We start from the raw sequence: 72,089 nt of genomic DNA on the forward strand, positions 1-72,089 counted from the left end.
AATTACTATTAGACCTAAGAAGTGAGATAGACAGCAACACAATAATAGTGGGGGATGTCAGTATTCTACTGATAGCACTAGACAGGCCCTCATGACAGAAAGTCAACAGAGAAACAGTGGACTTAAACGGTACCCTACAACAAATGGACTTAACAGATATATACAGAACATTCTACCCAACAACTGAAAAATATATATTCTGTTCATCAGCACATGGGATGTTCTCCAAGACAGACCACATGGCAGGCCACAAAACAAGTCTCAACCAATTTAAGAAAATTGAAATTATAGCAAGTACTCTGTCAGACCACAGTGAAATAAAATTGGATATCAAATCCAAAAGGAACCCTCAGAACCATGAAGATACATGGAAATTAAATAACCTGCTCCCAAATGATCATTGGGTCAACAATGAAATCAAGATGGAAATTTAAAAAATTATTTGAACTGAACGAGAATAGTGACACAACCTATCAAAACCTCTGGGATACAGCAAAGGTGGTGCTAAGAGGAACGTTCGTAGCATTAAGTGCTTACGTCAAAAAGTCTGAAAAAGCATAAATAGACAATCTAAGGTCATTCCTCAATGAGCTAGAGATACTTCTTTTCCCAGGAAAAGAAGTCATTATATGAAAAAGATACCTGCACACACATGTTTATAGCAGAACAATTTGCAATTGCAAAAATATGGAACCAGCCCAAATGCCGATCAATCAACAACTGGATGAAGAAAATGTGTGTGTATATGTGTGTGTGTGTGTGTGTGTTTGTGTGTAGATAGATAGATGATAGGTAGACCATGGAATACTACTCAGCAATAAAAAGGAACAAAATAATGCTTTTACAGCAACCTGGGTGGAATTGGAGACCACTATTCTAAGTGAAGTAACTCAGAGATGGAAAACCAAATGTCATATGTTCTCACTCATAAGTGGGAGCTAAGCTATGAGGACGCAAAGGCATAAGAAAGATACAGTGGAATGTGGGGACTCTGGGGAAAGGGTGGGAGAGGGGTGAGGGATAGAAGACTACACATTGGGCACAGTGTACACTGCTCAGGTGATAAGTGCCCCCAAATCTCAGAAATCACCATTAAAGAACTTACTCATGTAACCAAACCACTGGTTCCACAAAAACCTATTGAAATAAAAAATAATAATAAATGTTAGAAGCAGGAACTATAAAATAAATCTAAAAATATTTTGAACTAAATTATAATGAAAATATGACACATTAAAACTTGTGAGATAGAATTAATCAGTGGTTAGAGGGAAATTTATATAAATATATATGAGAAGGAAAATGACTATAAATCAATATTCTACAATTCCACCTTAAGAAACTAGAAAAGCTACTCGGGAGCCTGAGGCAGGAGAATGGCGTGAACCCGGGAGGCGGAGCTTGCAGTGAGTCCAGATCATGCCACTGCACTCTATCCTGGGTGACAGAGCGAGACTCCATCTCAAAAAAAAAATAAATAAATAAAAATAAAAAAAATTAAAAACCTAGGAAATAATCCCCCCCAAGCCAGATTAGAAGGAAGAAAATATTAAAGATAACACCAACTAATACATTAAAAAACATATACAGAGAAACTTAGGTCAAAAGTTAATTCTTTGAAGATTAGTAAATTCATTAAGGAAAACAGAAATTATTGATATTACAAATGAAAAGGAGGATGTCGCTGCTGATCTTATATTGATAAGAGGAAGTTTTGAGCAGCATTATGCCAATAAGTTTGAAAACTTACATGAAATTGGAAAACTCCTGAAAGAACACAGCATACCAAAACTCATAGAAGAAATAATATTGGAATAATGTAATATTAATTGAATAAATAAAAATTATTAAAGAGACCTATAAGGTTCTTGTATCAGTTCGAACCCCGAGAGCGCACCAACAGACAACGAGGCCGTGTGGGGCAACATGCTGTTTTAATGAGCGCCTGGGTGCAGGAGGGCTGAGGCCTAAAATGGTGTCAGTCCCAAGTGAGGACAGGGTAAAGGTTTTATGGTCTCCTGTAAACAGAAAGTGTCCTAGTCTGATGTAAATGCTATGCTGTACCTGGATGTCCTGTTTCTCTTCAGGGGTACCTGTCGTCCAGCCAAGGTAGGTGTTTTCTGGTAGGCTCTCTTCCTGCTTCTGCTATCCTGCTGACGCCTGCTGCTGACACAAATGGCCTTGCACCTTGGGACTGGGCCTGAGAAGGGAGGAGCTCCTTAAGCTTTCAGGCCCCAGGGAGAATCTTACATTCCTGTGTATTTGGTTATAGAAAAGGGAAAAGGGACGACTTTCTCAATAACTACTTCAGGCATGACATAGGGGCGTGGGCACCTTGGGAAAAGAAAACCTTAATTTTGGGGGTATTCTTGAGAGACGGGTTGGTATCTATTGTGTCGTAGTAGCAGGAGCATTGTCTGGATTGTCTGTTGGTTAACTGTAGTTTCAACAAGAGTTTTAATGGCTTTTATTATCAGTGGGATAACACAGGGGAGAAACAGGGGAGCCCAGTGATAAAGATTATTGTCACTACCAGCGTCTTAAATTCTCCTAAATTAGAGAACCACCCACCTAGAAGGTTTGTTGGGTCCCATCCCTTCCAGGTTTGGACTGGTACATGGGCTATTTTTCTGATGTTTGAAGCAATTTCTCGAACCACTTTTTTGTTATCGTCTATGTTAAGACAGCAATTGGAGATATTAAATTTACCACAGACTCCACCCTTTTCTGCTAATAAGTAGTCTAATGCTAGCTTGTTTTGATAAATTGCCATGTGCATTTTGTTGTTGTGTGAGCATTTCCAGGGCTGGGGTGGTTTGGTTAGTGATTAGTTCTAGAACAGCCTGTAGTCTAATTATTCTATTTAGCATATATATAGGAGTACGATAACCCCATAAACCATCCTCAGTCCAAGTGGCAGGACCGTAATATTTGATGATTCTTTGTGGAGGCCATTTGTCCCCTTGCCATCTTTGGCTTCCTCCTACCTTTAAGGATCATTTCTCTTTGTTTAGATTATTATATACAGGGACTCCGAGGGTGTTGCCTGCTGTTAATGTTTTGGAAGAGGGAGTAGCCTTGGGAGTGAGCTTGACCCTGGTGTGATGGATCCAGTGGGGATGTCCTTGGACTCTCACTGTAGTTAGCGTGCTGAGTATCACAGTGTAGGGGCCTGTCCACTTAGGTTGTAGCTTTTGGTGAGGGCTGGCTTGGCAGATAAACATGTCTGTGCCTGCAAAACAGTTATGTTGAGAGGACAAGGAGGTGTCAACAGGGAGAGGCATGGCCTTATTTGCTGCTTCACTAATGAAAGACCATGTCTGGATTAAGGAGGGGAAGTAATTCCCGAGTGGCTCAGAGTTTGGTAAGGGTGGAGGCCCCAAGACAAAAGTTCGGCCATACATGATTTCAAAGGGACTATGAAAAGAGGGTGGTTTTGGTGTTGTGCGAAGTCTCATGAGGGTGAAAGGGATATTTTTTGTCCACACCTGGCAGGTTTCTAGAGCCAGCTTGGTGAGTTGGGCTTTAAGGACAGAGTTCATTTTTTCAACTTTGCCTGAAGACTGAGGCTTGTAGGGTGTGTGGAGAATCTGCTTTATTCTTAAGGATGTAGAGACACCTTGGGTAATTTGGCTGATGAAGGCAGGCCTGTTATTGGACTGGATAGATGTTGGGAGCCTGAAACAGGAAATTATATGCATGATGAGTTTGTGTGACGATACTTGCACCTTCTTAAGTTTTTGGGAACACTTCTACTTACCTGGAGAAAGTACAGGCAAAGACTAGAAGATAGTGGAGCCATTTATCGGGCAGCATGTAAGTGAAATGTACTTGCCAATCTTGCCTGGGTACCTGGCCCTGGGCTTGGTGGGTAGGAAAAGGCTGTGGCCAGAGGGAGCCCAGGGGTGACACTGAGGGGCAGATAGAGGAGGACTGGGTCATCTCTCAAACATCGCTGGAAAGGTGAGGACAAGTGAGAATAGGACGGAGAAGTTGCAAGAGAGGTTTGTAACCAACATGGAAATCGTTGTGGAAGCTTTGGAGGTAAGGAAGATTTTGAGAGTAAGGAAGAATAATACACCCTTCCTTGACATACCATGGTCCTTGCTTTTGAAGGTTTTGGGCTCAGCAGTCCTCCTTTTCTTCTGAGGAGTAAAGAAACTGGTCTTGCATGGGTTGTAGGGCTACTTGTTTGGCTACCTGATCTGCTACCGCATTTCCAGCCGATATAGGATTCTCTGGGGTTTGGTGGCCCCTGCAATGAATGATGGCAACTTTCTGTGGGAGGCTGGCAGCTTGAAGGAGCTTGCTGATGAGAGAGCCATTTATGACAGGAGTGTTTTTTGCAGTTAGGAAACCCCGTTCTTTCCAGATGGATGAGTGTGAGTGCACTGTGTGGAACGCATCATGAGAATTTGAATATATGTTCATCTGGTGTCTGGCTGCTAGAGCAAGAGCTTGAGTGAGGGTGATGAGTTCAGCTTTTTGGGAGGTGGTTCCTAGGGGGAGCAGATTGGCTTCAGTAGTCTGGGGGGTGACACTATAGCATAGCCAGCATGCTAGCATCCTTGATGTAGGAAGGAGCTGCCATTTAGAAACCAAGTACATCTGGAAGGGGCTGGTATATGAGGTTTGGAAAAGGTATAAGAAAGGTTTGAATAGTGTTCACACAGAAGCATGTGGAGTCTCGGGTGGTTGTAGCTTCAGGTAGGAGCATGACTGGGTTTAGACGGGAGCTGGTTAGCATGGTGCTTTGGGGAATTTTTATGAATAGAGCATACAGTTGGAGGAACTGTAGGGTAGAGATGAGACTTAGTACACTGTGGTAAGCTAGCATGTCTTTGATGTTATGGGTTGAACAAACTGTTAGGTTGGCATGAAGAGATAGTTTTAGGCTTTTAAGGGTGAGGACAGCAGCTGCTGCCAATGCTCAGAGGCAGGCAGGCCATCCGAGAACTGTGGCTTCAAGCTGTTTAGAGAGGTAGGCAATAACCTGGAGGGCGGGTCCCTTAGACTGGGTTAGAACACCTAGTGTAACTCCACGTGTTGGTCAGTATAGAGGGAGAAAGGTTTGGTGAGTTCTGGGAGAGTGAGGATGAGGGCTGAGGTGAGAGCCTTCTGCAGTAGACAGAAAGATTGGGTAATAGGCTGTGCAGGTGTAAAGGCTTAAGGAAAGGGCCTTTAGCAGCTTGGTATAACGGTTTGGCAAGTAGAGCGAAGGAGGGAACCCGGAGCCTAAAATATCCTGCTAGTTCTAGAAAAGAGAGAATTTCTTGCTTAGTTTGCAGAGGCAGGAGGGACTGGAGGAGGGATATGCAGTCCGTTGTGAGCCTTCAGAGTTGCGGGGTAAGAGCTAGGCCTAGATAGGTGACTGAGGGGGTGCATATATGTGTGCTTTCTTAGGGGAGACCTGATATCCCTGTTCGGCCAAGAAGTTTAAAAGAGAGATGGTATGGACATTGCAGTCTCATTGAGAGGGGCTACATAGGAGCAGATGATTAACATGGATGGTTTTAGTGATCAGGTACAGAGGTCTGGAGGAAGGGCCTGTCCAAAAAGGTGGGGGCTGTCTCTAAAACCTTGAGGTAGTATACACCAGGTGAACTGATGTGAAAGGTGGGTGTCAGCGTTTTCCCACATGAAGGCAAAGAGGTTTTGGAAATCAGTGTGTAAAGGAATTGTGGAAAAAAAACCATCCTTTAGGAGAAAAATGGGTGGTATTGGAGGGAACTATGGAAAGCAAAGTATATGGATTAGAAACTACTGCACATACTGGGAGTACAGCTTGGTTAATGAGCCTGAGGTCTTGGACTAATTGATAAGTTCCATCTGGCTTTTTAACAGGTAGAATTGGTGTGTGAAAGGGAAATTTGTTGGGCGGAGTAGGTGACTGGTGAGGAGGCCAGAAATGATAGGCTTTAGGCCTATGAGAGCTGATTGAGGGATGGGACACTGCTTCTGTGATAGGAACTGGGTGGTCTCTTTAAAGGTAAGGTAGAGGGGGGTGTGGTGTTTTGTGACTGAGGGTCTGGAAGTATCCTAAACAGCAGGGTTAACTACGAATTGGGGATAAGGAAAAGTTGCATGCTTTAAGGTAGGAGGTTGGAGGAGTAGAAGAAAGTTAGAAGCCCCGGAGGGGTCTGGGTTGATGCATTGGATACTATGGGGAACGTGGAAATGGATAGTGTGGAGTTTTGAAAGGATGTCTCTGCCTAGGAGCGGAGTTGGGCATAAGGGCAGGACTCAGATAGAGTGAGTGAAGGAAAAGGTGTGCAGGGAGCAGAAAAGTGGAGGGGTGGCTTGGGGTTTCGAGTCTTGTCCATCAATTCCCACAACAGAGACTTGGGAGGACTGGGTGGATTCTGAAAAATTAGGTAAAGCAGAGTAGGTTGTCTGATATTAATAATTAAAAAAAAAAAAAAAAAAAACCATACTGGCCTACCTGCCACCATCAGGGTTACCCCTGACTCAGATGAAGCGATGGTAGTTGCCAGGGCATCCATTCCAGGGCACCATCAGTCTTCAGTGGCAAGGCCAATGAGATTTGAGTAGGAGGTTTTGGCTGGCTTGGGAAGGGGTGGTTCTTGCAGGGGCCGCTGACAGTCCAACTTCCTGTGGGATCCTCTGCAGAGGGCACACAGCCTGGTGGGCTTACCTGGGTTTGGGCATTGTCTGGACTAGTGGCCTTCATTGCCGCACTTCAAACAGGCGCCAGGTGGAGGTGGATTTCTAAGAGACTTCCTTGTGGTGCTGCGGCCCCCTGGGCCTGCAGGGCCCCTGATGGTGGAATCAAGCATTTGAAACTCTGCCTGTTTTTGCCTTTTACTTTCCTTATTACGACTGATAAAGACTTTGAAGGCTAAATTAAGAAGTTCTCGTTTTGGGGTGTGAGGGCTGTCGCCAAGCTTCTGAAGCTTGCACTGAATATCGGGAGTGGACTGGGAGATGAATCGAAGGTTTAAGATAGTAGTTCCTTCTGGGCTGGCTGGGTCTAGGTTGGTATATTTTCTCATGGCTTCAGTTAAACCAGAGAGAAAAAAGGCTGGGTTTTTGTTAGGACCTTGGGTGATTTCTGAAAGTTTTTTATAGTTTACCACTTTATGGGCACCCTTTTTGAGTCCTGCAAGGAGACACACAATCATATGGTCTTGATGGCGGTGTCCAGAGGCCCTGTCTTGATAATCCTAGTGGGGGTCCTGGTTGGGGACTGCCTCTGCAACAGTAGGCTGGGCAGGAGCTTGGTGATGAATTGTATTAGCATGTGCCTGAGCTAGGGTCCAGATATGGTCTCAGCCTTCTGGAGTGAGGGTGGAAGAGAGGATAACGCAGAGGTCATGCCAGGTTAGTTCATAAGATGGGTGAGATACTAAAACTCTCTAACATAAGAGGTAGGGTCTTCTGGAAATGAACTGAGTCTTTTAATTTGAGAGAGATCAGTGAGGGAGAAGGGAACGTGAACTGTAATAATACCTTCAGTTCCTGCTACTTCCCGAAGTAGGCACTCTAGCACCTGCATTGAAGTAAGGGTGCGACATGGGCCAAAGATGGTGCCCAAGCGAGTATGGTCGGGAGAGAAGGAAGAAGTTGAAAGCAGTTCCTGCTGAGGGTTTGAAGGGGGAGGGGAGGATGAGTTAACAGGCAGTGAAGGCTAGATAGGGGCATAAGGTGGCAGGATCGGTTTACAAGCCTCAGGAGAGGATGGTGGGGGAGGAGAATGGGTACAGGCAATACTAGAATTGTCCTGAGGAGGGGATGGTGTATGAAAAGAAGTGAATACTGCTGACTGAGAAGATGGCAACTGGGAAGAGGGTGGCTGGAAAGATGGCAGCTGAGAAGATAAGGAGGAGGCTTGGGGGGTTAAGACAGTTGAGAGAAAGAGGTAGGGGCTGGGAGGGGTGGACAGCAGTCAGCTGGATTGAATGAGGAAAAAGAGGTAGGGTCAGGAGGAGAAAGGTGATCAGGGCAGCAAGAATGGCAGAGAAGGATTTGAACAGGTGAGCAAGAATTGCAGAGGTCTAGTTGTGATCTGAGTGCAAAAAGGCCTGGACGTAAGGACTTTTTCCCGATTTCTCCAGTCGTCGGCAATAATTGTTTAAATCAGTTAAAATTGTAAAGTCGAATGTTTCATTTGTGGGCCATTTGGACCCATTATCCAATTCGTATTGTGGCCAGACTGAATTGGAAAAAATGACAAGGTGCTTAGGGTGGATATCTTGCCTGAGGCCTAAGGTTTGCAGGTTTTTTATGAGGCAGCCTAGAGGGCTGTTTTTTGGAATGGAGGACCGTGAGTTTCACATAACGGAGGGTAGGTTTGGGAGAACAGGGAAAAGGAGAGTGTCCTGGACGGCCGGAGGGATATGATAAAAGGAGCGATCGTCACTGCTGCCTTTTTCACTCCAGGAACAGGATCAAATGACTCAGAGGCATCCCCCTAAGACCAGATGATCAGCGAGTGCCTGGCACACACCGGAGCCTTCTTGGACCAATGTTGGATTTTCAGACTGGAGAAACCAAGAGAGGCTGTGCAGATTTTTACCTGTTAACTGGGCTCCTGGGAAAACTTACCAGTAGGGGAGATCAGTGACTGATTTGCATGCACAGAGAGGTGACTGGAGGCTGAGGAACTTACTTTGTCCAGTTGCTGTGGCGTGCTCTCCGGGGTGGAGGGGTAAGTCCATGAGGGACACAGACTGGAGCCCCTCCCGGGTTTCGGCACCAGATTGATGTAAGGTTCTTGTATCGGTTTGAATCCTAAGAGCACACCAACAGACAGGAGGCAGTGTGGAACAACATGCTGTTTTAATGAGCACCTGGGTGCAGGCTGGCTGAGGCCTACAGTGGTGTCAGACCCAGATGAGGACGGCGCAAAAGTTTTATAGTCTCCTGTAAACAGGAAATGTCCTAGTCTGACATAACTGCTATGTTGTACCCATATGTCCTCTTTCTCAATCTTCAGGGGTACGTGTCTTCTGGCCAGGGTAGGTGTCTTCTGGTAGGCTCTCTTCCTGCTTCTGCTATCTTACTGATGCCCACTGTTGATACAAGTGGCTTGCACCTTGGGACTGGGCCTGAGAAGGGAGGAGTTATTCATCTCCCTAAGCTTTAGGCCCCAGGGAGAATCTTACAAGACCCCCCAATATGACCACAGACACATACATTCTAAAATCTTAGGCTTCACTGCTGACTTTTCTCAAATTATTAAGAGAGAAGTAACATAAACCAAAGCTTCCAAAGAATAGAGGAGGAAATACTTCTCAATTTTTTTTTAATGAAGTCAACATAATTTCAATAACTAAAACACAGCAAGGACATTTTAAAGAAAAATACAGTCCAATATCACACATGAATGTAGATGCAAAAATCCTAACCAGAATATTAGCAAATTAGATTCAACAGTATGCAAAAAGGAGAATATATGATTATCAAATGGCAATTTATTTCAGAAATGCAAATGTGGTTTATATTTAAAATTGAATTAATTTAATTTGCTTTATTCTCCAGAAAGAGAGAAAAATAATATACTCATTTTGATTAGTATACTAAATAGTATTTAACAAAATTCAGCATCCATTCATAATGAAAACTCTTAGTAAACTAGAAATAGACGTTGGAATGTCTGCAAAAACTTAGAGCAAACATCATACTTAATGGCAAATTATTGAAAGGTCTGCCTGAGATTACAAATAAGACAACAATATCTGTTCTCACATATTTATATTCAAAGTTGTGTGGGAAGTCCTATCCAGTGCAATAAGGAAGAAAAAGAAATGAAAGGCATAAGAATTGAAAAGGATGGCTCAAGCCTGTAATCCCAGCACTTTGGGAGGCCGAGATGGGCGGATCACGAGGTCGGGAGATCAAGACCATCCTGGCTAATATGGTGAAACGCCGTCTCTACAAAAAAATACAAAAAATCTAGCCGGGCGAGGTGGCGGGCGCCTGTGGTCCCAGCTACTCGGGAGGCTGAGGCAGGAGAATGGTGTAAACCCAGGAGGCGGAGCTTGCAGTGAGCTGAGATCCGGCCACTGCACTCCAGCCTGGATGACAGAGTGAGACTCTGTCTCAAAAAAAAAAAAAAAAAAAGAATTGAAAAGGAGAAATAACATGTCATTATTTGCAAATGACATTATTGTGTACATAGAAAATCCAAAAGAATTTATAAACTCCTAGAATAATGTGAATTTGTTAATATATATGAATAGATCAGTATACCAAAAATCACACTATTTCTGTATTGTAGAAATAAACATATAGAAAGTGAAATTTTAAAAATACTATTGATACTAGCATGAAAAAAAATAGTCCACCTTTAAGTAATATTGCATCAAACACTGAGGACAAGCAAAATATCTGCAAGGCATTTACACTGAAAACTATAAAACATTACTGAAATTTTCTAATCTAACAAATTGAAGGATATATATCCATGAATTGTAAAGGTCTTAGTCAACTTGCCCAAATTGACCTGTAGATCTATAAATTCATTACAATCCCAGTCAAAAGCTCGTTCCATTTCCTTAGATGGACATTGACAACCTGATTCTAAAATTTACATTTATATAAAAAGGGCCAAGAATGGTTAAAACAATCTTGAAAAACAAAGCTTAAGGACTTACACTACAAGACATCAAAACTTATGAAGCTACAGTTATTACAATAGAGTAGTAATGGAGCAAAGGCAAATAGAACAATGAAACAGAATAAAGAGTTGGAGGCAAAACCCACCCATTTGGTTTATGATGTCTGATTTATCTGATTTATGACAAAGATGACACTGTACTATATTGGGAATGAATTGTAGTTTCAATAAATGGTGCCAGACCAGTTAAATATACACATGGAAAACAATCTTAATTTCTAGTTCAAGCCATACATAGAATCGATTCAAGATGAATGATTGAACATAATATGAAGGTAAATCAAAGTTTTTAGAAGAAAACTTAGAGGACTATCTTCAATAGCTTAGAGTAGGTAAAGACTTCTTAAAGAACATAGAGGATTGGACAAATTGGATTTATAAATTTTATAAATTATATAAATTATAAATCTAAATTTATAATTGGATAAATTGTGTTTCCTTTGTGATTAGCAATTAAAATTGAGAACTTCTGTTTATCAAAAGTCACAATTGAGAAAGTGAAAAGGTAACCCAAAGAGGGATAGAAAAATATTATATAAAAATATTGGAGATACATATATTTATATGCATATATATGTGTGTGTGTATATATATATTTCTCCAACAAAGACTCGTATGCAGAATTCATTTTACATGAACTGGGACCTAACTGTTGATTTTTAACAACCTAAGATAATTTTAATACAAATGGATAATTGAATAATACATGTATAGGGGAATAAACATCAGCTTCAGGTATTACTTTAAATATCATCAACTAAATATTAATGAGATATAAAACCACAGCACTTCTAAATTATGTACAAAATATTGATATAAGCAAAATATTAAAGATTTATGATTTCAGAACTCTTCACAAAGCTTTTAAAGCACGTTCCCACTTGTAAGGATTTACCAGATGCAGTACTTGATACTGAGCATGCAAAGTTGACTAATAACTTGTTTCCTGGCAATAGTGCTTCCCTACCTTTTGAAAACTATGACACACTAGAAAATAATATGTGTTATGTCCAACTATGGTAAAAAGAGGTAGTTGCTTATGGCTAGAAATTCTGACCCAAGGCTCTAGTCAACATAGATATTGTCCAGGCTACTCCACTTTATGAGTTGAGATTAGTATCTGTCCACATTTGTAATCAATTTGTGCCTTAAGAAATCCATTTCCAGCCTTTCTTCTTTTGTTCTAGCCTTTCTTTTACAAAAGATCCTGTGAACATCCCATGTTCCTGGTGGGAGAACTGGTATTTCCTCTGGATGCCTTTGGATCTGAGATATGTACATGAGCTAGATTTCTTATGTTCTTTCTCAATCTGGGTCTCTTGGTGCATCTAGACTATTCACAACTTGTTGCATGGAAGCAATAATTGGTGTCTTGTTAGTCTGTTTCCTGCCTCCACTTCTGTCTTCTGTTCTTTTTCCATGTAGTATGTGTTTTCCTCATCCAGAGGGACACGGCTTTGAAATAGCTGAGATAAAAGTTTTCATCTGCAATGGGAATATGGCTGAAGTAAAATGATAGGTAAGCATTTCATAAAGTGGTATATAATAGTTGAATTTATGCTTATTTTAAAGTTATTAAAATTTTTATCCTAATTCTGTATATAACTTTCTTAGTTCTTTACAGTTGATGAGGGCAAATACTCTATACAGGTCTCAAAAAAATCTCTTGACTTACACAAAATGTGAACTTATGTCTAGTTTACAAACATGTTTTATTTAAACTTATTTATAAAATGTTGAACAGATAATTAATTGATGGGTTTACTGTGATACCTAACTAGATACTAATTCGAGGGATGATTTAGGAGATTATCATAATATATTCACACATGAAAGTTTAATTGATTCATTGTGATATCCTTTTATCTAGCATAAATATTTAGAGAGAACAATGGTTTATGATCACAGCATTAATTCTTACTAGGATTAGATTATAGTTGGACAATATAATTACATAAATGCTCAAACTGAGGTAACAGAAACAGACAGAACAAGATTCCCTAGGCTGGTTTACAGTCATCCAGTTGCTACTGGTGATGGGAGCCTTAGAGATGATGAGCTTTGCATAGGAATGTTAGTAGCAAGCATTAGCCAAGCAGAATGTTGTTTAATGATGCGAGGCCATAGGAAATGGTAAAGGCTATGGCCCCCATAATAAAACTTTATGAGGCTACAACTTCCTAATTCTGAACAGTCAGAAATGAATTAACAACCCCAAATCATTAAAGACAAAATTATCCAATTGTTATTCTCCAACTTCTTATAATGAGACAGTTCTGTAACCACATACTTCAGTATATGATTTTGGGAAGAGACATTTTTACTAAAATAAACTAGTAATTAAATTGCCTATAATATGTTATTCATTAATAGATTGGTAAGAAGATAATGAACAAGGTGTATTACAAAATGAGTAAAAGCATTCTTAATGTGTAATGATTTTTTGAGGCAATTGGGAGAGTATAAAGACAGTTTATGTTAAGTGTTTCTAATTATCATATATAAATTCTATAAATTCTGTAGTTTTCTTCAAACCACTTACACACATTTCTTGGTAAAATTATTTCAAAGAATTTTGGATTTTTGTGTAGATATTAAGAATTGTTAACCTCTAGTAGTTAATAGTATATATGAATGCAAAAGTCTTATCTTGTATTTAGTCACATTACTAAACAATTTTGCCAGTTTTCCAATTCATTCTTTGGCCTTTTCTGAATAAGCAATCTAAGATTGTAATTACCAATATTGTTAATATTGTATCACTGTTAAGTGTCAATAATGTTTAAAATGTCTTTACAAATGACGTGTTCATATTGGGATCCAAATGAAATCCACATATTGCATTTGGTGGATATGTTTCTTGTAATCTCTATAGCCCCCTCCTGTATTGTCAGGACATTTATTTGTGGATAAATTTGATCATTTGCCCTGTAAAATTTCCCACAATCTGTATTTGTCTCATGACATTTTAAGATGTTTCTCCATCTCCTCTATTTCTTGTAAACCAGTAGTTAGGTGCAACATCTTAAATGAATTCAGGTCTAAAATGTTTTTGGCAAGTATTCTTCATAGGTGATGCTGTATACTTTCAATTACAATTGAAACATTTACCACGCTCAGAGCATGGTAATGTCTGATTGTTGCACTTTTATTAATGTGAAAATGGGTCAGTGATTTCACATGATGTCAGACTGATTCATTCATTACAAAAATTGATCAACTTTTTAACCTAATGATTTTAAGCAGCCATCGATAATCATTGCCAAGATCCATTATTTTATTAAGGAATCAAAATGGTGATTTTTCTAATTTTGTCATTCTTCTGCATTTATTCACTGTGATTTTTCTATAAAGAACCTTCCTTCATCAACTGTGCTTATCCTCACATACAGGTTTTAAGGGAAAAGATGAATATTTGATTCAATTTGCAGAATAATGAGTGAGTTCGTAGCTGCCTCCAGAAGCGACAAAATGTTTTGTTTTAATTTTAGTGTATTCTTGCAGCACATGGAATATACAAATATATCTGTGTTTTTTCATCTACTTTAATTCACTATAGTAATTTATTTTATTTTTTAATAATGAAAGTCTTCATGAATCTGACATATGGCTTTTGGCTACTTCCCTTAAGAGTGAGTGTGTGTGTTGCAGATGTGTGTGTGTGGTTTGCAATTTTTTGAGGTTTTGGTTTGTTCTTATTTTTCTTATTTCACATTTATGTTTTTAAAGTTATTCTTTATTTTTTTTAAATCACAGCAATCCTCCCCTCATCCATGGTTTCATTTTCTGTGGTTCCAGTTACTCATGGTCAACCATGGTCAGAAAACAGGTGAGTACAGTACAATAAGATATTTTTAAAGAGATAGCATTCATGTAACTTTTATTATAGTATATTGATATAATTGTTTTGTTTTATTATTGTTGTTAGTCACTTACTATCTGTAATTTGTAAATTAAACTTTATCATAGTTACATATGTATTGGAAAAGCATAATATATGATATGGTTTGGATCTGTGTCCCCACCCAAATCTCATGTCAAATTGTAATTCCCAGTGCTGGAGATGGAGCTTGGTGGGAGGTGATTGGATCATGGGGCTGTTTCTCATGAATAGTTTAACACTATCCCTCTTGGTGCTAGTTCTGTGATAGCAGGCTAGTTCTCATGAGATCTCATCATTGAAAAGTGTGTGGCACCTCCTCCAAGCTGGTCCTGCTCCTGTCATATAAGATGCCTGCTGCTGCTTTGCCTTCTGCCAGGAGTAAAAGCTCCCTGAGGCCTCCCAGGAAGCAGGTGCTGCCATGCTTCTTGCACAGCCTGTGGAACCATAAGCCAATTAAACCTCTTTTCTTGACCCAGTCTTGGGTATTTCTTTATACCAAATGTGAGAACAGACTAATACAATATATATAAGGTTTGGTACTGTCCTCAGTTTTGGGCATTCACTGGGGGTCTTAAAATGTATCCCTTTAGGATAAGGGTAAACTATTGTGTAGTAAAAATATGATCTTCATAATTTCTGCTGTTGGGAATTTATTAAGTATCTTTCTCTACTCCATTATTAATTTTCTACATCTTCTTTATTGTGTCTATTTTACCTATTATAGATTAATACTGTGAAGTCACCTACAGAAAGTGTGTTTCTGCCCATTTTTCTTCATATATCTAATATTTTTATTCTACATACTTTTGCAACCTCTACATATTTTTTCTTCATATTTGCATGATAAATTATGCCATTTTCATTGTTTCTATTGTTCTTTGTTATTTTCAGTACTTTCTCCTGGAGATAAGGAATTTGATATTTGTCCCATCTTTTCTTCCCAGTCTGAGATTATAAATTCTCATTTATTATTTTTATAAAAATAAATATTAATATATACTTTCAAATGGTTAAAAGGATATTGAATGTTCCCAACACAAACAAATGATCAGTGTTTGAGATGATCAATACGCTAATTACCCTGATCTGATCACTATACATTATGTGTATGGAAATATCACTACATACCCTATGAATGTGCTAAATTATTATTAAAAAGGATAATAATAAAAATTAAGGTTGTAACCATGTATAAAATAATCATTTAAATTTATAGTTATATTGTTAGCTGATTTCATGTTCTTTATGGTATCAGCACTCAATTGTTATTTTTGTTTTACCTTTAATTTTTCTAGGATATGCTTTAAACATTTTTTTCAGTAATTATCCATATTTGGCATATATTTAGGGTTCTCATAATCAGGATTTCTTTCTTGCCTTTATTTACAGATGGAAACCTGAGCAGAAACTTTAGTGGGAAGAAAATCTTGGGGTTACAACTATTTCCTCCAAAGCTGTATAGATGTTGCTTCCTGTCTTCTGACACCCACAGAAGAAATGTCTGAGGCCTTCAAATTCTTTCTCTTTTGTGGGTAGCCTAAGTGTTTTTTCTGGGTTTCCCTGGATCCTTTTTTACCCCAGAGGTCCCTTTAAACAGTATCTTCACTGGATCAATTTCATTAAGTCATCTGACTTAAGATAGAGATATTTTCATCTGTCTGTTCTCTCCTTGTCAAGTAGAATTTTTTAAAGAGAATATGTGCCTGATGACATCTTTTCTAGAATTCTGTCCAAACAGGGACATATGTGGTCAAATTTCCATGTATGTAGATAATTCTGATGACGATGAAATATCACTATGTTGTCAGGGAGGATAAGAATGGGTGAAGAGGGAGAAGGAACACTGGAGGCTGGGAGACCCAATAGGAGACTGTGTCATAATCTAGTAAACAATAATGAGGGTAGCAGTGGTAGGAATAGCGAAAATGGGATAAAGTCATGAAATTTGATAACATGAAATCCATATGACTTGGTGACTCACTGGCTTTTGTTAGGAGGGATGCACAGATTGCTGATCAGGTACCAGTTAGTGCCATCAACTAAAATACAAGAGGAAAAAGTGGGGTTGAGGGAGACCAATTTTGTTTCAGATTCCTTTTATTTTTTTTTCTTAGGAAAAAGAAAATTATTATTTTGCTTATATTTTTGGTCTGATTTTAACTTATGAGTTTGTCTAATTATTTTCCAATGTATTTGTGTGTGTTTGTTGGGGAAGGAATATGATGTTTGATTTAACAAGTCACAGAATTTTTCTGTTCTTTGTTACTGCATTGTTGCTCATGTGTTAAATTTATTTCATTTCCAGTGTCTATAATATTTACATAATGATGTAAATATTTATCATATTTTAAAATTATATTTAGGAAAGACTCAGAACATGGTCAACCTTTACAGCTCTTATCAAGTGCATAAGTTAGTTTCTAATAATCATAATAGCTTTGAGATTAGATGAGGCTCTAAGTTAATCATACAAAAAATTCTAAACAAACCCTAAATCATTTAAGGGATTATAGAAAGTATTAGCCAAATTTGAAATTTATGTTATTTATTGTAAATTTCTTTCATTGACAAATTAAAACATCCCCTGTAAATTGTAAGAAGGGGTACACATTTATACTGGGAACTCTGACTGTTAAAAAAGCATGTTAATTCAGAATTACTACGAAAGAGCTAAAGAAGGCAGTTTTCCTTCCATTCTTGAGTCATTGGTATTTAATGAAGAGGGATTTGGGGTTTCCTGATTTATTAGGATAGATTTTTTTTTTCTAAAAAAACTACAACAAAAAAATAATATGCAGTCTTCTAAAAGTTTTTCAATTTGGGCGTAATAAAATCTTAGGATTGAATCTTACTGTTTTGAAACTTGTTTATATCACATATGAGGCTACTTTTCAAGTTTCAATATTTTTGAAAATAATTATTCAAAAATAATTATTTTTCTTGCTTTATAATTTTGTTTCTTCAGTGATTTTGATCTTACAAAGTTTTCAACTTCAGTTTATCATTAATAATTTAATTACAAAATAGTAATTTTTAATTTTAAAATAAATTCAAACAATACCAAAGAATATGATGTGAAAATATTACTTCAGCTGCTTCTCATCCCAGATCCCATTCTCCAAATTAAGCACTATTCATTGTTGCTTGATCTTATTGCTTAACCTTTAAAGAAAGCCTAATTCTTTAACTTTAAATAATTTAGCCCAGGGGAGAAACAGTATCTAGTTCTCTTACAAGTAGCAAAAACTAAGTATCAATATCTTTAAATTTTGATAACTCACCAACCTAGAGACACTGAATAATATTGAAAATGTTTGAACCTCTTAATTTTAGCAACACTAAAATTGTTTTATTGTTGCTAAGATGGCCAAGTAAACTTTGTTTTGAGTAAGAACATAAGCTACACTTCTAAAAACCTGCTTTTCTATATTTCTAATAGATATAGCAAGTTTCACTATTCATATCAAATCAATTATAATTTCAATATGTAATTTTAGTGATCCTATGTCTACTTAAAAATGAAAAATACAGTTTATCAGTGGTATTTTAAGTGTTATTCATCTTAATATAATCCTTTGAAGGCTACACATTCCAATATCCAAGTTTTAAAGTAGTTTGTATACACCCAGCATGCAAGCCATGACTTTAATCATTTCCTCACCAGAACTTCAATTATGCCAAGCACTTTTTAATTATCCTGCAGCCCACAAGTCTATTCTTAGTAAAAGTCTGACTTTTATGGAGGCAGTCTTCTCCTCTGTGGCAAAAATCAACTCACCACTTAGCAACTCCACCCATGAAAAACCCTGTGAATTAAAACCTACTAAATTAAGTGTGTATTTTTAACAGCTTCAATTTTAAAGTCTATTTTGGCATAGAAGTTGAAGCTTTTTTGTTTTGAAGTACAAAAATGCTATGTTGGCATTTCCTGATATTTTCAGAATGCAATTTGTGTTTTGAGTTGTCCCTTTTACAGTCAGTTTCTTATAACATCAATTTATTTTTTTGAAGGGAATATATGTAATCGACTTGCCCTATCACTTTGTATTTTTTATCTTGCTTTAAAAAAGGAAATTCTGAACCAAGAAGAACAATGATAGAAAAATAATTTGTGTGTGAAGCAGGGCTGTAGGATAGGAGGAGAGGATTTGGGGGCACAGCAGGAAGCAGAGGAACACAGAGCTAAAGTGTAAATGGGCTCAGTCTTTCCTGCACAGATCAAAACCTGGAACACAAATCTAGAAATTAAGAAAAAGGAAAGCAGGTAAAATTATTGTGCTTTTTACTATTTTCATTTTATAGTAATGGAAAATCTGTTTTTCCCAATTAATACAAATAGAATACAAAGTCATTTTAGGAAATGCTTGTATAAGGCTAATGCTTGTAAGATATATTAAACACTAGTATATAATACATTGATTCAAGAAATGATAAGGACCTGCTATGTACAAGGCCCTGTACTTCTCTTGTGTTACAGTGTAGCTCCAATAGATGATTGTATTATGATCCACCTTCCCAAAAATGTGGTGTTCGAAAGCTGAACTTAGGAAATGTGACACATACTGTGCCCTCAGTCAACACTGTTTTCCTTGTTTTTCCCTGCTTTCATCTATTATAGAGGTTGGAATATCTAAAAGTTCCCCAGTTTGCCTTACAGATAAAATTTGCTTGACAAGGTTCTGGCCAGTGAGATGTAAAGAGAAAGTCACTGATACCACACGGTCTCTTTCTAGTATGCTCTGAAAGTGCTGCTGCTTCATTCACCTCAGGTGGTGGAGCTGAGAAGCCAAAAGAGTCTTTGAAGGTGCTCTTGACCTACTATTCTAACTGTGAACCTCCTAATCGGGACTTCTTATGGCGTAAAATATACACATCTCTTCCTTGTTTAAATGACCATTTGCTGGGTTTCTGTTACTCTTAGCTGCATGAGTTACTGACTCAGGAAAAAAATTTGGCAATAAGCATGACAGCGGTCTTCATATTCCAAATTGTGATGAACAGTCTCTAAGACGGCTCACAATGATCCCCACCTCCTTCACCGCCTTGTGTAGTTCCTCTTCCACTCTCTACCAGGGTCAGTTTCTGTGACCAATAGAAAGTGGCACAAGTGAGGGTTGTTGCTTCTGAGGTTATAAAAGGTTACAGTTGCTGGGGTGCTGTCTCTCTGATTCTTTGCTCATGTTATGTGAGTGGCTCTATGGAAAGGTTCACATCATACAAAACCAAAGCCTCCTGCCAAAAGGAGCTTGGAAGCTGACTCTGTGGTCCCTTCAGATGATGGCCATCTCACAAGAGACCCTGAGACAAAGCCACCTAGCGGTGCCCTTTTCAGATTCTTAACCCTCAATAGTAAATGCTTGTTGTTTTAAGCCACTACATTTTAGGGTGATTATTACTTAGCAATAGAGAACTAAGTGATTATTACTTAGCAATAGAGAACTAAGAAACAAATGGATTAATTATAGTATCTTAAACGGTGTGCTTTAAAAATACTCAATTAAAAAATATTTTATAGTTCTTTAATAACACCTTTTGGTTTAGGAAATGGATATATCCTATATATATATATATAGGTAACTTTTTCATATTGAAATATATGTCCTCGTATGTTCGCTATTAAAACTTTTTTGGCCTTCTTAATGTTTGAGTGCTATTTACTGACTCATTGAATATGTGATCTAGATAGTGTTCTTTATGTGAGTCAGAAAATATCCCAGCTTTCATGGAATTGCTACTGTGGTGTGGGAGGCAGATAATTGAACAAGTAAACAAATAAGACAGTTTTATATAGGGCTGATCATTGGGAAGGAAATAAAACCATTAAATGACAGACTTGGGATGAAGATGGCTGGATTTTGGAGAGAGAGTGACTTATTATGCTAGGAGGGAACATTGTTACTGAAATCTAAATGCTTAGAAGAGGCCAGAAATGTAAAGGTCCTCCTAAGCAGAGCACGCAGAGAGTGCAGAGGCTGGGAGGTGGGAATTCTTAGCTTGCTTAAGCAATAGAAGTAAGGCCATTATGACTGGACCACAGTGAATGAAGGAGCATAGGATGAGGGCCTAGTTCCTTGAAGATGGCTTCTTGTTGATAGAAATAAAGTAGGCAGCGCCAAGCTTTGTAGGACATGGTAAGAAGTTCAATGAAAGCCACTGGAGAGTTCTAAGCAGGGCAATGTCATGATTTGTGTATTGATAACAATCTGTGGGGCTGATGGGTACAGGCTGGATAATAGGGCAAGAGGATGCAGAACAACTAGGAGAAAGTTGTGCTTGGCATATATAGGAACTGTATGAGTGAGTGATAAGTGAATTAATGAATATGTCAGAGTCAGTCAAGAATGACTATAGTTTTTTGGGTCAGTGTGATGGCAGTGGAGATGCAATCATGTGGACAGATTTGCACTATATTTTGGAAGTAGAAACAGTAGAACTTGATAATGCTTTGGAAATGTGCATCTGGAAAGGCGGTGAGGGAAAAAGCAGACTCAAGAAAAAATAACTCCCATCATTCTGATTTAAGCAACTGGGTAGATGAACATGCATTTATAAGTTGGGCAAAGACTGCAGGGGAGTGTATTTGGGAGACAAAAGCTTTTGTTGGTTTCAAAATATCTGATATTTTCATGTGAAGATTGTAATCAGAGAACTCAGCTGGGTATTTGACTACATTGCTTATAAGAGGAGTCAGGACTAGAGAAATACATTTAGGAGGTGTCATCAATTTCTCAGAGATTCATAGTGCAGGCTAATTTTATAGAGGCTTTCAAAACCAAGCTTCATTGGCTGTGAAATCTTGTCATGCTGAAGGGAACCATCAGACTGAGATAAAAATATATAGGTGCTATTTAGATCATGCCACTGGATGAGGTACAGCTCTAGAAGAAGACAGAGCTAGTGGAGCTTAAGGGCGCTACAGCATCACAACGATGCTTTAACTGTGATATCATCAAAATTGATGTCGCTTTAGAAAACGTTCTGAATAGTTTCCAGGTCTTTGTAGAGCTCTCTTTTTTCAAGGAAATTGACAGAATTTTGTATCTTGGCTTAGCACTCTCTCTAGCATTAGAGTCATGTGGCTTTCTGTGTCTTCTTAGAAATAATAGTTTTCATTTCTGGGGCTGTAGATGGTTTTCTTGAAGTTTATTTTTAAAATGTGTGGTATTTTCATAGAAAAATAATGCAATAATGTACCACTGATATGGCACATTGATTATGCATGCTTTTCTTCTTAATACAGCAAGTATACAAAAAGGGATCACAAGAGAAAAACAAAAGAATTCTGCTACTGAAGATCTTACAACACTGTATGATAGGTATCTGTTAGCAATAATAGGAAGCTACTTCACACTTCAGCAGTGATCTGAAAACTGTCAGATGCTTTTGAACTTGCCATGTCGGCATGCAGCTCCTGCACTTATTTGAGTTACATGAGGTTGCATGTTCTTATTGAGAGTTGAGAGTTCTCATTTGAAAGCAGTCCAGTCTTGCAAAACTCTAATGATGAAAGTAACTCACTTACTGGAAGGTAGTGTAGATATCTGGGTCACTAATTGAGAATAAGTGACTTCGGAGAGGTTAAGCACCAATAAGAGGCAGTTTCAGATGGCTGGCCAGCTATCTCACACAGGAGTCGAAGACAGGAAGGCTGCATTCATGTGCAATTTAATGGCAAGTCTAGTAAAGACGATAATTTCCAAGTAGTGATGAAAGTAAATGATATTTGGAGATATCTCCAATAACAGTAATAAGAGATTAAACTATCTGTGGTTACTATTGGTGACAAAGTGACTTGTTCTGCTCCTACAATGGTGATTTGTTGTCTACATTCGTAATGAAAGGAAAGGCTAAATGTCAGTTAGAAGTTTAATGAAAATAGGCCAGGCATGGCTTTGGGAGGCTTCTGCAGGCAAATCACTTGAGGTCAGGAGTTTGAGACGAGCCTGGTCAACATGGTGAAACCCTGTCTCTAGTGAAAATACAAAAATTAGCCAGGCATGGCGCCGGGTGCCTGTAATCCCACCTACTTGGCAGGCTGAGGCAGGAGAATCACTTGAACCTGGGAGGCAGAGGTTGCAGTGAGCCAAGATTGGGCCACTGCACTCCAGCCTGGGCAACAGAGTGAGACTCTGTCTCAAAAAAAAACAAAAAACAAAAAACAAAAGAAGAAGTTTAGAAAAAATAAAGATGTGATTTACTTTTCCCATCCATGTTTATGCATGCATTTGTGGACCCCAGGTAAGAGCACCTGGTTTAAGTGTCAATTAAAATAATATGCCTGGGTTAACATGCTGTAGTTTGAGGGGATCACTGTTTATCTTTTCACTATTTATCTTTTCTTCCCCCACCTGATAGGACAAATTGAGAGTAACAGATGCAGGAATAAAACACAGAAATCAAAATAAAGGGTTTGCTGCTGAAAAATCCGCTTGAACAAGCCTGTGAACATGTCTTTCCTGAATAAAGCCAGCTTACCCATAGGCCTCCACTGTCCCTCAGGAGAGAGAACACATAAAACAAACTCTCTGCAGAAAGGAGGATCCCAAAGAAGGGGCCAAGCTGTACGTTTCTCAATCAGGAAAGCTGCTCCACCCTCTATTGCAGCCCCTACAATTCAAAACAAGTATTCTTCCTAACATGAATTAATAAACTCATTAATTCATGAGTTTATCAGTTCATTTCATTTTTACTTTGAGATTTTTGTGAATAACTATAGAAAAATCTATTTCACCTGGCAATAAATAGGAAAAGGCACAACATAATATTTAAATACAGAGAATATTGTTACATGTAAGATGTTGATCGAATGTTCTAAATACAATTTGACAACTGTGTGAGAGGGGGAAAAGGCATATTCAGAAGGACTTAGGTGAAGCCAGAGGAATATTTTCGTGACAGGATGTTGGCTGTTGATATGAAGAAAGTAGAGGAATAGACTTGCTAAAAGTTAGAGGAGCCTAGTTTATCTTTCAAGAGGCTTTGCAACCCTGTAATACTGTATAAATCACGAATTTGGCAATAATTTTAAGATAATTTATATTTATTTTTTGTGGAATGCCATGTTTATCTTTTTATATATGCCATTTTTCTGGTCAGTAATAATATATATCCATTATTAAAATTAGAAAATACAGACAAACATTTTATTTATTTATTGGTACAACAAATTATTAGCCTCATTCTTTTTTTTTTTAACCAGTAAAGGTCTGGGTAAAGAAAAACATTTTAGAAAACCACTTGTAGAGTACCATGAGCCAGTCTCTCTTCTCCATTTTTAAAAATGTATTGACTCACCTTTTTTCCATAACTTTTTGAGATACTATTTCAACCATTTTGCATTTAGAGAAAAAGAGGCAGAGAGTGATTAAGAAATCTGCCCAATGCTACATGGATAGAAGTTGGGAGAGCTGGGATTTGAGCTTACATAAGCTAGTTCTAGCATTTGTGAAATTCTCACCTAATAAAAATTATCTGCAATCGTAACCAGAGCAAATCATTTCTAGCCTCCTGTCTACAGACACACAGATACATTTGTAATGTTTTTGTTTGTTTGTTTTTAGCATGGCAGATCAATTTCTGCTGGCATTATAGTTCTTTAACTATCATAGCTTCTCTGATTTTTCAACACATCTGTCATCTGTATTCTGCAGGCATAGCCAACACTGTCAGTGTCCCCTCAGGCAATCAGAATCAGCAGACAGAATGAATGTAAGACAGAAAACTGGCTGCAAACATGTTGGAAGGGCTGGAGGAGCAAAAGATGCAAGATCTGTTACCTAGAGATTAGTAACTTCCAGAAGTCACCACTATACTAGTGCAGGAGAAGCAGAAAGGCAGATGCTGCTACCCAGAGCCCACAGTCATTGTGCCCCTGATGCTGCTGGAACCCCACTGCAGCTGCTTTACAGGAAGCAGGGAGTTAGCGCTCTTGCTGGTGCTACAGGGATCCAGGATCCCAAAGTCATCAGCTCTTGTCCCTGTTGCAGCCTAGGGAAACTGTCCCACTGAGGCTGTTGGGGTACCTGCTACCATGTTGCCTGAGCAGATGTCCAGGGCTCAGTCTTGCCTGCTGCTGTTACTGCTGCCACCATGTTTATCAGAGCTACTTCCAGAAGAGAAGAAATCCTCCTCATTTCCAGTTTTTTCCAGTGCCTCCCATTGCCTCCCAGAATGCCAAATACTCTTTGAGAGACAGCTGGAAGGAAAGTTTGGAAAAGACTCTGGTGTGTGCAGATTCTGCTTCCCTGCAATAGGGGGAAAGCATAGGGTGGAACTGGAGCTGAGAGCTAATCACAAATGAGCAAATCAGTCTTCAAGACATTTACCTTCACCTGAAACGTTTCCCTTCTTTTAACATGTTTTCCATGTCATTATTCTTCCACAATTCTGCATCATATTCTGTTAACTATTAATGCCCTGGACAAGTTTATTTGCTCTTTCTTAGGGTTGATTTTTCTCCTTTTCTTTGAAACTTTAATTTGCAGGTTCAGCTTGTGTGGGAGTTTTCATCTCCGTCCTCTTCAAGACTCCGTGATATAAATTTTTTGGTTGCTTTCACCAAGTCTCCCCTCACCATCTCTAGACCAGGGCATGGTCTTAGTTGGTGGCTTGAACTCCTATGGCTTGATGTCTTTTGGGATATTAGAGATCCAGTCACTGAGCTGGCAAAGGGAACAGTGTCCTTGCTTCCAGCTTTAGGAAGAATGCTTTGCTCTGTCACCCCACGTGAGTCCAACTCTTGGCTGCCTACGCTGCCTGAGTCTTCAGTTCCGGCATCGTGCTGCAGGTGATCTATATCCTGCTTTTGAATGTGGTTATGACTTTTCTTTATACATTTTTTAAAAACGTTATTACTGGTATGTTTACAGTGAAGGGAAGAATGTAAAGCATGAACTCAGAGTCACAGTAATGGTAAATTTTAATGATTTTAATTGTCCTGTCATAATACATTTATTTAGTTGATTTGTTTGGATTTTCTACATAAATAATCACGTTATTCAAGAATAATGAATGCAGCCACCATGTAATCATCACTGATTCCATGGCAAGTACAGTCTGCCTTGTGCTTTATATACTTGTCAGGACTCAGAAATGGGCAAAGAGGATCACTGGTGTCTTTCACTGGAGTGCTGGGTATTACAGTGGAGTCCTGGATTATCTGATTCCAAGAATTTACACCTTGACTTTCTATTGACTAGGTTATTTTGCAGCTCTGCAGAGGTAGCTGTTAAATTGTTGAAAACTGCTGACAATGCAGCAAATTCTTATTCATACCAAAGCAAACAAGTTTTGACTGGTTGATTAAAAAGCTCTATAAGTCAAATTCTCATTTGAACAAATCTTACTATATTAGCGGTTCCCTCAGTAATTAAAAAGTTGAATAAAATCTTTGACATATGTTTCTTTTATAACTGTAGAAGGGTCATAATTTTACTTTTTTAAAAATTATCCTTTAGTATGCATAGTATCTTTTAGTCTTCACAACCTGAGAGGTAAGTATCACTCCCATTTAATAGATGAGAAAATCAGATCAAATGCCTGCCTGCTCAATGTCAAGCTAGTAAGTGGTCAACTAGTAAGTGGTCAAGCTGGGATTCAAATGCCAAATTTTGCTGTCTTCAAGCCCTACCTTCAAGATCTATGCTCTTATATATTTTTTGCTTCCTGGAGAAACCATTTATTCACAAATAAGATGATGAAAAAATATGAACTTTGATAAAACAATATTAATAATAACTAATATTTCTTAAGTGTTTACTGTAAGCCAAACACCAAACTAAACTTATTCGGATTAATTCATGTAAGTAACAATGAGAGAAGTGAGTTTAAAGAGGTTCAATAACATGCTGAAGGTTTTACATGCTATTTCTAGCTTTTTCTTTTCTTTCTCCAAATGCCTAGTTTTCCACATTAGCTGCACGTTAGAATCATCTAGAGAGAGCTCCTTAAAAAGATTAGGGTATCAGCATATCTTATAAGCTTCCTAGGTGATTCTAATATGGAGAATCACCACATAATAGAGAGGACTTATCCTGCTTCCCTAGCTGATACTTAAGAGAACTGGACAAATCTGCAGTATTTGTTTTGGTTTTCCTGCTGTAGCTTGGAAAGGGAGTAATTGGGCTGAAATCTGTACTGTCCTGAAGCTTGAGTATCTAGATGTATGCAGGGCTTAGCTAAAAGCATTTGAAAAAGCATCTCAGCCGAAGGTCAAATCATAGCAGAAGCACAGCAATTTAGAGAAACCATCTGAGTGGTAAGAAAATGACTTTTACATGGACTCACTAAATGATAAAGATCTGCCTTAATAAGGCCAGACAATAACACATAAATGTCCGTAGTTGCTAAACAAGCTCTCTTCTTGTTATTTAGAAATGATTTCAATCACATATTAATATTTTCTATAAATATCCTTATCTCCTTGCCCATAGAAGCAGACACAGTGGCCTGCTACTCAAAAGCCATTCTCAATCTTTCATTCTTGTCTTTTTCCCTCATCATGACTTGAAAATTAAAACATTCAGGTTTCCAGCCATCTTTCCATTAGAAGTAACCATGTGACCCAATTCTCAACCAGTAAGATGAAAGCAGTTGTTATGATATGAAACTTTGAAACATCGTTTTTAAAGAGATAAACTAAGAAGCCCCTGCCTTGTATATAGATGAGCCTTGAGGTGGTAGAGCAGATATTTTGTGACCATGCAGAAAAAAGCCACAAGTCAAGAAAGGTGGAACAGAAAACTAAAAGGATTCTGGGTTCTTGATGATATCATGGAATCATGTACCAGTCCTTAACAGCCTCATATCAGAAATTTTTTAACATAAAAAAGGTAGTCCCTTAATTATACAGGCTACTCTTGGTTGGTTTTTCTGTTGCTTGCAGCTGAAGGAAATCCTAACTGATATATTTGTCAAAACATGGAAATAAGAATGTATTTTTTGTTGTTATTTTATTTGAAAAACCACTGTTAAACAAAAGCTTCTGAAGGCAAACGTCAGTCAATTTAATTAAGCCCAATAGAAATATACCCAAGTCATGCCTTTTTGTTGTTGTTGTTGTTGTTGTTTGAGACGGAGTCTCGCTGTGTCGCCCAGGCTGGAGTGCAGTGGCCAGATCTCAGCTCACTGCAAGCTTCGCCCACGGGCTCACACCATTCTCCTGCCTCAGTCTCCCGAGTAGCTGGGACTACAGGCACCCGCCACCACGCCCGGCTAATTTTTTTGTATTTTTAGTAGAGACGGAGTTTCACCGTGTTCGCCAGGATGGTCTCGATCTCCTGACCTCGTGATCTGCCTGCCTCGGCCTCCCAAAGTGCTGGGATTACAGGCACGAGCCACCGCGCCCGGCCATCTTTTTTGTTTTTAAGGCAGTCATGTGGTGTTGTCTTCTACCTTAGTTTCCATTCTGATTTCAAATTGAGTGAAAACTCTAGTAATATATACCCATAATTTTTCTAAATTAACTCCTATTTTTTCCTCTTTTACCATAATACATTACAAAACCTAACACTTAATATAAATCAACTTTCTTCTCTTAGATTTAATTGTAATGCAGAAATCTAGCAACAGGATCAATTGTGATATTTTGTAATGCAAAACTTCCAAGTAAGTTTTAGGCCTTTAAGCATCTCATCATGAGAAACATGGATTAAATATATAATAACATTGTTAGAAAAATGTGTCCTGTTTTATTGGAGCTTCCTGCTGCTTTTTTTTGCACCTTTTCATGTGGTTTCTTTATAATTGTTCTACCCAATTCTCAACCAGTCTTGTTTGTTCATATTTCAGATTAGTAATGTGGTAAAAACATAGTGATTTGTGATCACTGAAGAATAGTTTGATTGATAAAATAGATTAAATCTAGAATATCTAGATTAAAATAGCAAGTTCTTAGATAATCAGAAGAATACTGTAATTTCTCTCTTATATAATTTTTATTTTAATTTTTTAGAGACAGAGTCTCTCACTGTCACCTAGGCTGGAGTGCAGTAGCGTGATCATAGCTCACTGCAGCCTTGGACTTCTGGGCTGAAGCCATTCTCCCCTCTCAGCCTCTCAAGTAGCTAGGACTATGATCAAATGCCATCATGCCCAGGTAAATTTTTTGTTTTTTAATTTTTGTAGAGATGTCTCTCTGTGTTTTCCAGGCTGATCTCAAACTCCTGGCCTCAACCAATCCTCCTACCTTAGCCTCCCAAAGTTCTGGGATTACAGGCATGAGCCGCCATGCCTGGCCTGCCATATATAATCTTTAGGTATTTTAGTATAACGTACTTAGTTCTAAATTTTTTCTAACCATAATACAATCTTTCTTTAATTCAGAGTACATAGTCTTTTCTGCCCAGTAGAGCTTATGTTTCTTTTAAGAAAGTTTTCTTTTATAATTACCCGTAGGTCAACAAATTTTAACCTTTGATAGAAGACTGAATTTACTTTTCAAAACTGAATAAATTGTTAAACTCATTTTGAGTGATGCAAGTAACCCATCCACTGTGATATAGATTGTCCTTCTTATCTTTATTATTAATGAAGAGAAACACAACCATTTAGAGTCTCTCAAAGGAGATGGAATTTTACAATATTCAAGGTGTGGGCCAGTGTTTTGGAATGAACATGTTATTTCTTCATAAGAGTTTCGTTAAGCATGTTTACTAATGTTTTGCACCAGTGGAATTTCATATCTGTCAGAATTCATGATCCCATTCAGTTGTTATAAGAAAAACTTTAGACAAATTAAATTTAATGGAGTTTAATTGAGCAAAGAATGGTTTGCACACCAGACAGCCCTCAGAACCAAAATAGGTTTGGAGCAATTCTGGTGCTGTAGCATGGTCAGATCATATTTATGGACAGAAAAAGGAATGTGACACTCAAAAAATGGAAGTGAGGTACTGAAACAGTTGGATTGTTTACAGCTGGGTGTTTGTCTTATTTGAACCTGGTTTGAACAGTTTGCTGCCTGTGATTAGCTACTTGTTACAAGAGAAGGTTACAGTCTGTTTACATATCAAGTTAGGTTATAGCTCACTATGCATGGAGAAACCTTTAGGCAAAAGTTAAAATATGTAGGGAGGCAGCTTTAGGCCAAACTGAATTTAACAATGACCCCTTCAACCTCTCAATTATACCATAAACTTTAAGCATAATGTCACTTTCTGTCATTATTGTAAATGGACAGACTTATTTGTTCTCAGTATAGAATTCACAAGTCTTATTTGGTCTCAGTTTCCATCTGTTTTGAGATCTGTTTGCTTATTTAAGGCTTTAGTTTGATTATGTGGAACATAGCATAAGTGACTCCAAGTTGGGTTAGTGTAGTCTGTTAAGGCCTAGTGCAGGAGTTCAGTTCAAAACAGTGGCCTCCCATAATTCTGTTTAACAAATCTTAGATGAGAGCATGACCAAAACTTAGAGCTTTATTACTATTCTTAGTTATCATCATTTTGGGGTTCTAGTCAGTCGTAAGTTACAGTAGTGTCCTCATGATCACATGTCTTTGGGTTTTTGTTGTTCTAGTTGAAGAGGGACCACTTGGCATTCTACAGATGGCTGCATGTAAACCTTTAAAAATTTTGAGAGAATACAGCACATCAGGGAGACTACTATTATGGCTATCAAAAGGATAATATCAAGAGTTTGGATTATGCTTCTTAGCCAGGTTTCCCCTGAACAAAACCAATCAAAATCAAATACATCAAAGAACGAACCAGATGAGGAATCTACCTATTTTAACTAAGCAGCTTGTTGGTTAATCCCCTGTGACTGAGTCCTTGTAATACCTGATGTATTCATCTATGTGTAATAAGAAGTGTCAAAAACTGCACAGATTCCTCTCTTTTCATAGTTAATCTAGAGCAATTTTATTATCTAATAAAACGTTAGCAAGAGAATTTAAAGAAGTCTGTTGTGCAACCATAGCCTTTGCAGTTGAACCTGCTGTAGAGCCTATTACGAGTGATACATCTGTAAGCATTGCCTCATTTATATTTAATGCAGGCCATGGGAAAAGAGACCTAAGAAATGATGCCCATCCAGAAGAGTGAAGACTTCCTGGCAATGTTCTTTTAACCTAAGATGTAGGTTAAGAGGAGTGAACAACTGTTCTGTTTCTGACTGATCATGGAGCAACAAAGGTACTATTAAAATTTCTAGCCCATATTGGCCCTTCGTCTTCTATCCATCAAGGCATAAGTTGCTCAGGTTTAAGGTTGGCTGCAAAATCCTCCACAAATAAAAGCATACCCCATTGGTGCACACAAGGCCCCTTTCCCAATTATATTGTTCATAGAGGCATAAGCAAGGAAAAGAAAAAAATTAAGAGGGGTAAAATTTTTCTGATGGCAGAGAATTCTTGATCCATGATCTTGGGAAAGTTGTCCATGTCTAGGATGCTGTCTGCTTCTGGGGAGAGACTTCCCTGATTAGCTGCACCTTAAGGCCTCCTACAGGTGTACAGTTCCAAGAGTCTGAAGGGGCCACTCTGAGTTATGTGATTACAGCCCCAAGGTTCAATGTCCCAACGTTTTGCTGCAGTGTTGGTGGCAAGGGCAGTCTTCCTCTATTATCGTTCCCAGAAAACCCGGTCTCCAGGTTGTAGATCATGAAGGGTTTGATTGTCTTAAGTTGGTGAATCACGAAAAGTTTCCTTTACCTGGTGAAAATACACTTTGGCATAAGGCATTAAAGCTTTGCAGCATTTAGTCATATCAGAGGTTAGGAGCAGAACATAAATGAGTTTCTATTATTAGGGAAATAGGCCTTCCAGTAACTCTTCCATAGGGGATCAACTTATGTTCCCACTGGAAGTAGATTTGATTGTAATCAATCTATAATATCTTTGAGGCAATCCAGTTGATTCAGTTTGCTTTGCTTAATGTGACTGTATCCATAATACCTTATTTAACTGTTTTACAACTTGTCCAGTGAAACAAGTAGATCTATTGCTGGAATTTTCTCCAGGAATACACCATGAGGGAAACACATTTTCTAATAACTTTTTAGCTACTCTTGTAGCCTTCCTATATGGGAAAGCTTCTGTACAACCAGAAAACATGCAGAGAAAATGGCAATTGAATGAAATCCCTTTATAAGTGACCCATCAGATTGAAGAAATGTACCTGAAATTTTGGTTGTCTTATCAGGATTATGGTTTTGACAAATCAAAAATTGGTCATCAACCATTACAGAAATTTAGAACAGTCACCACACCAATATTTTTTCCCATAATTTGGATCATTGTATCTCTTCCATGATGAGTCATGGAGTGCAAAGCTTATAATGAAGCTTTAGGGACTCAGGAAGCAGTCAAGGCTTGGGTTTATATCCTCTTACATTCCAGTTTTGTTTTTCTAATTCAGGTGTGTAGCACTCTTTGTTAAATATGTTATCATAGGTAATTTGACTTGGACCATGGAATTTATTGGAATTGTATATCTTAACAATTTCAGTACTTATAAACTTAGTATGAAAATCTGCAACCATATTTCCTTGGTATTTAATTAATTCTAGTCTGCTTGGGTAAGCAATTTTATAAACCAGTTTCTTCATTAGAGTTCTGAGAATTCTTACCTAATCCAAATGATATTATCCTAAAATAATCAGAAACCTGTATTCAAGAGTGATTGTCAGGGTCCTTTATATCCTTTCCATGAACCTCCTTGAAGATATAACACTTTAGGATTATAATTGCTTGTAAAGAGCTTTCAGAAAAGGCATCAGAATTAATCAATTAACTAGGACAACAAGACTTAAAATGGTTATAACTGAAGATATAATTGACAAGAAAGTTTAATTCTGTCTGTGGCCTACAATAATGTAGCATAATAATCATAGTATCATGACTGATAACATATACCATGACATGTCAGAATTTTAGAAATCTCATACTATTTTTGGAAAATGATATAACTCGGGAAAAGGCTAAACATCATTTCTCATTTGACAATGCTTCCCATATAATTAAACATGTCAAATAAGCCTATCTATTATATCTTTTGAATGCTTCAAGGGCTCTCTCTAGCATCCGAAGGTTAGTTTGAAGTCAAAAAGGCTGATTTTTTCTTTTGAAATTTTATGTTGGGAAGCCTGTCAAATATGTCAAAGGTTTAAAACACTTGATCAAAATAGGATCACAGATCACTCTGAAATAATAATCAATCATTTAGCCAAATTGATAATTAAAAGTTTTAAAAAGCGAAAACCTTTATTCTTTGTTAGAGGGAAGACCTAATTTTCCAAATAATTAAAAGACCTAAAAAAAGACATCATGAAGCATGTAAAATCTGTTTCTCTTTCTCTCCCCCCCACTCTCACCTTTTGCAGTTTACTCAAAATGTGAACAAAAAATCTTTTACTATCTCTTATTACAGAAAAATCTTTAAAAAAATTTTTCCCTTGATATAGTCTCAGGAGGTGCTGAGAATCTATGCCCCAGAAAAATCTTGTTTAAAGGAGAAAACCAAATTCTCATTTTGTATTAGTGCAACTTTGATAGTAATGCTGTTTTTAGAAAAAACTTATAATTCCCTTCCAATTTTAGCCAGCTTAATTGCACATAAAATTCTTTTCACAAGATTCATCTTTCATAAACTTTCCACAACCTTTTCTCTTTCTTATTTTGGGACAACTAATCATCCTATTTTAAGACAAAAATTCCTTTTGTTTCCCTTAACTAAAACACATCTTTCATGTAAGCTTCACTTACCAAAAACATGTCTTACTTTCCTTGCGTAAGGAGTTGTTTTAATTACCATATGTTAATTAGATTTTTAAAACTCTAGTAACCTTAATTTATCATGAAAACCTAGGACATAAGCAATTTTGAACTGTTTTATATCAACATTTTGTCAATGGTAACCATTTCATAATTTTTAGAAACATGTTTCCTCACAACAAAATTTTTATGTTTATTTACAAACCCAAATATATTTAGCTTATCCATACCACATAAAAATATATCAAAATGTGTAAACTTAAATTTATGCTTAATAATTAGTGTTTCAGTGTTTTAACTGACTTAGAAATGGCCCAGACATTTAATAATATCTATTACTTAATTTAATATGACTTTAAGATTCAAAATTGCTAAAAAGGATTTTTGAAATTATTACAAGTTAATTAATAAACTTTTATTCCATGACACATCAGATTTGATTTTCTCATTCTTAACAATTATAGCTGAGTTGCTTATTAAGCAAAGCTAGCCATTGAAAGATGTTACTTAACTTCTCTGTGCTTCAGTTTCTCATCTACAAAGGAGAAAATAATTATCCCTGTTTTCTAGGGTGCTTGTAAGTATTAAGCAAGATTAGATACTGGTAGCATTTAGAACAAGGCTTGACATATAGTAGCTATTCTGGGCTAACTATAGGTAACTTCTTACTATTATTGTCATCACCATCATCATCTTATCTCCCTGCCTCCTTCCTTTGTGGCACTCTTCGTGAGCTGTAATTACATTGGTTATTTACTCACTGATTGTCTGCAGCACATACAGCATGGTAGAATGCAAGGCCCCATAGTAGGATGCAAGGTAGAGGGAAAGAGGCTCCTCTACCTTGTTGATTTCTCTCCCCTTTACATCTCCTTTGAGCTTGAAGCACAGTAGGTCTCAATACATTACACATTTCAACCATTCTCTTTATCTCGTACTACATTTCTCATTGTTGACCATGCCATTCTAATTTAAACTCTCTTTTTTTTTCCCTTTCCTCATCTTCCTCTGCCCATATTTATAAATGCCAGGATATGTTTCTGTGAGGGTAAAGGACAGAGCAGAGGCATGAGTGGTGATTGAGACCAGGTGAGACCTGGGTATCCAGTGGAGCTGGTAAAAGTAGGAAGGATGCCTGGGGCTGCTGATCATAATGGAAGAGTAGAACACTGGACTGAGCCAACGGGGTGAAGTTGGGAGTAAAGGGCTTGGGCTTACTTTTAAGGTTCTAGATCAACTCAGTATGAATTAGGCCCCCGTATGCATAAGACTGAGCTGATAGATAAAAAACATAAACAATATATGGTCTCTGCCAACAAGAATATCAAAATATAGATATGGATAGACAAAATATAAACAAATACTTGAAATTCACTATAGGAAGAGTTGTATAGAGGTGTGCGCAAGGTGCTGTGCTGGTAATGAAGAGAGTGAAATCTGCTGTCTCATGGCCCTGGGATAGAAAGAGGAGTAGAAATGTGAAGTGAGCCTTGAATGTATCACACCAACCAGGGAAAGAAAACTCAAGCTGCAGAAATAGCACATGCAAAGGTAGAGAAAGAGTTCTGATTAATATTCAGTATGGTGGATGGAGCTGAGATGAAGAGATTCCCAAACATACAGAGATCCTTAGCATCCCTGCAGTTGCTATAAAGCAGATCCAACTTTGGGAGGAGAAAGTTTTTTTATCAGTTTTAAATGAATTTCATTTTGGAGTAAATTGTTTCTCTAGTTTGTGGTTTGATTTGATAGGTAGAGCTACTACTTAATCTTGAGAATTCTTAATATAGAATTCTACGTGCCAATTTTAGAAGGGAGAGAGGGTAGATGGTTATTTGGGATGGGGGTATGGGTGAGTTGACTGGGGGTAGATGGGTAGGTGGAAGACTGGGAGACTGATGCCAATAAATCCCGTAGAGATTTCGGATGGTATTGCTTTACTGAAGTTCTGCTTGGACAATATACCCGGATGCAATAGTGACCTGGGAAAGCCATCCACATCTTCCTATGTACCAATTTCAGATTTTATTATGATTACAGTAGTCATTGATATCTACTGTGTATCTGACATTATTCTGGGTTCTTTTTCTATATTATCTCTAACTACCCTAGAAGAACAGTTTGAGGAAATTGAGACTTAGAGAAGTTACTTACCGAAGGTAACAGAGAAAGTAGATGGCCTGGATTCAAACCTCGATTTACATAAATCTAAAGCTCATGTTTTTCCTACTATATCACAAGGATGATTTCTACTTTTTTCTGAGCAAGGAGACAATTTGTTTCTGTGCCCACTTGCAAACCTAATCACTGGTCTGCTTCAAGAATTCTCTCCAACTCTTGGAATATAAAGGGCAGCTAGGAATGACACTGCTATTCCATTTCCGTGATGCCTCTCCTTTAATATAAATGATTTTTCTTCTAGCACTGAATGACCTTTGGCAATATCAAATGCTTTTTCTTCTGTTTGGAATGGTGGCCACCACCACAGTCAATTTACTTCTGACATCTATTTCATGCTTCTCCAGAGAGAATTATCAGCTGTGGTTTCTGTTATTTGCAATTAAGACTTTCTGGTTGGGCTAAGTATTAAGGAAATTATTACCAGCTATTAGATGCCTTACAAAATCATTAAAGTGGCTAAAAGAGCAGGCTCTAGGCTATGCTTCTAGGAAAAACTCCCCGTTTCCAAAATCACCCAACTTTTGCGTGGCCAAGAATCTCACAATCTCCTCCTGACATTTTTGCAGGAAACTGGTAACAGGAGATCCTTGATGCCACAATCAGCAGGCATAAAATGGAATGCTTTCTTTCCACTAAGCACCCTTCATGATCAGGTGATCTATGCATTCTTTCCAGGCCCCCATGCATGGAGTTTAGTTCTCTGTGGCTACCATGATGAAATTCTTAAAAATTTGTCTTTTAATTTATGTTTTAAAAGTGATGTCCTTGGGGACAATAGAGTATGTCCTGTGGACCTTACGTCTTCTTGCCACCTTCTTGTGACAGCTTCTCAGCCAACAGCTCCTGTAACCCACATGTCCCCTTCCTGGGCATGGTCCACCAATCACTGCCTCCCTCCACCCCTGGTGGAGCCCTAGGCATGGATAGGAAGAAGATTGGGGTTAGTTAGAGTCAGGCACATGCTCCCAGAGCATCTCTATGCAGGACAGGGTAGGAGAGGGCAAGGCAGTGGCAGTCCTTGCCCCAGGCTGGTAGCATCATGGAACATTCAGTGGGTGACTTGGCGAGGGTACACCCCTTGTCTCCATCCAAGTGGCTCATTTATCTGTACATGAAGGTGACAGTACTCTCGAGGGTCACCCAACAACCTTGAGTTGCTGTGGCCAGTGGAAGGAAAAAGATGCCTGATTGAACTTGTGGAGCCTTTTGTCTTACAGCAGGTAGGAGGGAAACCTTATAGCCAGTGGGCTGTACATACGCCAGATTATAAGTGCTGGTGAGGATCTGCCCTCCTATTTGAGTATCCTCACATTTCTGGGACTACAACATTCAATAGCAAAAAACAGACAAACAAAACACCCTGATAGATGGTGAGAAAGACCAGGGGAAGAAGAAAGGAAGAAAAAGTTTCTTTCCTGCCTTTTGTACAGGGGTCTTCACACTTTATTTTTATATTGGCTCTTCCAAATTATGTGGCAAGCCATGTCTCCACTTAATTTAGTTACAATCCAAGTCTTTTGAGTGCATCTGATTGGTAGAATCCCAACCACATCCTAAACTCTGATTATAAGGGAGTCTGGGAAATGTAATTTCTAGCTTTCCAAACTCAGGAGTACTGGAAGGAGGCTGGAATGGATATTGAGGAAAGCAATCCATTTTAGATGCCCCATTACCTCCACCATGGCTCTGGCAAAGAGTGGTACCCTAAGGTCTATGGGGCAGGGGCTGCATGTGGCTCATGTACTTCTCTATCCCCAGTTCAGGCTATAAGTCCTGTCACATAGTATGATGATAATATTTGTAGAATTGAATTGCAAATCATCCATTTTCATATGCTACATTTATGAACCTATACATTTAATGGTATAACTTCTCTTGCCATTGTTCATATTAGCTGGAGCTCTTTATTACCAGTGGCAAATTCACACATAAAATGTAGTGAGTTAGGGAAAAAAAGTAGGTAACTGAATTCTACTTAGTGATTTCTTTTCATGTACTGGGCATAGCTAATGCAAACAGGGTACCATATGTCTACTGCACTTAATAAAGTAAATCACTTTCTAGGCCAGTATGAAAACATTATTAATGTTTATCTAGTCACAGAAACCACTAATATGAAATTACATTCCTTACGGTCTTCACCTTTCAATGTTCACAAGCTGGGATTAATTTCAAAGGGAACATGTTTCTGGCTGAGGTACATTAAGGGTGGGCAAATCACTCTTAGAATATTCAATGGAAAAATTAGTTTGATTTAAAACAGGGATGCTCTGAGCAAAATCAAACTTTTCTTAATACTTTTCACCATCTCCAAAATGGAAAGTAAGGATATTTCCCCCAGAATGTTTTAATTAAAAAGTGTTTTGGAATATGCATGTGTGTATAAAAATGTCTCCTAATTACAAAGATATAAAGTTAAAGCTTTTACCTGAGATTTAATTAATAGTCTAAATTATGTAGTTTTGGAGTGGATGGTAGTGAGAACAGCTGGGAATTTGATGGATGGTCTGATCATCCAAAGCAAGTCAGGAAGTAAAGCTGCACCTCTCGGAACTTCCCTAAGTGGTGGAGAGTAGAGGACTTGCTTCAAAAATTTTGTACATTCAATGGGATAAAAGAGGTCTTCGGGATCTCCATCTTTAGAGACTCTGCTCAGGGGTTGTATTGTGGAAATCTGGCCTGACAGTCTGACAAGTCCTGAAATAGATCTAGTCATAACTCAGAGCATATGAGTTGCTTTACGGGAATCAGTGAGCCAATTGTGCATGGTTACTGGTTGTGATGGCCTGGAGGCACAGTCTGGCCCTTGTGCCAAAGTAGGGAGTCAGAGAATTCTGGTTTCATTCAGGAAATGTGGAGCAGATAATGTTGACTCTTATTATCCAGGTAATCTTGTCTTCCACATCAACTTGACTGCAGAATTTACCCTAATCTATTTTGCCTCTAAAGCAAACAGTTATATTTAGAAAATATAACTGTAATACAACTATAAAATATAACTACAATAAAAATTGTCCCCCCAGATAATCCAGGGTAATTTCCCCATCTCAAAATTTGTAATTCATTTATATCTTAAAAGTACTTTTTGTGATATAAGGTAACATTCATAGGTTCCAGGGATTAAGACATGGATATCTTTTGGGAGGAGCCATTATTCAGCCTAACAAATACACTACCTGAGGATTCACTAAAACACAATCCTAATTACTACCTATTTTCTTATTTTTTATTTATTTGTTACAGAATGACAGACAGAAGGAAGACTACTTATTTGTTTTGAATTGTTATCACACACCTATAGTTACATAATCAATACCAGGTGTTTTGTTGTTGTTGTTTTATGGTAAGAAACATGGTCTTGCTCTGTCACCCAGGCTCAAATGCAGTGGCATGATCATAGTTCACTGTAACCTTGAATTCTTGGGCTCAAGTGATTCTCCCACTTCAGCCTCTGGAGTAGCTGAAACTACTGGCACGTGCCACCATGCCAAGCTAATTTTTAAAATTATTTTTGTAGAGATGGGATCTCCCTGTGTTGCCCAGGCTAGTCTTGACCTCCTGGCCTCAAGTGATCCTCCTGCTTCAGCCTCTCAAAGTGTTGGGATTACAGGTGTGAGACACTGTGCTCAACCCCATACCAGGTTTTGAAAGATGTTTATTTTAAAAAGAGTTGTTTGGGGGAACATCTGAGAACATAGTTTCTGTTTTTAAATATCCAGACGAATTTACAAGTCTTCAAAAATCCTGAGGGTAGGATTTGAATGAAATTTAATTATGGTTCTGCTGTATATGTTATTGAACTTCCTAAATTATCATGTGTTTCTGGGTGTTTTTGATCAGCCATGTGGAAGCTATAAGACCTGGAATCTGGAGTGAATCAACACTATTTAATTTGGATCACCCTGGGACTGATAGGTTATGCTTTGAACTAGATTAAGGCTGAATTAATAAACATTTTTTGATGAGTTTACACCCAACAGGTCATTTAATATGTCCTAACTGACCTTGAGCATAGCTATTGAATTATTATTGCTGAAGTTTAAATGGAAAGGCAGGTAGCTTGTTTCAGGATCCAAACTTTAAATATAAGGACAATTCCAGCTTTGTTCATTGTTGTAAGATTCTGACTACCATGTATCTCACTAAACAATTTTAAATTTGTCCTGTTTTTGTAAAATATTTTGATAAATTAGAAAATGTAGCCTTTAGAGCTCATAAACTCTCTTGGACTTGACTACTTTCTGCTGTTTAAAATGTTAGTTACAGCCACCAATTACTGTACTTGGGACTTGTAGTTCTAGTTCTTTTAGTGGAAACATGCCTTCAATACACCTAGAACTTCTATTGAGCATAGACTCTATGACAGCCATGATGTGATGGGCACAGTGGATATGAAGATATCTAAGACTTGGTCCCTGCTACCTCTAGCCTGTGAGCTCTGGACTGGGGCCAGGTTTTATTTAACTTTAATCTTCAGCATCTATCCCACTTTGCAGCACATATTCAGCTCATACTGCCAGCTTGCAGTCAGCTCACATTTCTTCATTAAATGGACATTTGTTTAATGAAATTTTTGTTCATTAAGTAGTTATTGAATGAATAAACAGTCTAGAAACTGAGCTGGTAATGAAATCAAATAACTGAGATAGAATGTTTATATCTTTAAATCACTTCTAAGTGAGGTATTGGAGGTCTCAACAAGGCACTCTGGGACCCCAGAGAATGGAGCTACCAGATCAGCCAAAGGAGAGAGTCATGTGATTCAAGTCCTAGAGAAAAAGTCCAAATCACCGATTCACCACTTGTCTTAATGTACTTGTTATTTTCTCTATTTAGTTTAGATGGCCCGATTCTCATTGGGTCTCCATAATAGTGTTTCATGGAATGTGGGATTTGTCTCTGCCCCATCTCCTTGCTGCTTATGCTGGAAGGAGCAGGGAGTGAGTGAGTACATGGGGGAGAGGTGGGGAGCAGAACCAGCACACAGCACAGCCCTTGCAGGGAGAAAAGAGACTAGGAAGAACCTAGGGACGGAATGCCTGGGAAACAGAGAAAGGAGGAAGCTGGGGCTACTTCTTATTTCTACAAAGAATGTATTTATGCAAAGTGGTTATATTTGGGGATATATTCTGTATAAGTATATATTCCCTGAATGTATCTTTCTCTTTATGACCCACATCCTCTCTCTCATTGGAATCAGCAAATGAGCTGAGCCTCCTTCCCATCTTGCCCCTAGCAGAGATCTCCTATCTCTGTCCCCAGCTCTTTCCAGCTGCAGCAGCAGGAAGCTGGGTAAAGATAAATTAAACATTCCTTAAAATGCTGCTATGAAAACAAAACAAAAACTGATCAACTAAAAGTTTACATAAATCTTTAAAAGCTATTAAAAAGATCTCATTCAATGTGGATTGCTGTAAACTTTATAAAATAGAGTTCTAAGGAAGAAGAAAATTTGGCAAACTGTCCTTGTGGAAAATTGGCTTTCTGCAGTTTGATTTTTGGCAAATTGACCCAAAACCAGTCTTGAAGAATTAATACACATTCACCTAGAATAGAAAAGCAAATATTGTGAGTGATAAAAGATATATAAACATAGATAAAGATTAAAAATATAAGTAAAATGACCATGTACAGTTTTGGCATTCAAGAAAAATCTAGATGGAATAAATTGTTTATGCTAACCAAAATTAACTTAAGAAAAGGACAACAATCTGAATAAATCAATAAGTATACAAGAATTTTTAAAAATTTAAAATGTACTTTTTAGAGGTACCAGATCCAGTAGATTTATTTGACTGCTATAATAGGTCATCAATGAAGATGGCACAAAAATATCAAAGCATGTAGCCCAATCTCAGATATGATGATGAAAAAAATCCCCTCAAAACTTGAAATATATCAAATCCAGAGCATTAACAAATAACAGAATATGATAATAAACTGTGATTTAGTAGGGTTTTCCCTCTATGATGCAAGAATAGTTTGAAATAGGAAGTTCATTAATATAATTAACTGTATAACAGATTAAAAGGGAAAAATAGAAGCACTTATTTCTATAAATATTAAAATATAAAATTTGCCATTCCTTCCTAAAAAAAACCCATGGCAGGAAAAAATAACTCACTTAATATATAAAAAAGACTTTTTACACAAATCAACAACTACAAAAACAAATATTATGCCTGATACTAAAACCTAGAGGCATTCTTATTAAAGTGAAGAATAAGACAAAGAAACAGTAACACTATTCAGAATATTTCATTTCTTCTTCTAGGCATCTTATAGATTACACTATTCCACCCCTTTGACATTTACATTTGAGGTGGCTTGTTATAATAGGTTGCAGCCAGAAATGCTATGATTCCTTTAAGGTCAGAGTAATTATTTCTGGCTGGAGACCACTACTGCTCCCTATTCTGGTTATAGAAGCATGTGTGCAGAAGGAGTTTCCATGGCAGAAGTAAGTCCTTACTTAATAATAATATTGAATGTGAATGGACCAAACTCTCCAGTTAAAAGATATAGAGACTGGCTGAATGGACGAGAAAACAAGACCCATTGATCTGTTGCCTACTACACACACACACACACACACACACACACACACACACACACACACTTCACCTGTAAAGACATGCATAGACTGAAAATAAAGGGCTGTAAAAAATATCCCATGCCAATGAAAACCAAAATAGAGGAGGAGTCGCTATACTTATATCAGACAAGATAGATTTCAAGACAAAAACTATAAGAAGAGATTAAGAAGGTCACTGTGTAATGGTAAAGGGATCAATTCAGCAAGAGGATATAACAATTTTAAATATATATGCACCCAACACTGGAACACCCAGATATATAGAAATGTTATTAGAGCTAAGGAGAGAGATAGGCTCCAATACAATAACAGATGGAGATTTCAACACCCCACTTCCAGCATTGGACAGATCTTCCAGACAGAAAATCAACAAATATCAGTTTAATCTTCCATAGAGACCAAATTGATCTAATAGATATTTATACAACATTTTATCCAAGAGCTGCAGAATATGCATTGTTTTCCCCAGCACACGGATCATAAGACAGACCATAGGTGAGGTCATAAAACAAATCTGAAAACATTAAAAAGTGAAATAATATCAAGCATCTTCTCTGACCACAATGGAATAAAACTAGAAATTAATAACAAGGGGATTTTGAAAACTATACAAATACATGGAAATATAACAATATGCTCCCGAATGACCAGTGGATCAATGAAGAAATTAAGAAAGAAATTGGAAACTTTTTTGAAACAAATGATAATAGAAACACAACATACCAAAACCTATGGGATTCAGCAAAAGCAGTATTAACTGGGAAGTTTACAACTGTAAGTGCCTACACCAAAAAAGAGGAAAAACTTCAAATGAACAATCTAATGATGCATCTTAAAAATTAGAAAAGCAAGAGCAAACCAAACCCAAAATTAGTAGAAGAAATAATAAAGATTAGAGTGGAAATAAATGAAATTGAAATGAAAAAACAATGAAACAAAAAGTTGTTTTTTTGAGAAGTTAAAGAAAATCGACAAACCTTTAGCCAGACTAACAACAACAACAACAGAAAACCAGATGATCAAAATAAATATAATCATAAATAAAAAAGGAGACATTACAAATTATACCACAGAAATTCAAAGAATCATTAGTGGCTGCTATGAGCAACTATATGCCAACAAATTGGAAAATCTAGAAGAAAGAGACAAATTACTAGATACATACAACCTAACAAGATAGAAGCAGGAAGAAATCCAAAACCTAAACAGACCAATAACAAGTAATGAGATTGAAGCCTTAATAAAACGTCTTCCAGTAAAGAAAAACTGGAGACCTGACGACTTCACTGTTGAACTTTACCAAACATTTAAAGAAGAACTAATACTAATCCTACTCAAATTATTCAGAAAAATGCAGGAGGGAGGGAATCCTTCCAAGCTCATTCTGCGAGGCCAGTATTACCTTAATACCAAAACCAGACAAAGACACATTAAAAAAAAAAAAAAAAAAAACAAAAAAAAAAAAAAAAAGGAAAACTATAGGACAATATCGCTGATGAATATTGATGCAAAAATCCTCAATAAAATACTAGAAAACCAAGCTTAACCATACTTTAGAAAGATTATTCATCATGACCAAGTGGGATTTACCCCTGAGATGCAAGGATGGTTCAACATATGCAAATCAATAAATATGATACATCATATCAACAGAGTGAAGGATAAAAACCATACTATCATTTCAATTGATGCTGAAAAGGCATTTGATAAAATTCAACATCCCTTCATGATAAAAGTCCTCTAAAAACTGGGTATAGAAGGAACACCCTTCAACATAATAAACACCATATGTGACAGACACACATCTAGTATCATACAGAAAGGGGAAAAACTGAAAGCCTTTCCTCTAAAATCCTGAACATGACAAGGATGTCCACTGTCACCACTGTTATTTGACATAGTTCTGGAATTCCTATCTAGGACAATCTGACAAGAGAAAGTTAGATATAAAGGGAGTCCAAATTGGAAAAGAAGAAGTCAAATTATCCTTGTTTGCAGATGATATGATGTTATATTTGGAATAAACTGATGACTCCACCTGAAAAAAGAAATAAAAATGTAATCCCAATTACAACAGCCAGACATAAAATTAAATACCTAATTAATTAAAATTAACAGAGAAGTGAAAGATCTCTGTAATGAAAACTACAAAACACTTATGAAAAAATTGAAGAGGACAACAAAAAATTGAAAAATATTTCATGTTCCTGAATTGGAAGAATCAATGTTGTTAAAATGTCCATACTACCCAAAGCAATTTACAGATTTAATGCCATCCCTATCAAAATACCAATGACATTATTCACAGAAATAGAAAAAAAATCCTAAAATTTACATAGAACCATGAAAGACCCAGAATAGCCAAAGCTATCCTACACAAAAACAACAAAACAGGAGGAATCACATTATCTGACTTCAAAATATGCTACAGAGCTATAGTAACCAAAATAGTATGGTATCGGCATAACAAAAGACACATAGATCAATGGAACAGAATAGAGAACCTGGAAATAAATCCACACACCTACAGTGAACTCATTTTGGTCAAAGGTGCCAAGAACATACACTGGGAAAAAGATAGTACTGCAGTAAATGATTTTGCAAAAACTGGATATCCCTATGCCAAATAATGAAGCTAGACCTCTATCTTGCCATATACAAAAATAAAAAAAAATTGATTAAATACTTAAATATAAGACTTCAAACTATGAAACTACTATGAGAAAACATTAGGGAATATCTCCTGGACATTGGTCTGGGCAAAGATTTCTTGAGCCATGCCCCACAAACCAGGGAGCTGAAGCAAAATTGGACAAATGGGATCATATCAAGTTAAAAAGCTTCTATACAGCAAAGGATACAATTAATAAAGTAAAGAGATAATCACAGAATGGGAGAAAATATTTGCAAACTACCCATCTGACAAGGGATAATAATCAGAATCTGTAAGGAGCTCAAACAACTATATGGGAAACAATTTAATAATCCAATAAAAAATGAGCAAAAAGTATATGAAAAACTGCTCAACAGCATTGACCATCAGAGAAATGCAAATCAAAACTATAATGAGAAATCATCTTACCTGAGTTAAAATGGCTTATATGCAAAAGACAGGCAATAACAAATGCTGGTGACGATGTGGAGAAAAGGAAATCATTGTACACTATTGATGAGAATGTAAATTAGTACAACCACTATGGAGAACAGTTTGGAGGGTCCTCAAAACACTAAAAATGGAGCTATCATATGATCCAACAATCACATTACTGAGTATATACCCAAAAGAAAGGAAATTAGTATATTGAAGAGATATCTGCACTCTTATGTTTGTTGCAGCACTGTTTACAATAGCTAATATTTGGAAGCAACCTAAGGGTCCCTCAATAGGTGAATGGATAAAGAAAATGTGGTACATATACACAATGGAGTACTGTTTAGCCATAAAAAAGAATGAGATCTAATCATTTGCAGCAACATGGATGGAACTGGAGTTGATTATGTTAAGTAAAATAAACCAGGCACAGAAAGACAAACATCACATGTTCTCACTTATTTGTGGGATCTAAAAATCAAATCAATTTAACTCATGGACATAAAGAGTAGAAGGATGGTTATCAGAGGCTAGGAAGGGTAGTGGAAGGTTGGGCTGAGGGTAGGTAGGGATGGTTAATGGGTACAAAAAATAGAAAGAATGAATAAGATCTAATATTTGATAGCACAAAAGGGTGACTGTAGTCAATAATAACTGTACATTTTAAAAATAAAGTATATAATTGGATTGTTTGTAACTCAAAGGATAAATGCTTCAGGGGATTGATATTTTATTCTCCATGAAGTGCTTATTTCACGTTGCATGCTTGCATCAAAACATCTCATGTACCTCATAAATATATATACTTAGTATGTACCCACAAAAATTAAAATTTTTTTTAACTCTATATAACATGGAAGAGAGGAAAGAAAGAAGAAGGAGAGAGAGAAAGGAAGGGATAAAGGAAGGTGGAGCACCATTAGAACTTTGCTAAGGGCTGGCAAGGCTGTGGAGAAATAGAAGGTTTTTACACTGTTGGTGGGAGTGTAAATTAGTTCAACCGTTGTGGAAGACAGTGTGGCAATTCCTCAAGGATATAGAACCAGGAATACCATTTGACCTAGCAGTCCCATTTATACTGGGTATAATATATATACTGGGTATATACCCACAAAGGATTATAAATCATTCTACTATAAAGACACATGCACACATATGTTTATTGCAGCACTATGTACAATAGCAAAGACTTGGAACCAACTCAAATGCCCACCAGTGATAGACTGGATAAAGAAAATGTGGCACATATGTACCATGGAATACTATGCAGCCATAAAAAAGAATGAATTCATGCCCTTTGCAGGGACATGGATGAAGGTGAAAACTATCATTCTCAGCAAACTAACACAGGAACAGAAAACCAAACACAGCATGTTCTCACTCATAAGTGGGAGTTGAACCATGAGAACACATGGACACAGAGAGGGGACCATCATACACCAGGGCCTGTCGGCGGGTGGGGGGGCAATGGGAGGGAGAGCATTAGGTCAAATACCTAATGCATGTGGGGCTTAAAACCTATTTGATGGGTTAAGTGCAGCAAACCACCATGGCACGTGTGTACCTATGTAACAAACCTGCACATTCTGCACATGTATCCCAGAACTTAAAGTAAAAACAAACAAAAACAAAAACAAAAAAACGTTTGCTAAGGAACAAAATAAATAAATGGACAGATGTGCCTATTCCTAGTGAGGATCTGGTGAGGTAAATTTATTTCCAAATTATTCAGTATAGTATGTAATTCTGCAATGACAGAACAGACAATGGCTAGTTTGTGCTAAACGTGAAAATAAAGGGATGATAAGAAGTATTAACTTAAAAATCACTATGTATAACAATGTATACATTTAGAAAAGAGACATTTATTTCCTTTTTTTCTATTTTGGTTCCTCGTCATTCAATTTGATGAGGTTATAAGCTTTATGTAAGAAGGAGATTTCAACCTCCAGGCAGGAAGCACAACCACCATCTAAAAAAAGCACTTTGAGGTAGAGGAGGATGGAACAGGGATTTCTTTTGAATGGGTTGGCCAAATATACATATTCAACAGGTTACAGGAGGAGCTATGAATATTCATGAAGTTGGTCCTCATGCATGTTACACACCACCCATGTTCACTTAGGGGTGGAAGATTAACATTTAAATGTATTACAGCTGAGCCAAAAGGTGAGGCAGGGACACGAAGGCATTCCAGTGTGCAGTCTCTGTAAAACCCGCCAAAACCAGTTCATGATAAGTGGTCTCTCATCAGAAGAAAGTTACAGAAATCAGTCTGTTGTCCAATCAAGGCTTGTGGAACAGGGTGTCAGTTAGTGAACATCTGGTGGTGAGCAGCAATTGTTTTAATATTGTTTATTTCAAGGCCAGTGCTTGTTTAGCTTCTAGAGAAAAAGAAAAACCTTGTAGCACTTTGCACATAGTTTATTCTTGAAGTGTAGTGTTATGATTTAATCCTTCTCTGGCATGGCCTTAAGTCCTATTTATAATCTGGTATCTTATTTCCACAAAGAGTCCATTCTGTCAGTCTTATGATATCTATTTTGACATTACTGCTGGTCAGTTGTGTCTAAACCACAAAAGGAGGTGGGTGTAACAAGGGGTATCGGACCTCCCATCCTGTCATGGCTGGGAACTAAATTTGTAAGGTTTCTCTGGGGTCCCGTTGGTCAAGGGGCAGGGTCCATCCAGTTTGAGGGGCTTAGGATTTTATTTTTAGTTTACAGAAGCAAGAAGATTTATGAAGAATGTAATTATTTAACTGCAAAGCTGAGGATAAGTAGCAAGAAAGCATTCTCTGAAAAGACATGTCAAAAAAATGTCCACTTCTTTCTACAGCTGTTGCTAATCATTGTGAGCTGTGTTGTTTGAGTGAAAGAAAGCATACTGATCACAGAAAGACTATATTTTTCCCTTTCACTCTCCTCCCTACAGTTGACTGAATGTTAGTAACAAAGTGACTCTGGAAGATCTGTTCCCAAGGTTCTGCATTTCTCCTTCAATCTTGTGGATCTTGGAGAGTCACTCTTACTTAACACAGAGGCAACGGGTATGGTAACAGGTGAAACAAGCAAATAATTTTTTTTTTTTTCTTAAAGTATAGCATGAGAGGACTTACCTACTAGGTATGAAAACACACTATAAAGCTTTATTACTATTACTCTTTTTAATGACATTTATTGAAGGCTTACTGTGTGCCAGACACTGTGCTATGTTTTACATACCTGATGTCATTTAATTATCTTACAAACCTTATAAAGTAGTAGCATTTTTAATACCTAATACTTAGAGGAAGAAACTGAGGCTTAGAAAAGATGCATTTGCAAAAAATTAAATAGCCAGTAAATAATGAAAATAGAATTCTAATCTAGACATTATAACTCTAAAGCCGTTTTTATCATTACTATCAATATAATTTTGACTGCATAAAAGAGGAACAGTAGAACAGAGAAGAGTTTAAAAACAAAATAGCCATATCTATGGGATTTCATCATATGATAAAATTGACATTTACATCAATTTAATAATTATTGCTAGACAATTGGCTGTTCACTGAAAAGTAACTATTATCTCTCATGCCAGAAAAAGATATAATTCAGAAATGTTTAAAAAAATAATATATGGCCGGGTGCGGTGGCTCAAGCCTGTAATCCCAGCACTTTGGGAGGCCGAGACGGGCGGATCACGAGGTCAGGAGATCAAGACCATCCTGTCTAACACGGTGAAACCCTGTCTCTACTAAAAAATACAAAAAACTAGCCAGGCGAGGTGGCAGGCGCCTGTAGTCCCAGCCACTCGGGAGGCTGAGGCAGGAGAATGGCGTGAACCCGGGAGGCAGAGCTTGCAGTGAGCTGAGATCCGGCCACTGCATTCCAGCCTGGGCAACAGAGCAAGACTCCGTCTCAAAAAAAAAAAAAAAATATATATATATATATAAAAAGATAAAAATAGTACTATAAAAATATAGAACATACAGCAATCTGGTGGCCATAAAAAATAAGTTAGGGACCAGGGAGGTCAAGGTTGCAGTGAGCTGTGATCAAGTTACTGCACTCTAGCCTGGATGACAGAGTGAGACCCTGCCTCCAAAAAAAACCCCAAAGCACCAAATGAGCGAGGGTTGGTACATAAGTGGAAGCCTATTTGCTACTTCTCCACGAAAACTGAGAATGAATGAAAAGAAAAAGTTTTAAATTGAGAAGTTTCAAACTTTGGCTGGAGACTGTTAAAACATTCTCCAAGACGTATCAGGAGAAGGAAATATTTATTTTCCAATGCAAATTCAATCATTTATTATTGACATTGTTTGATACATATGGATAAAAAAAATCCTGCATTGGTTAGAATCAAAAGACACAGTTCCTGAATGACATAATATAAGAAAAATAGGCTGGGCACAGTGGCTCATGCCTGTACTTCCAGCACTTTGAGAGGCCGAGGCAGGTGGATGACAAGGTCAGGAGTTTAAGACCCACCTGGTCAACACAGTAAAACCTCGTCTCTACTAAAATTACAAAAAAATTAGCCAGGCATGGTGGCTGGCAGCTGTAATCCCAGCTACTTGGGAGGCTGAGGCTTGAACCTAGGAGGCGGAGGTTGTAGTGAACCGAGATGGCACCACTGCACTCCAGCCCAGGCGACAGTGCGAGACACCGTCTCAAAAACAAAACAAAACAAAAAAGTGAATGAGAATAGCAAAATTTGACTAAAAATCTTGATCAATGACACCATTTATTTAAAAATTGTATTATTTATATTACCTTGAAGCTATAAAACAAAGGTCAAAATAGATTGTGGAAACTTATATTTCTAATCAAGATGGAGTAACAGGAACCAGATTCTTTTTTCTACCTTTGACAAGCAAAAAATAAATAAATAAAAAAGGACAACATACAATATACAGGACACAATAGTTCTCAGGATGCTGGACATTGGGGAAAAAAGACAGTAACCCATAAGAGACAGGAAACAAGCAAGATGAGCCCTACGGTTGCCTCAGCTTACTGTCTTGAGAGAATTTCCAGGATGAGGTACTAAGAGGGGAAATCCAGGAGAGTGCAGTGAACTCTGAGTTGAGGAGACAGAGTTGAGAGTTCAGGGAGACTAAGATGGCCAGAGTCGTAGGACAGAGTACTGGAGAGCAGAGACCTGCAAAGAGAGAGAACTTCAGAGATCTGCAAAAGGTTCCTCTCAAGTATTCAGATGAGTACAGATTAGCACTTGCCTATGAGGAAACTGCGTGAAGAAAGGAAAGAAATCCCTAAACATATTAGAGGAACCAGTGCCCAATGCTCACACAAGACTGAGAGTAATGTCTGTTCCCACCATCCAGACTGGAAAATCCCATAATTCACAGGACATTTGCTACAGTGCATAGTAGGGTCTTGCCTCAGTGGGGAATAAGTAACTCTACATTGAATATTGCTCTGGGCCAGCCTAGCAACCCTGAAGGGATAAAACTGTTCCCAAGCATCTCAGAACAAAGTTCAGGAATACTTGTAGGAGCACAGAAATATCCAGCACTCAGTGAAACAAAATTTACAATGTCTGGTAGTCAGCTAAAAGTTACAAGTCAAAGAAACAAGAAAATACAAACCATATTTGGAAAACTTATCACCCAATTGAAACAACTCAGAATTTACACAATGTTAGAATTACCAGATAAGGCAGTATAGTGATCAGAATTACATTTTATATGTTTGTAAAGTTAAGGTGAAACATGAAAGATATTTGAAAAACAAAATAAAACAAAACACATTGAACTTTAGAGATAAAAGCTGCGGTGGACCCACAGAAGATTAGACATTGAAGAATAAAAGAGTAGTGAATTTGAAAGCATAGCAATAGAAATGATCCTAAATGAAGCACAGTAGGCTGTGGGACAACTTCAAACATCCTAATGTGTGTGTAATTAGAGTATCCAAAGGAGAGGAGAAAAGAGGACATAGAAAAATAAAGAAATAAACTCTTAAAAGTAAATTTTCCAAATTTGATGAAAACTCAAAACTCATAGACTCAAGAAGCTCAACAAACCCCAAGCACAGGAAACATGAAGAAAACTACATCAGTAGTGCATCAAAATCAAAGTGCTCAAAACCAATGATATAGAGAAAATCATAAAAAGCAGCCAAAGAAGAAAGACATGATACATGCAGAGGAACAAAGATAAGGATGACAGTATAATTTTTATTGGAAATTGCAGGTGAATTCACTGTGAAGCAGCATCTTTAAACTACTGAAAGAAAAAAAGTCAACCTAAAACTCTATATTTAGAATTCTATACCCAGAAAAAAAATTTAAAAAACAAAGGTGAAATACTTTCTAGACATAAAAAACTGAAAGAATTTGTAATCAGCAGATCATCAGCACTATCATAAATGTTAAAAGATGTCCGTCAGATGAAAGGAAAATTGTTAGCTATATAAACAAGGATACATCACAGTGACAGCATTAAAGATTATGTGTTATAGTCAAAAGCTTCAAAGAAAAGGATCTGGAGAGGCTGGAGGTAAGCTCCAAATATTCTTCCTCTATCCTCCTACTATCAGAAATGACATCACGATGTCCACTTCTTCCACATCTGTTCAACATTGGGTTAGATGTTCTAGCCATTGCAATGAGGCAAGGAAAAGAGTAACAGGCACACAGACTAAATAGGAAGGAATAACACTGTCGTTATTCACAGACATGATAATTACGTTGAGAATCTATGGAAATCTATAAAGACACTTACTAGAATTAATGACTTTAGCAAAGTCACAAGATACAAGATCAATATACGAAAGTATCTCTACATACTAGTAAAAATATTATTTACAATAGCAGCAAAAAACATGAACTAATAAAGGTTGTGAAATACTTGCACATTGAAAACTACAAAACACTTGTGAGAAAAATTAAAGAAAACCTAAATAGGTAGGTATGAGCTGAGTGCAGAGGCTCATGCCTGTAATTTCAGCACTTTGGGAGGCCAAGGCAGGCAGATCAGTTAAGGCCAGGAGTTTGAGACCAGGCTGGACAACATGGCGAAACCCCATCTCTACCAAAAATACAAAAATTAGCCAGATGTAGTGGCACATGCCTGTAATCTCAGCTACTCAGGAGGCTGAGGCATGAGGATCCTTTGAACCTGGGAGGCAGAGGTTGCAGGGAGCCAAGATAGCACCACTGTACTCCAGCCTGGTGACACCGCAAGACTCTGTCTCAAAAACAAAACAAAACAAAAAACAAACAAATAAATAAATAAATAAATAGATAGATAGATAGATATGTCTTGCTCATGGGTCAGAAAACTAACCCTGACCCCTCCATTAATATATAGATTTAATGAAATTCTGATCATAATCCCGAAAGTCTCTTTTGTAGGTATTGATAAAAACAATTATAAAATTTACATTGAAATGCAAAGGCCTAGAATAGCCAAAACAATGTTGAAAAAGAACAAAGTTAGAGGACTAATGCTACCTGATTTTAAGGTTTATTATAATGCTAGAGTAAGCAAGACTAGTGGTACTAGCGCAAAGATAAAGAAATGAATCAGTAGAAAAAAATGGAGAGCCCAAAAGTACACACACCAATTTTTGAACAACTAATTTCAAGTCTTTTTAGCAAAAGTTGAAAAAAAGGAACCTCAATCCATTCCTTAACACCATTTACACAAATTCACCAAAAATGGATCATAGACCTAAACATGAAACCTAAAACTATAGAACATCTAGAAGGAAACATAGAAAGAAAATCTTTGCTGCCTTGGATTAGGCCAAGATTTCTTAGACACAACACTGAAAGCATGATCTATAAAGGAAAAATGATATATTGAACTTAATCACAGTTAAAAACTTCTATTCCTTGAAAGAAATAAAATGCAAGCTACAGAGAAAATACTTCCAAATCATATATCTGATATATCATCTATATGATATATTTGGATAAAGTTGTATCCAAAATATATAAATAACTCTGAAGATTTAACATAAGAAAGCAAATGAGTTGATTAAAAAATGGGCAAAAGATTTGATCAGATTCTTCACCAAAGATGACATGTAAGTCTGTTTTCTCATTGCTGTAAAGAAACACATGAGACTGGGTAATTTATAAAGAAAAGAGGTTTAATTGGCTCATGGTTCTGCAGGCTGTACAGGAAGTATGATGCTAATATATCCTGGGCTTCTGGGGAGGCTGAGCTGTAGGCATCTCACATGGTAGGAGCAGGAACAAGAGAAGTGAGGGGAAGTGCCACACACTTTTAAATAACCAGATCTCACAGGAACTCACTATCACGAGAACAGCACCAAACCATTCACAAGAAATCCACTCCTATGATCCAATCACCTGCCACCAGGCCCCACCTCCAATATTGGGGATTACACTTCGACATGATTTTGGGTTGGGCACATGGATCTAAACCACATCAGAAGACAATATGAATAGAAAACAAACATATTAAAATATATTTAATATTATTAGTCATTAAAAGCATGCAAATTAAAACCACAATGGATAGCACCACTCATTGTCAGAATCACTAAAATTTAAAAGACTGACCATACCAATATAAAGGAACTAGAATTCTCATGCACTGCTGCTGAGAATGTAAAATGATACAACCCCTTTGGAAAACAGTTTCTAAGTTTCTTTGGTTCATAACACCATACAAACCCTTGTATATAAAAATTCATAGCAGCTTTACTTGTAATAGCTAAAAACTGAAAATAACCCAAATGTCTATAAACATATGAATAGATAAACAACTGGGTTACGTTTATGTAATAGAATATTACTCAGCAATAAAGCAGAATGAATTGTTGATACATGCTATACCAGAGTGAATCTCAAAACAATTATGCTGAGTAAAATTTAAAAGGTCAAAAAAGGATACATACTGTATGATTGCATTCATTTAAAGTTCTAGAAAATGCAAACTAATCTAGAGCGGTGTAAATTAGATCAGCAGTTTCCTGGGAATCTGGACTTTAAAATTACAGAGGGGAATGAGGAAACTTTTTTGGGTGATAGACATGTTCATTATCTTGATTGTGATGATGGTTTGGTGAATGTGTACATATGTCAAAACTAATCCAATTATATACTTTAAATATATATGATTTGTTGTTATATGTCAATTATATCTGAGTAAAACTTTTTTTTTTTAAGTTTGTATCTAAAAGGGTAGTAAAACTACTCTCTTCGGAAGGCCAGATTTCTATAATCCTCAATTCTCTGGTGCAGAGATATGCACCCAGAATTTTTTTTAAAGCATGATGAAATGGCTTTGACAAAGCCACAGCACTCTGGCTACATTCTTTTTTTCTTAGGTGACCTTTTAAACTCTCATTCAGAGCCTGTTTGATTCTACCTAGCATGCTTCAATTAAGCTTGATAAGTTATAAACAATACATTTGAAGAGAGAAAGGGGCATAAAAATATTTGAGGGAGTCCCAGTACAAAGTGATTATCAGTACTGCAGGAAGTGAAAAAAATTTTGGAAAGTAGATGGAATTTCACTCTGAAAGCACTATCTAGTAATGAGTATTCATTGAGATAATCAAGGAGACCGTCTTTTGTTTAATAAGTCAGGTTAAAATATATGGATTTCAAAAAGATTTATGTCAAAAATAAGATGGAAAAGGTTTTCAATTCTAAAGAGATGATTCTTGGTTACGTGAAAATCTGATTTAGGTGGCATACCTTGTTGACCCACAGTGAAGTGCTTTTGAGGAAAGTCTTGAGTATTACAGAAAGTAGTTGGATTCAAACTAAGTAAAATATTGGAAAGAATGTGAAAGAATATTCCAGCATTTGAGGCAAAATAGAAAGGTTCACTCCAATCCTTTCCCTTTATGAATGTGCATGTGTCTTTGGTTTCCTAAAGTGCTTTTTGTGTTTAAATTGACAGGAAGGGAAGAACAAGTCTTAATGCCTTATGGCTCCAGGATCTGTTTTCCAGTCATTTCACATATGGCTCAGAATGTTAATAATGGAAAGTTGATCTATGTTGACTACTTGCCAACTTTATTACTTAAACTCATTCCTTGACAATAAATCTTGTCCTTTCAAGGACAATTCTGGAATTAGACTCAGAATTCTCACAGTATGACTCTTCTGTTACTGAAAATTACATCTATCATTTAAAGCATTTTATTCTGCTAAATCTGTAATGAAAATTTTTGAAACATCACATTTCTAGGAACTCCTAAAGAAGAAATCATCCATTCAGTGAGAACAAATGAACACACCAACAGACTGAAACAAAGCATCTTTGCAGGAGACATGAATGCCAGAAAGCGAAGAGAACTACAGTCAGGGTCTCTGCTGGCATGGTCCAAGCCCACCGTGGCATGACCCAGAGAGACGAGTCAGCAGAGTGCTATGGACACCTCCCATACTCCTCTCGCAAATCAACAAGCCAGCACATAACCCAGGGAGATAGATAATAGTGATGCTGTGCTCTGTAGAGGGTAGTGGCAACAGTGGGATTTCGTCTGGAATAAATCTGTAGTGAGCCAGATGTTTCTTCTGACTGTATTACTTCTGACAGTGTATAATCCAAAATTGTTTCCTTGGCCTTCCAAAGAGTTTTATATGCTACCTAACGGCTGCAATAAATCCCTTTCTTCTTAAACTAGCTAAAGTAGATTTTTGTTCTCTACAAAACAGATCCTGCCACTAAGAACCCCACTAGTATTTGTTGCCACGATTAGGGAGAAAGTTAAGCCACTGTAAGGGGGGAAAAGCAGCTCCAAGTACAAGGGCTTAAATGTTTTAGAAGCTTCTTTTTCATATCACAGTTCAAGATGAATATCTGGGCTATGCTCCATAAAGTCATCTAGATATACAGGTTGCTGGGGCAAATCTGCCATCCTCTACATTTGCCTTTTCTCTCTAGGTCAAAAGCGTTTTCTCCAGTGATTGTCAACTTCACTGGTTCCACATTCCGGGCCACAGAAGGGAACAAAAGAAAATACGAAGGGCAAACAGCTTTATTTTGAAAAACATAAAGCAGAAGTGGTTACTAAAACTTAGGCCTTGCGGGGTGGCTGACATTTGTAATTCCAGCACTTTGGGAGGTCAATGCAAGAGGATCACTTGAGCCCAAGAGTTTAAGACCAGCCTGGGCAACACAGGGAGATATGTTCTCTACAAGAATTAAAATAAAAAATAAAATAAATTAGCCAGGTGTGGTGATGCATGCCTGTAGTCCCAGCTACTTGGGAAGCTGAGGTGGGAGGATCTCTTGAGCACTGATCAAGGCTGCAATGAGCTATCATCACAACACTGCATTCCAGCTCGGGTGACAGAGCATGACCTTGTCTCACAAAAATAAAATAAAGCCTAGAAGCTAAAACCAAAACTCAAAGCCTTCTCAAGAGAATGTGGGAAACGTAACCTGTAACTGGAGTAGCCATTAGTCTAGCCAAAACTTGATGGGTGTGGGGTGTTCTCTTAGTAAAAGAAGAAAAGAGAAATGGACATGGAAAAAATTCCAAAACTTTATTCAAGAGGACATCATCATCAGCTTTTGAGACTTCAGTTGTGCCCTGCAATTGGGCTTTTACTCTCCTCTCTTTTCTTAAAGAAAAATACCTGTAGGAAGCCGCAGAGCAGTGGAAAGATCAGAAAGCATACTCCTCAGTCTCTCTACCTAAGTAGCAATGTAACAATGAGATGGGCATAGCTATTTTTACTCTCTTACTAGAAGTAAAACATTTAGATTTTGAAACACCAACTCCTCCTCCAATGTAGAGCATCCTCTGTGTAGACACTACAAGATACGGAAGTCAGCAAGGCTGGCCTGACCACTGCCCTGTTGATGCTTTCGTTCTAGGATGGAAGATTAATGTTTTGGTAGTTGATTATTTAACTAATTATTAAGAGTACTCCAAGGAAGTACAAAATGGATATGTGTATAAATGGATATGCGTCATAAGTAAATGGATATAAGTGTCTTAAGTATAGGACACAAGAATTTGACCTTGGCTGAAGAGATCACAAATGCATTTTCCTCTTAAAGTGATATTTAAGTATATAAAAAATTATGAACAGATTTACTAGTGAAATTTATTTCTGCAAGTTGGCAAATTGTTTACATAACCTTTCTGTTTAACTCTTTAGTTATGATTATATTAGGAGTTTTTTTTTTCACTTAAAAACATATATCAACATTTTTTGAGTAGGTATTCATTTACTTGGCTTAAACACGATGGATGAAAATGTAGCTGGGTGCCATGGCTCACACTTGTAATCCCAGCACTTTGGGAGGCTGAGTCAGGAGGATGACTTGAGCTCAGGAGTTTGAGACCAGCCTGGGTAACATGAAGAAACCCCATCTCTACCAAAATACAAAAATTAGCTGGGCATGGTGGTGCACACCTGTAATCCCAGCTACTTAGGGGGCTGAGGTGGGAGGATCGCTTGAGCCCAGGAGGTCAATGCTGCAGTGAGCCATGTTTGCACCACTGTATTCCAGTCTGGGCCTCAAGGTGAGACTCTGTCTAAATAAATAAATAAATAAATAAATAAATAAATAAATAAATGGAAGAAGGAGAAGGAGGAGGCGGTGGTGGCAGAGGAGGAGGAAGAGGAGGAGAAGGAAGAGGAAGAAAAAGAAGAGGAAGAGGAAGAAGAAGCTTCTATGGGAAAGTTTAGGGAGAGGGACTTCTCATACAGGAATTGTCTTTTGCAACATACAGTCTAAAATCATCAAAGTGCAAGACAATCAGTAAAGCTTCACCATTCAGAAACCAATCAATGTCCTTTTCGGACAAAGTAATCAGTTAAGTTACATATTACTTAGTACATCAACAATTTGAGGAACCCACTATAAGATTTCAGGGACTCAGGATAAGTTTCTTTACTCAAGAATAGGATGTAAGCCATGAATCATATGACCTCCCTAAGGTGGATTAATTTGGAAACTTGCCAAATGTGGAGTCTAGGTTATCACATCCTTGATAAGAATTTGTATTTATCTGAAAGCTAATAAAAATAATTATATTTTTTCTCCTTTCAAGTTACAGATAATAGGAAACTATATAAATTTTACCTCCTGTTCTAGCTTTTCTCAGTTACTATAGCATGGAGATATTTTGATATGTTGATAAAAAAGCTTTTTTAAACAAAATTATAGTATTCCAATTTATAGATATACTATTAATGTATTTAGCCAGCCCCTTATTGGTGAGCATGTAGATCATTTCCAATATGTTGCATTATAAACAGTGCTTCAATGAATTATACCCAAATGTCATTTCATTCTTATGTGTTTGTATCTATAGGAAAAATCCTAGCTCATTTGAAATTTACCATGGGTTAGGGTGTGAGGCATACATCAAACCATATTTTTTTCTCCCTGTGGCTTCCTCGTAGTTCCCAGATGATTCATTGATAGCACCTCTTTTTCTCACTGATTTAAGATAACCACATTTATTATATACTAAAACTCCATATGGATTTAGGCCTATTTCTGACTATACATTCTGCTGTGTTAGTCTGTTTGCCTATTCATGTGTCATTACAATAATAATCACTGAGACTTTATCTGATAGAGAAAAATCTTCCTTTAGTGGTTTTCTTTTGCGGAGATTTTGTATTTTTTTTGTTTCTATTTCCATATGAGCTTTTTCTGTTTTTTTGAGACAGGTTGTTGTTGTGTTGCCCAGGCTGGTCTCAAACTCCTGGGCTCAAGCAATCCTTCTCCCTCGGAATACCTGGGATTACGTGTGCATACCACCATGCCTGGCTTACTTTCAAATAAACGTTAAAATTATTTCTGGTCTAATCTGGTTCTAAAAAAACCCAGATTTTATTTTTATTGAAATCACATTAAATATATAAATTAACTTAGGTTCACATCTTGATAATATTGACTCTTCCTATCCAAAATGCCTTTCCATTTGTTCAAGATTTCCTTTTCTCTTTCAAAGAATGTTTTAATGTTTTCATCTGTAGAATACTCAGCCTTGAACATTTCTTTTTAGGCTCATCACCTTGCTATGGGGTCTTTTCTTCTATTATATTTTCAATGAATATTGATTGTATACATGAAAAAATTTGCATATTAATTTGTACCTTCCTAATTTACTGAATGTTTTGTTCGTTTGTAGTAGTTTTTATTTGACCTCCTTGAATTTTCTAGATATGTTATATGATTTACATATAGTGATAGTTTTATTGCTTTGTTAATTCTCATATCTCTAATTTCTTTATCTTGCATAATTGCATTGGCTAGCATTTCTGGTAGAATGTTAAATAGTAGTGATGATAGGACCTTTCTTGCCTTGTTCCTGAGTGGGGATGCCCTAGTGATTCTCCCTGAAATGTACTACTGATTTGGGAGGTGAAATAATTATATTTCAACATTCAAAGATGTATCCATTGATAAATACTTTCTTAAGAATTTCATCAAGAATGGTTATTAAATTTTGTCAAGTATCTTTTTAGCGTATATGAAGAAAAAGGTGATCATACGATTCTCCTCCTTATGCCTACTAATTGGTAAATATCAATAGATTAATAGATTTTCTAAGATTGAACCTCCTTTGCAGACTTGTAATAAATCCTATTGGAAATGGTACATTTCTCTTTTAATGTACTGCTAGATTTATTTAGGAGTTTTCTTTAATATTCATATATGATATTGGAGATAGTTTTCATCAGATTTTACCATCAGTGTCCTGCTTGCTTTATAAAAATAATCTAGAATTCTTTTTGAAGATCTTGTAAAATTGCTCAGAGAAATAATTTCAACCTGGTGTTTGGCCAGGGAAAATGTGCAATAGGTGGCAGTAGCTCTTCGATGAATTTCTGAGTTTCTGTTATGAAAATTATGCTACTTAGATTTTATGTCTTTTCTAAGCTTGAGTATAAAATTGTCCAATTTTTTAAGATTTTTTTCATTTTTATGGTAATTTCCTCTCTTAGTCCTTCTCATTTTATTAGCACATTTGTACATTTTTTTTCTTGACTAAGTTAGTAATTTATGTTTATTGACTTTTTTTTTCAAAGCAGCAGCTTTCAGTTTTTGTGTTCCAACTTCTTAAACTCTGTTTTTATCTTTATTGACTTTTTCCCTTGATTCTCCTTCATTTTATTTTGTTTCTTTTTTAGCTTCTAAAGTTAAATGTCAAATTTATTTTTTTAGTCTTTCATGTTTATAATGGAAGTATTATTTCCTCTCCTCTCACTATTGTTTTAGCAATTTGTAGTTTTCTTATTACTGTTTGCTAGATGTTTGCAATTATAGTTTTGTTTTTTCTCTTTGATTCAACAATTGTTTAAGTGAGATTGTAAAAGCTAAGAGGTATTGGCTTTTCATTTTTAAATTTAATTATTAATTTCTAGTATTACATAGTGATCACAGAATGTTGTCCATATCACTTCAATTTTTTGTCATGTATTTAGGTTTTCTTTGAGTCTTAATATATCATCAATTTCTGTGATCATGGGCACTTAAACAGAAATGTGTACTCTTTTTTTTCAGGATACAGAGTATGATATTTATAATTAAATCTGCCTAATTCATTGTGTCATCTAGATTGACTTACTTTTTTCCTCGTCATCTGTTATGACCTGAGAAAGGTGAATTAAAGTTTTCTTCTATTAGTAAGTTTCTGTTTTTCCTTATAGCTCCTCTAGTTGCTTGAAGCATAAATTTTCATAACTGTTACATCACTATTGTGAATTACCTTTATTATTATAAAGTTCATTTCTTTACTTCATTTAATATGAATTGTACATTCCATAATATTAGACTGTGACCTTTACATTTTCTCCTTTTCTCTCTCTCTTTTTTTTCGTTTGCCTGATATACCATTCCCCCATTTTGACCGTTCTGAAATACTTTATGTTAGAGTGCATCTCTTAAAGACAGTGTAGAATAGGTTTAATAAACTAATTTGAAATCTCTTTGTAATTGGTTTAAGTCTACTTACTCTTATTGATATGAAAGACATATTTAATCTTAGTTTCATTATTCAATATTATATTTTATGAATTTATAGATTGTTTTATATCTTTATAAGCTTTGTGTTGTGTTTTTCTCTGTTTTGCTTTCTGTGTGTGATTCTACTGATATTAAGAAAGGTTTGTGATTTTGCTCTCACTGTTATTTTATAATTATAGCTTTATTTAACATCCTTAGTTCTTCATAAATCATTATTAATAAGAATTCTTTAGATAAATAGAACCAATAGGTTAGATAGATAGATTCATTATATGAAATTAACTCACATGATTATGAAGTCTGAGAAGTCCCAAGATCTTCATTTGGCAAGGTGGAGACCTAGGAGAGCCAATGATACAATTCTAGTCCAAGTGCAAAGGCCGGAGACTGAGGAAAGCCAATAGTGTTAGTTCTAGTCTGAGTTCAAAGGTCTAAGAACCAAGAGAGCTAATGGGATAAGATTCAGTCTGAGTACAAGTCTGAAGGAAGGAAAAGACCAGTGTTCCAGCTCACACACAGTCAGGCAGAGACAGTAAATGCTCTCTTCTCTTTCTTTTTGTTTTATTCAGACTTGGATGAGGCCCACCCATATTAGGGGGGCAGTCTGCTTTGCTCAGTCTACTGACTCAGATGTTCATATCATCCAGAAACACCCTCATAGACACACCCAGAACAATGTTTAACCACATATCACACACCCAGAACAACATTTAACCAAATTTCTGGGCACTCCTGACCCAATCAAATTGACGTATAAAATTAACTATCACAAGTCTCCCCCTTGTCAAGTCGGCCCCCAAATGCATCTCATTAAACCATATTTAATCTCCAAATAAAGACAATAACAATGCTATAATTCTCCCTAACATGATACAACTATACCATACATAACCAAAAAAGCACCTACCATTTCCTCAGAAAAGAAAGAAAAGTTATTGGGTGATGTTTATTCTTCTCCTTGACATCCTATAACTTAAATACTATGATGTAAAATTAACAATACTTAAAAATACTACGATATAAAATCAGTATTTTTTTACATGATAAGAAAGAAAACAAAGGTATTTGAGGTGTGTGTCTCCGTGTGTGTCACACACATTCATAACAAAATAAGGGGAAAACACTCATGACAACTACAGTCCTTGTTTCTATAGCTGGCCATATGGTCATAGCTAGTGTTTACCTTTTTCCATTACCCATTTTGTATTCCCTTTGTTGTCAGCAAACACCTCAGCTGGTAATGGTTCTTTTCCTGGTTAAGAGGTCTAAATCTTCACTCTCTGAGATTTGGAGATGTTGGTAGTGTAATGTTGCCTGGATTGGGCTGTTGTAGTTTTCTGTTGACCTTAACCACATTGCATGGTAATCCTGAAATGCCCTACTCTTCTGTATTGCAGACATACTCTTCCTTACTTCCACTGTGGCATAGCAGTTTAACTTCCTCTTTGTAGTTGGGACAAATCACCCTGGTCAGAGCATTAACTTCCTTCCTTGCCTGTTGATTAAGAGGCTTGAAGAGCCCAAAGTAACCAGACAGCAGGCTTAACTTCCAGTTCAGTGGAATCATTGTGTCTCTTGGTGAAAGCCTTTCTCTTTCTGAGACTGAGGGCATAATGTTGCAAAAACTGGAAGCAACATTTTTGCTAGTGGGTCACTAGGGGTAATAGTGAGTGGTGCAACTTCCATTTCCACCCCAGTGACTCCTGGATGATGAATCTTGGCTGTGGGAGAAATAGCATCATACATTGGACACTGATTCAGAGCATATACAGCCTTCTAGAGAACCTTATCCCCAACTTGCAAGATGTTACCACCTAGCTGTTATTGTAACTGCCTCTTCAAAAGACCATTTCATTGTTCTGTCAAACTAGCTCTTCAGATGGTGGGGAACATGGTAAGACCAGTGAATGCCATGAGCATAGGCCCATTGCTGCACTTCCTTTGCTGTGAAATGTTTTCCTTATTGGAAGCAGAGCTGTGTGGCATACCAGGACAGTGTATAAGACTTCTGTAAGTCCACAGATGGTAGTTCTGGCAGAAGCATTACATGCAGAGAAGGCATATCCATATCCAGAGTTAAGTCTATTTTAGTAAGAAATAGACTGCCCCTTCTGTGATGGAAGAAGTTGCATGTAATCAACCTACCACCAGTAGCTGGCTGATCACCCTGGGGAGTGGTGTCATTTTTGGATTCAGTGTTAGTCTCTGCTGCTAGCAGACTGGCATGTGGCAGTGGCTGTAGCCAGGTCTGCCTTGGTAAATGGAAGTCTATATTGCTGAACCCATACACAACCTCCATCTCTGCCACATGGCCACTGTGTTCATGAGCCAATTGGGCAATAACAGGAGTGGCTAGGGAAAGAGGCTGACTGGTGTCCACAGAATGGGTCATCCTATCCACTTGATTAAAAGCCTCCTCTGCTGAGGTCACCCTTAGGTGAGCATTTATGTGAGACACAAATATCTTCATGGTTTTTTGTCCATTGAAATAAGTCTATCCACTTACCTCTTCTCCAAATTTCCTTGTTACCAGTTTTCCAATCGTGCTTCTTCCAAGTGCCTGACCATCTAGCTAAACCATTGGTCACAGGCCCGGAATCTGTATATAATGGTTCATCTGGCCATTTCTCTTTCTAAGCACAGTGCATGACCAGGTGTACTGCCCAAAGTTCTGTCCACTGGGAGCATTTTCCTTTATCATTGTTGGTTGGTGATGGCCCAAAAAGGGGCTGTAGTGCTGCAGCTGTCCACTTTCAGGTGGTTCCTGCCTGTCATGCAGAGCCATCTGTAAACCAAGCTGTGGCCTTTCCTTCCTCTGTTAGCTGATCTTAGAGAACTCACAAGGCCATAGGTGCAGGCTAGGATAAAGAAGGCAGTGTAGCATAAGGCCTGTTCTCTGTTTGCTTTGCTTTGCTTTCTGTATGTGATTCTACTGATATTTTAAAAGATATGTAAGTTTGTTTTCACTGTCACCTTTGTAATTACAGCTTTATTTAATATGCTTATTCATATCTTTAGTTCCCTTATATGAGTAAATATAAAATTGAGATCTTTCATACTTTTCCTCCTTTCCCTACCTCATCTATATCACTAGCTTTAGAATTTACAACTGTATTGTGAAATATTCATATAGATTTACTTATATGTCATTTTTAAGTGATACCTTTTTACTCCAGATAGTACATATCTAGGAAAATCAATATTTCTTTTTACCCACTTTCTTTCCCATTTCTCTTCCAATGTTTTTGTTGTAATTTCTACCATGTTAGGGCATACAATATTAATATTCTCTTTAGTCATTCTAATCTCCACATTTTTTAGTCTGAGTTCTACATTTTACATATATACCTGCATATGTATCATGAATTAAGTAATTTATAGATGACATCATGAGAATAACTTATAGACATTCAGTTATATATCTGCTTTAAGTAAATTAAGCAAAAACATCAGGAAATTATAAACTCAAACGAAATTTAACTCTTAAATCCAACAATTTGAAATGAAACCTGGACTAAAACATTTTTCTGGCAATAATCCTTTTCATTTGGCCTTTTCTGTTCTCTTTCCAACCTCCCCACCTCAAAAAAATCAACCAAGAAATCAAAAAGCAGCTATACAGTATCATCAAATCCATGTTAAATCCACATATGGTTTGGAAATATTTGAGACCTAGCCATGTATAAGCAAAGGCAGATGCTTAACTTTTTTTTTTTTTGGTTGACAGTATCAGTATTATTAACTCTGTTGGATATTAGAAATACTCTCAATTCTACCCACTAGAATATACCATTGTAACTTAACACAACATCCTAGAATTGATATCTTCTTCTACTTTCAGATCCTAAGAGCTATCCTACAATTCATTCATCTAGAATAGACTCCAAGAGCTTCAAGAATGGGCTTCTGGAGCACATTCCAACTCCATTCTTGCTTCTTGGTCCCTCTGGAGCTGGTCTGGCCTCCAAGGATGTGAGCCAAAGGTTTCTAAATGTTTGATGAGTTTCAGAGTGTTTGACTTAATTTTGGTTGATGCACTGACAGTTGGGGCACTTCAAAAAAATTTATGGGTTTATTGTTTTTCTGGATTCTTGCATAGGTTACTTCACTTTTCTTAGTTTTTAAAATATGACTAATAATGCCTTCTTTGCCAGTTTCACAAACTCTGTTTTATTTGTGTGTGAGGGCTAAATTAGCAATGCATGTAAAAGTACTTTACAAGATGTATAATATGAAACAAATAGGAGAGTGACATTATTTACTTTTGTTTGGTGGCAGGTAAAGGGGAGAAAATAGCATAGAACCACTTATATCACAGTCTCAGTGATAGAAACCAGTGGAAGAGAGCACATGGTAAGACTCTAAAATTGTGTTTAATTTTCTTTATTCAACTATATACTGCCATGTGCTAAATGTCTAAGTCTCCATTAATTATTCATCAGAGCTGGCAAGTATAGCTTGATATTTGATCTACACACCTTGCCTGGAAAATATATCAATGTCATCCGTATTCTTGGACTTTCTTTCCTGAATAATTTTTATCAACACATTGGCACCAGCTGTGGCTTCAAAACATTCAAAGCAGCCATATTTAAATACTTTAAAATCTAGTGAATTGGAATTTTATTGGACCTATCAAAATTGTTGCCAAATGGGACATCTGAGAGCATGCCTAACTTTTGAACACGTTTTTAAACACAATGATGTTTAAAGCTTGTGAATAAAATGTTTTTATCTTGTGAATTTTGATAGTTAACTCTAATCAGTGTGTCCCTGAAACCTTGACTATGGAACAAAAGGAGTAGAGCAGGTTGGGTGAATAGAATGCTCCACTGATTGTCCCACTCCACCCCCACAAGGATACCAATTTAACAGCCATCTACATGATAAAAGCACTTTCATAAGAACCAAAGATCAAGCCAGCACCCACAGTACCTAGTTTTAACTTCATATTGCTGAAAGAGGCACTGAAGAGGGTAGGAGACAGTCTTGAATCACTGATGCCACTCTTCCCCCCTATTCCCTGGCAGCTGCTGCAAGGCATGGAGAATGAATCTGTGTACTTGGGAGAGGAAAAGTACAGCAATTGTGAAACATTGCACTGAACTCAGAGGTGCCTTGTCACAGCAGAAAGCAAAACAATACTGAAATCAGCTGACTCCTGCCCACAGAGGTAGTATTTAAACCAGCCCTAGCCAGAGGGGACTCACCCATCCCAGTGGTTAGCACTTGAGTTTTGGCAAGCTTTCCCACCATAAGCTAAAGTGCCCTGGGGTATTAAATAAACTTGAAAGGTAGTCTAGGCCACAAGGACTGCAACTCCTAGGAGAGCCCTAGGTCTGAACTGGGCTCAGAGCTAATGAATGGGGGCAGCATGTGAACTACTGAGTCAGTAGCTGGGACAGCTAAGGAAGTATGTGTGCCACCCCTCCCCCAATCCCAGGCTGCACAGCCCGTGGCTCCAAAAGAGGCCCCTCCTTTTTCTACTTAAGGAGAAGGATGAGTGGGGAGTACTTTGTCTTGCATGGTGGATACTAGCTCAATCACAGTAAGATAGGGCACCAGTCAGAGTTTGAGGCCCCCTTTCTAGGCCCTAGCTCCTGGACAATGTTACTAGATACACCCTGGGCCAGAAGGGAACCTCCTACCTTGAAGGGAAGAACTCAGTCCTGACAGGACCTATCATCTGCTGATTAAAGAGCCTATGGGCACTGAATAACCAGTAGCAATACCCTGGTCATATATTATGGGCCTTGGGTGAGACTCTGAGACTTTCTGGCTTCAGGTGAAACTTCACACATTCCCAGCTGTGGTGGCTAAGGGGAGAGACTCCTGCTTGAGAAACTCAGAGGGAAAAATTAGGGGGTTTTGCCTTGCACCCTTGGTAACAGCTTGGCCACAGCAGGGTAGAGCACAAAGCAGGTTCTTGGGGTCCCTGATTCCAGGTCTCTGCTCTTGGATGGCATCTCTGGAACTGTGCTGGGCCAGAGTGGAGCTCACTGCCCTGAAGTGTGAATTGCAGTCCAGGCAGCATTCATGACAAGCTGACTGAAGAACCCTTGGGCCTTAAGGGAACATTGACAGCAGCCTGGCAGGGCTTCCCATGGACCTGTGGTGGTGGCCACTGAGTGAGGATCTTCTGCCTGTGGAAAGGGGAGGGAGGAGTGGGAAGGCTGCACATTGTGGTTGAGTGCTAGCTCAGTCACAGTACAATAGAATACCAGGTAGACTTCTAAGGTTTTTGACTCTAGTCCTTGGCTCCCAGATAGCACCTCTGGACCCTCTGGGACCTGGAAGAACTTGCCACCCTGAAGAAAAGTATGTAAGACTGGCAGGCTGCCCCACCTGCTGACTGTAGAGCTCCAAGGTCTTGAGTAAACATAGGCAGTAGCCAGGTAGTGGTTATAACAGGTCTTGGATGAAACCCAGTGCTGTGCTGGCTTCAGGTCTGACCCAATGTAGTCATAGTGGTGGTGGCCACAGGGGTGCTTGTATTAGTCCACCGCCAGCTCCAGGTGGTTCAGAACAGAGGCAGAAACTTCAACTGTTTGGGAGAAAGTAAGGGAGGAGAATAAGGATCTCTGCTGGATAATTCAGAGACTTATTCCAGATCTTATCCAAGATCATCAAGGCAGTACTTCACGAGTCTGCAAGAACCATAGTGTTACTGGACTTGGGGTGCCCCCTAATGTAGACATGGATCACAATCTCAAGTCTTTTCAAATACCTACAAAGCCTTCTCAAGAAAGGTAGGTACTAACAAACAAGACGAAACTATGAAGACTACAATAAACACCAAACTCTTCAATGCACAGATACAGATGAACATTCGCAAGCATGAAGACCATCCAGAAAAACATGACCTAACCAAATGAACTAAATAAGGCACCAGGGACCAATCCTGGAGAAACAGATATGTGACCTTTCAAACAGAGAATTCAAGATAGCAGTGTTGAGGAAACTCAACTAAATTCAAGATAACGTAGGAAGGAATTCAGAATTCTATCAGATACATCTAACAAAGAGGTTGAAATAATAAGAATAAGTAGAAATTCTCGAGTTGAAAAATGCAATTGACTTTCTGAAGAATGCATCAGAACCTTGTAATAGCAGAATTGATTAAGCAGAAGAAAGAACTAGTGAGCTTGAAGACAAGCTATTTGACAATATACAGTCAGAGGAGACAAAAGAAAAAAAGAATAAAACACAATGAAGCTTGCCTGTGGGATCTAGAAAATAGCCTCAGAAGAGAAAAATCTAAGTTATTGGCCTTTAAGAGGAGGTAAAGAAAGAGATAGGGGTAGAAAGTTTATTCAAAGAGATAGTAACAGTGAACTTCCAAAATCCAGAGAGAAATACCAAGATCTAAGTATAAGAAGGTTATAGAACACCAAGCAGATTTAACTCAAAGAAGTTAAACACTTTTACCCCAGAACAGTATATCCAGTAAAAATATTCTTCAAACATGAAGGAGAAATATTTTCCCAGACAAACAAAAGCTGAGGGATTTCATCAATACCAGACCCATCTTCAAGACATCTAATAGTCAAACTTTCAAAGGTCAATGGTGTCAAACTTTCAAAGGTCAAGGGTAAAGAAAGAATCCTAAAATCAGCAAGATAAAAGAAACAAATAACATACAATGAAGGTCCAATACGTCTGGCAACAGACTTTTCTGTGCAAATTTTACAGGCCAGGCCAGGAGAGAGTGCTGAAAGAAAAAAAAAAAAAAAACACTTTTACCCCAGAATAGTATATCCAGTGAAAATATTCTTCAAGCATGAAGGAGAAATACTTTCCCAGACAAACAAAAGCTGAGGGACTTTATCAATGCCAGACCCATCCCACAAGAAATGCTAAAGGGAGTACTTCAATAAGAAAGAAAAGGACATTAATGAGCAATAAGACATCATCTGAAGGTACAAGGCTCACTGGTAATAATAAATACATAGAAAAACAGAAAATATTGTAACACCACAACTGTGGTGTGTAATCTGCTCTTATCTTAAACAGAAAGACTAAAAGATGAATGAATCAGAAATAATAACCACAACTTTTCAAGCCATAGTACAGCAAGATATAAATAGAAACAACAAAAAGTTAAAAAGCAGGAAGAGTCAAAGTATAGAGTTTTTATTAGTGTTCCTTTTGTTTATTTGCTTATGCAAAGAATGTTATCAGCTTAAAATAATGGCTTATAAAATAGTATTTGAAATCTTGACTGCGATTTTCAAAACCAACTAGATTATTATTCAAATAGGCCTACCAGTTGGGAAAAAAATTTCTGTTGCACAGGACTTAGTCTACAATGATTGAATTTTGAACGCCCACTAAAATTCTGACAAAATGCCCTCTAATGGGTAAGCCTCTATTTCCCATTAGAGATACTCTGAACCCATGTTTTAGAAATAGGCTTAATGTACACAAACAAAATTTTGGAGATTGCATACAGAAACAATCTTGCAGAATTCTAACCTTTTCAATTTTTCTTCAGATTATTTATGGTGTAGGGAGAGAATGGGACAAGAAGTCTTCTAGTTTCCAAGGCTCTCAAGGCCTTTGAACTACCAGTCTACAGAAATTTCCTTGAACCACGCACGAAGGTGACAAAGACAATTTAAACTGAGCATTGACATTCATTTTCTATAATTAAAATTATTGATGAGAATATTTTGATAATATTGAATTTACTAGAATGAGTCAGTCAATATACTCAGTACTTGGCACACATGATCTTATGTAATCTCATAACAATCTCATGAGGTGAGTATAATTACTCCCTGTCATCAATAGGTGCAGAAAACTCAAGGACCTTGTTGAGGTCTAGCCACAAAGCAAACTTGTGTTCTTTGTTTTTTAGATGAGTCTCGCTCTGTCACCCAGGCTGGAGTGCAATGGCACGATCTTGGCTCACTGCAATGCACTCTGCCTCCTGGGTTCAAGCAATTCTCTTGCCTCAGTCTCCCAAGTAGCTGGGAGTATAGGCACACGCCACCAAGCACAGCTAATTTTTTTGTATTTTAGTAGAGATGGGGTTTCATCGTGCTGCCCAGACTGGTCTTGAACTCCTGAGCTCAGGCAATCCACACGCCTCAGCCTCCCAAAGTGCTAGAATTACAGGCGTGAGCAACTGCGCCTGGCCCAAAGCTTGTGTTCTTAATCATGATACATACCCCTCCTTTTTTTTTTCATCTAAGCATGCTATCAATTTTTTTAATTTTGGTTTTGTAATACTGTAGCATGGCAGAACTTCATCACTTTTCTTTCAAAAATTTAAGAACAATAAAGACTTGAGTAAATACATATGGACAATATGGACATTTGGAAAACAAATGTTGATTTTCAGACTTCCTATTGATATTTTACTTGAAGCATTCTTCTGAAATATATGTATATTCATCCACTGAAACTGGCATTGGGCCAAAGTTAAACTCTCCTGATGTCCAGTGGATGATGACATTTCCCAAGCATCCATTTGACACACAAATATGCTGCACTAGGGATAATATCTAACATGAAAAGTGTGGAAAAGGAACCATCCCAAATTTGTGCTGATCCAAGGCAGTTTATTGTCATCCCATCAAACTGAACTCATTCCTCTTGGAAATGCAATTAATTCTTTAGGTTAAGATAATTTTAAAAGCCTGCATTTGAACATCAGCCTCCTCTTGGAAGAGCTGAGAACTCAGTTTGCTCACAACTCACGCAATGGTGGTTATTTCAATCTCTGGATGAGCTTTCCTATATCTGATCTTGCTCTATTGAGAGTAACTTGAGTTTAAATGTTAGTATCAGTTTTACTAATTTTACATTTGAAAGGGACATAAATTAGTAATAAGTGTTTTATTAATTTTTAATCTTACAGAGTTTATCTATTCCCACATGTAATCTTATTGGGCTGAAGTAAAATTTCCCATAGGTATTTAATTTGATTAGATTTCCTATGTATTTTAAGTTAAAAAAGACATCTATTAAGGTTCACTAATCACATGAGTTTATGCAGACATATTTTTGCCTAAAGCTGAGCTTATTCAAAAGTGAGATAGTGGCTCAATAAATGACAATGTGTTCAGTCAGATGATTTCTTTCCTCAGGTGGAAATGAGAGGTATTTCTGTGTTCCATTAACATATGCATGTTAAATGTAAGGCTCATGTGACCTGTCCAGGCATGGAGATCACAGGATTCTCTAATGACTAAAATATTTTTACATTTCAGCAGTGCTTTCCATGCTGTTTGTGTTAAATAATATTTTTAGTTATCCATTTTATAGACAGGTCATCTTTTCTTCATAACTAACTTTGGAAATATAAAGAATTCTGTCATTTTAACGTAATATAAAGAACTACCTGAACTTACACATTTAAAAAATTATAGGATTATTAAGTCTTAAGCAAACATATGCTATTTCTGTCAATAGGCAATGACTGTGTATGACAAAAGCAATACAGTACATGAAGTCTGGATTTTTTGTTGTTGTTAAGAGGGGATGGATTAAGATATTTATTCTGATAAACTGACAATTTCTGCAACATTCCTTGCACACCACCTCCTTCTCAGAGGACTAAGAATTGTGGAAAGTTAGGAGGTAGAACCTGGAAGCAGGAAGTTCCTTCCTAGAAATCTTTGGTATTGTGTGGAGTCTCTGCCAGATAGCAGATAGCGACATTTTCTGCTTAGATGATTCTGCCAACATGGCATTCCTCTTGGGCAAGAAGAAGATGAGCTAAAGCTACAGCAGCCCCATAGACCAGGCTTCTGCCACTCTGTATACTCCACAGAACTCCAGCTCAGGCTAAGATATGTCACTGGGAAAAAAACGTTCTGACCTTCAATAACTGTGAACAGTATTAGAGAACAGTTTGGTCTCTGTTGGCTGATTGAGAACAACTAAATTAAGCTTTCTAAGCCTCAGTTTCTTCTTCTGAAAAATGGGGTTCCTGATACATATGAACCATAGGGCTGTTTAGAACTGAGTGAAACAAAGAATGAAAACACTTAACACAATGCCTGACATATTTTAAGCTTCACTAAATGATAAAGATTCTT

General features: G+C 37.3%; 1 long non-coding RNA gene across 1 annotated transcript; it reads left to right on the forward strand.

Moving 5' to 3' along the window:
• The first annotated feature begins 30,346 nt into the window (after positions 1–30,346).
• On the forward strand, positions 30,347–55,722 carry LOC116418711. The gene is made up of 2 exons (XR_004228843.1): positions 30,347–30,655; positions 55,288–55,722. It is a non-coding gene; the product is annotated as an uncharacterized LOC116418711 (long non-coding RNA).
• Positions 55,723–72,089: the final 16,367 nt, after the last annotated feature.

This window comes from Piliocolobus tephrosceles, chromosome 1, assembly GCF_002776525.5.
Source record: "Piliocolobus tephrosceles isolate RC106 chromosome 1, ASM277652v3, whole genome shotgun sequence".
NCBI classification, from domain to species: domain Eukaryota; kingdom Metazoa; phylum Chordata; class Mammalia; order Primates; family Cercopithecidae; genus Piliocolobus; species Piliocolobus tephrosceles.